Here is a 72,089-nt window from a genome sequence, read left to right as displayed (position 1 = left end):
GCTTTCCAGGTGGGTGACTTCCTTCCTGTAGGCCTCTTCCTTGTTGTGGGAGATTAACCCCATGATGGCTGTGTCATCAGCAAACTTTCCGATGATTATGCTGTCTGATGTCTGAGTACAGCAGGGGACTCAGCACGCAGCCTTGGGGGGATCCAGTGTTGAGGGTGAGAGGGGATGAGCTATAGGGGCCCACGCGTGCCACCTGTTGTCTGCCGGTTAGGAGCTGTGGACTCACCTGCACAGGGAGGAGTTCAGTCCAAGATCACACAGCTTAGTGACCAGCCTGGACAGGACTATGGTGTTGAATGCTGAGCTGTAGTCCACAAACATAGTTCCCCATCCTAATGTCTACGTGGGAAAGTGTCTTGTGCAGCAGGAAGGTTATGGCGTCATCTGTGGATCTGTCTGGGCAGTATGCAAACTGAAGGGGGTCCAGGGTGGGGGGCACAGAGGAGGTGATGAATGTTTTGACCAGCTTCTCAAAACATTTCATCACCACAGATGTGAGGGCTATGGGGCGATAGTAATTGGGGTTACTGGGCTGTCTTTGGGACGGGGACCACAACAGACTTTTTAAAGCAGGTGGGAATCACACACTGTGAGAGGGAGAGGTTGAATATCATTGTAAACACCAGTGCGAGCTGTTCAGCGTAGGCTTTGAGGACTCAACCGCTGATGCCTTGCGAAGAAGTTGTTGAGCTCATCAGCCAGAGAAGTGTTGGCTCTCATCGCGGGTGGGTGTGTTGCTTTGTAGTCCGTGATGGTGCGTAGTCCGTGCCACAGCGCCCTAGAGTTGCTCCCTTCCATCTGCAGCTCCAGTCTTGTGGCGTAGTGGTGTTTAACCTCCTTCACCATCCTATGGACAGTGTAGGTGACTATCCTGTACAACGTCACGTCACCAGTTGGGAGTCCCGAGTTGTAGGCAGCTGTGCGGGCCCTCAGCGCGTCGCGGATGGTTTTATCCACTCATGGCTTCTGGCTGGGAAAAGTTCTGAAGGTGGCTGTTGGTGTTATGTCTACCACCATTTTCCCAATAAATCCCACAACCGCTTCCATGAACTTGTTGATGTCACTGCCCTCTGACTGCAGGAGATTTCTGCTTCAGCCGTTGTTTATATTTCGGCATGAGAAGGACTGTACTGTGGTCCGAAAGGCCAAACGGAGGCAGAGACTTGGCCTTATAACCATCCCTGAAAAGGACAGTGGTCCAGAGTCATCTCTCCTCTGGTGGGGCAGTCGATGTGTTGTTTAAATTCCAGTATCATCTTCCTCAGGTTAGCATGGTTAAAGTCCCCGGCCACGATGAGGGCTGCATCAGGCTGGTTAGCTTGATAGGTGGATATAGCCTCATGTAGCTCGGTGAGAGCAGTGTCCGTGTTCGCCTGAGGCGGGAGGTAAACAACTGAGAAGAACTCCGCTGGTTGAACGGCGTGGTCAGGAGTCAGGGGGGTCAGCCATGTCTCAGTGAGGCAGATGACGTTACAGTCCCGTATATCCCTGTGGAACTTTATTCTGGCCCTGAGTTCATCAAGTTTGTTTTCCAGTGACTGGACATTGGCGAGTAGGATGCTGGGCAGAGGAGAATGGTGTGCTCTGCGTCTGTTCCTCACGCCGGCTCGTTTCCCTCGGGGCCTCCTCCGTGACCTGCGGCCTGTGCGTCCATTGTTGTTGTTGTTGTTGTTGTAGCCGGACCGGGATTAAGTTGATAGGAGCACAGTTTGAGTACTGTGTTCCAAAGTTAAGTAGGGTCTGTCTGTTGTATGTGTTACAACACACTTTACAAGTTCAAAATAACACTAAAAACGACTATATACAAACAAATCTCAGAAGCAGGTATGACATTTCTCAGGCATCCTCTCACTCTCTAAGATTTTCTTAAACGCACCAGTTAAAAACTCCATTGCCATCTCTCCCAGACTTTTCCATACCTCCACAAGTATGTCATCTGGACCAACCACCTTCCCACTCTTCATCCTCTTCAAAGTCATCCTAACTTCACCCTTATCTTTTCTACCTCCTGCTCAACAATAGTTGCCTCTTCAACTCTTCTTTCCCTTTCATTTTCCTCATTCATCAGTTCCTCGAAGTACTCCTTCCATCTTTCCTTCACACTGCTGTCTCCCGTCAACACATTTCCATCACTATCTTTAACCACTCCAATCTGCTGTGCATCACTCCCATCTCTATCCCTCTGCCTCGCCAACCGGTATAAATCCTTCTCACTTTCCTTACTGTCCAACCAAATAAATAAAAACACAGTGACAGACTAAAATCACTAATAGTTACATATATTAACATTGGGAGATGCAAGTAATACAAAATAAATATATAGTATATAATGTATATACACAGTCAATGCCTACTGTTGATGCTTGTAAGAAAGAAAAGGTGATTTTCAGGTTATTACCCCAGGAACTAGACAAGACAGGATTTCTCTCTGCTCTGACAGTACCCTTTTATAATTTCCTGTATTTCCCAGAATCCATCCCATGCAATTAGTATTCTGTTTTTTTTTAACAACATTAATTTAGGAATCTACTGCTGTAAAAGTGTATATCACCAAATGACCCTTAATCCCAACCTCAACATGTCCAACTTTAAATTCCTTCAGCTGCTCTGTCGCATACAATTTCATAAAATACTTGAGTCAATAACCCACAACCTCAAGACATTCGCTGTGCCCCATGTATGAAACATGAAACAGCCTTTTCACAATGCACACAACTGTGCGTATGGCCAAAGCTCTTTTTCGTTTAGGGTTCTTTCAGCAGTATGTTTTATTTTTTTAAGAATTTCCCACTATTAACAGACTGGTTAATTATTCATGGAGCTGCGGAACCTTTCAAAATGTTGAAATGTCAAGTGGATGTTACTAAGGCACTTTCTGAAAGAAAATCAGGAGCTATGCTGCCATTTCACATGGATACCATTGAGCTAGACTTTTCTTAGATTTAAGATTAACCTCACTTTATACCATGGTGTGGTTGAATACTCTGTTTTAATTGGCTGCAGGATGTCAATCTATTCCTATTATTAAGTAGTTCCAGACAAGCTGTCGGTTCATGCTAAATTAAAGCACTGATGACACTTCAACATTAGAAATAAATGACATGAAAAAGCACCTGAACATCAACACTGAGTGTAGTCCTTCAGCATGTCATCCTCACCACAGGATGGTGACTACAACACACAAGCAGCCTGAACTTACTAAGTAGTATTACCTAACCAGTCATCTCACACCTCATTCACTAATCAGCTCTCTGCATCAGGCGGCTGCTGACAGAACACATGGATTGTCGTCTCTTGGTGAAAACTTTGAGATTGATTTGGGCACAGTGACATGGCTGAATAGTTGACTAGATTTGTCTTTAAACATACTGTCAAATTAAATTTACTGTTCATCAACCGCATGCAGTGTTATTGTCACTGACAGAGCTGAGCAGTCAGAAATATCTCCTGATGTCAAGTTGTTTCTAAGGTTCATCCCATTTACTGCAAGCAGTCAAGAATGTTTCCATTGCACAGCACCTTCATGAGATAGGAATAGTTGTTCCAGGTATTAGTCAAACCCTCAGGTGTTACCAACTTTTGAAAAAGACGAAATTTTTATTGTAAAATCTAAATTAATAGGTTTTTGATCCTCAAAGTGTCCATAATAAATTGATGATGTGGAAGTGAATTAGACATTTTAATAACTATTAATGACAATATTGAGCTTCAGTATATGATACACCAGTGATGACAGATGACGTGCATGCTGTGTAATAGGCAGCACTGGCAAGTTCAAGTTTAGTTTGGACTGAGATACAGTCCTGGTGAAATCTGTGCATTTTATGAGTAGCGACATTATACACCACAGGGGTTGGGGTCAATAATAATCATGTCAATTCAATAATCATGGTCAATGATAACAAGATGTGGTTGATCACCACACTTGCCAGCCTCAAGATAACATGGCTGAAATTAGGAGATTTGAGTTTCAGAGCCACAGAGACACAGAACTGTAACTATAGTAAATGAGATGGCCAGATGAGAATGGATGAAATTTGGGATTAGGGAGGTGGGGCTCCAGCTCCCCTGTGACCCTGATGGATAAGCGGTATAGAAAATGGATGGATGGTAATTCTGTCAGTTTAACGTGCTGCTTCAGCAAAATGTTGGTTACTGTCCTCCTTGCCTACATCTCTCTTTTCACTGCTACCTTCATCTGTTCACCTGTCTCTTCTTGATCCTCTTGGTTCTTCAGTGACCACAGCAGCAATAGCTGACGACTTGGAACAGTCATTTTTTGGATAGTTAGTTACACTGGTCAAAATATTAAGCTTTCCCACTTGTGTTTTCTTATGTTACTAACTGATCTGTATGCTTTGTTTCTAGGTACTCCATTTTGCTAATATCTCCAGTACAGGCTATTATTGCACTACTTTGGGATGAGCCCGAGTTGAGTCCTGGCACATGTTTCAATCGTCAAATGGATAGATGGAGCAAACCTGCAAATATTGAGTGTCTGGCTTAAAAAACTAACCTGAACATTCATACTAGACAACATTAACTAGAAGCTGTGTAGAATGACAACCCAGTTGTATCTAAAATTATTTTTTAGTGTTTGTGCGTTATTCTATATTCTATCATGTAAGTAATGTAAACAATAAGTATGTGGTGTTGTTTGTTTGATTTTTTGTTTGTTTAGATGTTTTTTCACAGTTAGCCCAAATTTAGCCATGTTTTAGCCTAGCTATCAGGTCCACATGTAGATGACTATTAAGTATCTTAAAATGCAAAATTGCTTTCTGAGAATTCACATCAAATGTCCACAAAAAGCCTTGTCTAGGTTTAATAACGCTGGCATTTTATGTGTTACACCATACTTGGTGAGATTCTGTGACCTGTAGCGTTGGAAACGTAATCAGATCATTACCACAATGTAAAAATGCTGCACTCCATGCAAAAATGCATTTTAGTGTTAGGTGTTTTAGGTCCAGATAACAAAAAGGACAGCTAAATCATCACAAGACGTAACCTATACATTCTGGCCAATTCTGCATTTTTGCACCTGGACTGTTTACATTTCATGCAACTGTATCCCTCTCAAATGTGTTTGGTCATTGCTACTCGGACTACAATGAAATGACAAAATAACTACATGACCACAGATCATTCATATCCTGAATCTATTTATAGAGATTGCATGCTACCATATTCACAGTACTAATGTGCTAATTTTTATGGACAACATCTTCGTTCAGTATGGAAACGCACAACGTGCTATTTAGCACTAGCACATATTACAGCTCAGAATGATGACTACGTTAAAATTAGGCTCGGTATCTTGTCAAAGTTAAAAATATGAAAATCTGATGATTGCACGAGTTGAAAACTTGAGGGCTCACGAGATTATAAGAATTATTCCCAGAGGAACACAAACATTTGTTCATAAATATTTTCATAAAGACATTATATTTCAGCGTTGAAGTGGTTGACTGACTGACTGATTTTTGATGCCAACAAAAAACTAAATCCAGGCTTACATCTGATTTTGGTTTTCTACTTTGAATCAATAAGTGAGACCCTGACCCAATAGTATGTGCATTGAGCTGCTATTCACTTTGATCAGACATCCCACACACTGTGAGAAATAGATGCTGGCAGACTATGGGCATGCTGTGCTGTTTCAGTGTCACAGCCTCATGAGCAGTAGCACTGGGATGAATGGTTATTATCGGATTCCTATTCCTGGCGTTTATAAGAGGCCTGGAGGTCACCTCGCCTCTCAGACAAGAAGCTCAATGTTTCGACTTTCACATCTTGCACTCACCTGCTTTTGTGCAACTGTTGCATACACAATGAATAACAGTCAGATTTCATTACTCTGGCTCTCGGTGTACCAGGATTGGTCTTGAGTAGGGCCTGACTTAGATTAAAGAACCTATGACTGTTAATGGGGGGGATTTGAGTTTATTATACAGAAGTTAATACAATTTATACCATAAAATGTAATCTTAGTCTGATGTGTTTCTGGTCCTGTGCAGATGACAGGAATTTACAAAAAACAAACAAAAAACAACAACAGATTTTACAATGCAAAAAATAATGTATAAGTGACTGCATAAACATTCACTCCTCTTTAAAGTGACTGACCTAATCCAGCAGAGATTCAGTCAATTGGCATTAGCAGTCTCACATTTCTCACATTTTCCAAGTCACTGAACATCTCCTGGATGTTATGAATTAGGTCTGAGGACCCAAAAAATGCTGAACACAAACAAAGACAACGGAACTCAAGGTTAAACAATTTAATAGATAGGAGGCAAGCAAACAGTTCTTTTCAGAATGATGTTCACAAAGTATAAAATTAAATATAAAAATTGCCAAAAAGGGAAATTACACACACACACACCTAAAAAAAAAAATCGCCAAGCATGTTGATAGGAGGAAAGGTGGCAATAGCAAAAAAGCGATTCCAAACGTTGAGAGAGAAAATTACGCAACAGATAATCAAAAATAGTTCTCAAGAAACAGAGCCTGAAACAACATTACCACAGAGGGACACACAACAACCTAGCAAAGATGGAGTGGATGACACAGTCTTTTAACAGTAGTCATGAGGTGGAAATGATTGGAGGAAAGTGCTTGCAGGTGTGTAGGTGGAGGGGCGGAATGGGGAGACCAGGAAGACTCACCTGGCGCTCTGGGAAAAGCCAAAAAAAGACAGAAAAGGGAGAGAGGATGAGACCAGAACAAACCAAAACACAAGAGAGGGGAAGACCATGACACCGCAGTCCGGTTAAAACCATCATTAAGAAATGGAAGGAATATGGCACATATTTAAATCTTCCTAAAGCAGGCTAGGAGACTAGAGATGGGAGAGTTACAGCATCCAACAACTGTTGCCCAGCCTCTTCACCAAAGCTTTATGGGAGGAAGCCTCTCTTGAAGAAAGTATAGCTGACCTGTACTCACTAATAAATTAGACAGTACTCCTCTCTCTTTATTAGCAGGTATCCAAGACTGAATAAACAACAGAGAATGTCTCATAGCCAGCTTGTCATAATAAGCTCTGCAGCTTAAAATACTAGAATACAAAAAGGAAGGGGGCAGCCGTGGCTTGTGATCGGAGGGTCACCGATTTGATTCCCCCTCCAGACGGGCAGGAAAAATTTGGGTGTGGTGGAGTGATTAATGCGAAAAAATGCTCCCCCCCTCCATTAGCCGGCTGATGTGCCCTTGAGCAAGGCACTTAACCCCCCAATATGCTCCCCGGGCGCTTGACGCTGCCCACTGCTCCTGTGTGTGTTTCACTGCATGTAATTTGCCGGGTGTTGCATGTGTGTGTTCAACTAAGGATGGGTTTAATGCAGTAGTCAAATTCAGTATGTGTATGTAAAAATATATATACTGCCAATAAAGTTGATTCTTCTTCTTCTTGGAAATAAGTGACTAACTGATAGCATTTTCACCACCAGAGAGGTGTTCTCAAGACTAGAAGCTATGTTTGGTGGACACAAAGCACTGCACATCGCCACAAATACACAATCCCCACCATGAAGCATGGTGGTGGCAGCATCATGCTGTGGGGATGCTTCTCAGCAGCAGGTCATGGAGGGCTTATGAAGGTAGAGGATAAAATGAATGCAGCAAAATACAGGAAAATGCTGGTGGAACAGTCTGCACGAGAACTACGACTTGGTATAGGATTTGTTTTCCAGCAAGAGAATGTCCTGAAGTATACAGCAAAAAGTACACATAAATGGTTTACAACAAGGTGAATGTTCAGGAGTGGTTGAGTCAAAGCCCAGAACTCAATCCAATAGAGAATTTGCAATTTGGACTTGAAAAGGGCTGTTCACACCTGATCCCCATGCAACCGGACTGCAAAGAAGGACAGAGTAAAATTGCAGTGTCCAGATGTGCAAGCCTGATTGAGACCTATACACAGACTCTGTGCTGTGATTATGGCCAAAGGAGCATCTGCTCAATACTGACTTGAAGGGGGTGAATATTTATGCATTCACTTATTTTACTTTATACATTTTTAATTAATTGACATTACTTTGCAGTAATCTATTTCATTCATTCACAAGGTTTTCTTTTGTAAGTTTTTGTCAAAAAAGCCAAATTATACTGACTATGATTTGATTTATAAAAGCAATAAAAGAGAAAAACATCCAAGGAGATGAATACTTTTTAAGGACACTGTGCTGCTGCTATTCATGAAAAAACGATTCATGATGATGCCAAACAGAAGTTATGGAAATAGAAATTGGATTCTGAACATTCTGGATAATTTTTAACCATGTAGACGTTTGAGAAAGAGTCTGATGCTCACTCATGCTACAATTTGTTAAAGTGCATTAGCAACAGGTAGTCTCAGCTCTGTCCTACATTGTAAATGCCAAGTATATTGTTTTCAAAAAAGCAAGAACATTCTGGAATATTTACAGTTCATTTTCAGTTCAGTTTTTCCTGCTGAGATCCTGGAGAAACATATTTCTGATCAGTTGATTGTTTTAAAAAAATGTATATATACAGTATATATATATGTCATATGTCAGAGCTCACCTCAGGGCTGAAACGGTCATCAGTGATGTGCTTTTGGTTGTTTAATCAGGTGATACATTAATCTGTGTTGGCTTTGACCTCAGGACTGCATTTGTCATTGCTGATCTTTGTATCTATTTTAAATCCCACTGACTTACACGCTATTTGGACACAATTCTTTAGGAAGGGACTACTTTAAATTAGGACTTCTCATATAGATCAAACTTTTTCTAGGATCAACTCCATTATGGATTCATGGTTGCAATGTCATCATGAGCTGTGGGCACAAAATGGTGGAGAAAACAAACCAGAATACACAAAAACTTATGGAACGGTAAGCCAGACAGGGTCAAAACCACAAAGGCTTTCCTAAAAGGCAAACAAATCCAGAGGCAGGGAGTAATTTAAAAGTCCACGAAGATCAAGCTGAGGCTGAAAACTGGAAGTTTCAGGAATCAGGATACAGCTTTTAGGTTTGCAGAAAACAGATTACATGCATGGAGAGACAAATGAGATGGCCTTTCCTCTTAAGTGTCACGTGAAGCAACGTTCATTTCTGATGACACAGCTGGATCAGCTGAATAAAGTGGCTAGGATCTGTCGTTACGGTCATATTCACACTGACACAGCTGCTTTAATGACTCTGAACACATTCCCTTGTATTTATACTGTCATAGTCATTTGCCATGAGGCTCTGATAGCCTACCTGCTCACTGATAGTAATGAATGAGCTGTCTTTATCCTTGCCTTGCTATGCCATTTACTGTGACTGTGATGAGCAGATTCATTCAATTAAATCATTGCTATTGAGCTGTCCAGCTGCTGAATCTAATTATGTGTGTTCATGCCAGCTGAGTTCTGTCAACTCATTAAATTAATTAAGAATGTCAGGAAACAGGTCTCTATAAGCATTAGATAATGCTTTGGCAAATTTGCATTCTCTCCAAGAATCATAAGATTTAGGGTGTCTGTTGACACAACTTGTGTGCATTCCCACATGGGACAAGCTCCAGCAAGAACAAGAGCATGAGACGCAGGAGAGAGCAGCTGCAGCATGCAGTCTTGTGTTTATTGGAGTGAACTATTGTAACATCTAATGCCTTGATAGTATTTAAACTAGCATATCACAAATACAACAAACAAATTGATAGCTGTAGGTTTTCGAATGAGACACCAGGGCATTTGTCATACACATCTAACGAACAAGCTAAGACACAAAAGGCACAAAACATATGAACTCCTCAACACCTGTGTGCAAGTCCTTGCTGTGTACTTCAGAAGGATAAGAAGGATAAAAAAACGTCACGTCTACGTCAGAAGGATCTCATGGCAACTACAGACTGGCTGTGACGGTCCATGGTGGCCTTAATGAGGATTCTGCCATTTCAGTACACACAAGGCAAGTCTCATGAGGTTCGTTGTTTCGACCCGACTCAAGGCTGGGGAAATGAGGGAAGAATACACAGTTGTAACACAGTTGTAACTAACAATATGTATATATCTACATAATAAAAGGGAAATTAAGGTTAAGAAAAACCAAAACCAACAAAACCAAACAAGATGGAAGCTGGACGAGAGAGAAACTGACTGAAGGCAACCAGTTCATTTTATTTTACCTTTATTGTTTATTATTTATTTTTATTATATAGTCTTGGCACCAAGCCAGGTGAGCTGCATCTCAACCCAATTCATCTAATCAGGCTCCTGGAGAGACAGGTCTGCTCAGATGGGAGTCACATGCATATATTGATTTAAGTCTACTGGCTGGCACCAGTGTGTGTGTGTGGTAGCTTGGGCTTTTCATATTCCCGGGTCTACAGGCAGGAGGTCATCAAACTGACCTGCTGGAGCACTGAATGAGATTGGCCAGGCATTCACACAGCTGGCCGACAGCCCAGTATTCTCCACTGTTCTCGCCATGTCCACATCAAGACCACCCTCAGGACCTGGTGGCCAGGATTAACACAACAGACAGCTCTTCCAATTCATTCAACTGTGCAGGCAGTATGTGATGGGAGGGACCTCCTCATCAACACCTTTATGGGGCAGCCTGGCTTCTCCTGCAGAACAGTGAGATCTACAGAGAGCCTCTGTATCATGCGAGACTTAAGTAACTTCCAAATACATCAGTATTCATCAATAACTATAATTGTATTAGTTTTTTGTTTTTCACTCTTTGCAGGCTACTTCATTGTAATTGATGGTGGCATTAAAATGACCATCAGAGCTGTTTTACATAAGCTTGTAGATGTAAAAGTGTCCCCACCACAGTACACTCATCCTGTGTGAAACACTGAGCAGAATAATTATATTAATTTAAGTTAGTAGAAAGTTTGCTCTATTGTGATATGTGTTTAATATTAAATGACCTATATCAGAATGTGTTTTGGTCTTAGAGAAACCTAATGTTGTGTAATAATGTGATACCCATGGCTAAATGTAGAGGGGTGCTCAAGGGTTAAAATACAATATAACCTGACTAACTACTATCTGCACCCTACTTTTAATTGCTTGTACTTCACTTACATTGCTGTTTAAAAGACCATTGATGAGGTAGTCACTCTTGAAATTCACTGGAGTTCGGTCAATAATTGTTCAGCGTCCTGTACAAAACCGTATGTCTTGTGCACATTTATAGGATTCAGACAAACCAGGCCAACAGTAAGAAGCAGTGCACCCTATGTTCATAGAAGACAATCTCATCGTGAAACAGGGTGAAACAATGCTGGAATACTATTTTTTAGGTTTTTTTTACAAGATGACTAAATACAAATCCTGATAATTTCTACATCTATAGACCAAGAATTTCAAAAACTAAGATTCAAGGTGGGCGGCACTGTGGTGCAGAGGTTAGCACTGTCGCCTCATAGCAAGAGGGTTCCAGGTTTGAATCCCGGTCTGGACCCTTCTGTGTGGAGTTTGCATGTTCTCCCTGTGCCTGCGTGGGTTTTCTCCGGGTACTCCTGCTTCCTCCCACAATACCAAAAACTTATTAATGTTAAATTAACATTAGGTTAATTGGCTACTCTACATTGGTGTGCATATGAGAGTATGTGGTTGTCTCTATTTGTATATATGTATCTGTGAGCCCTGTGATTGACTGGCGACCAGTCCAGGGTGAACCCCGCCTCTCGCCCGTAGTCAGCTGGGATAGGCTCCAGCTCCCCCATGACCCTGATGGATAAGCGGTATAGAAAATGGATGGATGGAAGATTCAAGGTTGGATGAAGGGGAAAACAAAGTGAGCAGAAAATTTAATTGAAAAAAAAATACTCTACATACTAGAAATATAATATAGTTCCAAACACACTGTCTTCATCCGCCTGTTTGGTGATTCAGGGTCTTGAATCCTCACGCTCCACTAGACCTACACATTCCATCTGCACCACTAAGTTCTCTGGCTCCCACATCACAGAAGTTGTCTGAGTATCCTGCACCATGAATTTTTTCTCTTGCTGGACCATAAACCAACAAATGCCGAAAATTACATTTTGAGTTGACTGTTCTTTTCTAACACAATTCTAGCAATGATATATTTTCTGTGACTATTTTGTTCTGAGTTACAGCAGTGATTATCTCCAAGACTTATTTGAGGTCCTTAATGGACAGGTACTTTAGTCATTTTCCTTTGAAACCTCAAATGCCCTTTCAGTCAGAACTTGGTTTAAGCTGTGGATTGTATTGTACATTTTTTTTCTTTTGCCTTTGGGATAAGTGTGCATTGCATGAGTATGGTCCGCTGAGAGATGTGCTGAACAAATCTGAATCTCCAAGCAGATTGTAGTCTATTCCCTTGCCCTTACATTGTGACAAAAGGAGAGATCAACATGAAGAGTAAAATTAAACAGCAATAATCAGAAAAGCTATGTGCCAAAAGTATTCAGAATAGCAAAAAGGAAACTTCCCTTTTAGCGAGTGCAGAATTATCACCTGGTGATCTGGTCAGAGCCCTGAATTTTAATGAGGTTGTGAACAGTTTCTCACAGAAACCGGTGAGAAAGAAATGCCTGCTTTTCAGGCTTACCAAGAAACGAACAAACCAACATCACATGTTTCACTTTTTCCCAGTGAAGATGTCTTAACCTGCTCCATGTAGCGAATAGACTAGCCTGTTTTCCCTAGTCGAAATCAATACTGGTGTCCTCGTTGTTTCTGTTTCTCCTTCAGTAAGTAGTCAAAACATAAAACAAGAGATTAATTTACAAGGCTGACCAGATACCACATTATGCAAATCATAAACTATAACTATAACCTAGGAAATGATTAAAACGACATTCCCTCTGAATATAAAACTTACATACTAAACTTAGCCGTTTGCAGAGGGAGAAAATACTCATCCCCTCCTCATGCTGTGACATCGTTCATAGTTCATGTGGACTATTTTTCACACTACACTCAACATAGTTTGCTTGCCCGCTGTATGTTAGTAAGAGGTGTTACATCTATTGTTCAGTTCATTTGATCTGGACCACTGACTGTATATGAATATGGATCCTCCATATTAGCAGTGAAGACTTTGACCAAACTAATAACTCAAAGTACACGTTAAATACATTATTCCCAAAGATGGTTATATCACGTTTCACTACTGCGCAGTCTGTGTTCCGAAAAAAATGGCAAGATGGTAGCACTTGTATGCAGGATATTTTGGCTTCATTTTTGTAGAGTGGGAAGAAGTGGACAAAGCAGAAAAAATTATACGTTGCTGCAATGTAGTTCTAGACCACTTCCTGTTCACTCTGACTTCTTACAAATGAGGAATAAACATGAAGTTAACACACTGACAGATAACTTGTTGATTGGACAGTGTTGGTGATTGGCAGTCTGCATCACCAGGACCTACGTGGGGGAATCAAACTGTGATGACTGACAGAAATTTATGCAGACATATAGCTTGTAAGTGTTATTAGTATTAACCAACTGTGAATTGCCCCAGTTAATGAATAATGACTAACAGGCAAAGAAGGAAAAAATGGAGTGTTCTGTGTACAGTAATGATTCTAGATTTATTGTTGTGAAATCCCCTTAACCCTAAGACAAGTTTCAATGAACTTAATAAACTGACAAAGTATGCCTACTGGGGTACAAGCACAGCAGTTTGAACAGCTTTTGACCTAAGCAGTCAGTGACACTGTCCACACTGAAGTGCATAAGTGTTACCATGATTACCAAACGTGTGATATACATATACATATACATAAGTATAGAAATGGATTAATTGTATTGAAGAGTACTTCATAAACACATTTCATAATAAACAGATGGCTCTATTAGTTGTTCAACTATTGGAATCAGGCTAAATTTACCTCCTGGAGTTGGTTCTTGTGTTCACACCACAAACAAACCACACCAGAATCCACTGAACAGTGGACTGAGACATCCTTTAAAGCTGTCCCAATTCGTTTAATTTGGTCTGCACCAGGGCTCACCTGACAGCTTTCACACCAGCTCAAACACACTGTGCTAACCAAAGAAAATGGATGTTTTACCAAACAGATCACTCAAGTCAGTTTGATGTGAATTTAGAGTTTCATTGTGTGGCTTAATGACAGGTGAGAAGTGCAGAATGATGGTTTTGGATCGAAAATCATGTTATTCAGAAAAACAACAACAACAACAAAAACAAAACAAAACATAGTTTGCAGTCTGTGGTCATGTGTGTCTGATAAACAACAGTTAATAAATCCTGTATTTACGAGTCAAGTGAAACTTTACCTGGGCACCCTGAAGGCATTTAATACAAGGTTTTCCACTAACACAATACATCTAACAATTGTCTGCTGTCTGGTTCATTTTTCTGGTGAAAAGCAGGAGTTTCATACATGCTGACCATACTAATTTTTTTTTTATTTATTTAAGTTACTTTATTAATCCCAAGCTGGGAAATTGTATCCAGAATAATGAAGCTTCTGCACACTTGATTTAAATTTTATATATGCTAATTTTCCTTCCCAGAAAGTCCTCACATATTAAACAACAAACTACCTTGTTGGTCCCTGCTCTGTTGAGTGACACATACAGAAGTGTTTACTGATCTGATGCTCCAAATCAGCAGAATGACATAATTTGTCTGATTTCCAAAATTACAATCGCTTTTGAAAAATAAATCAACATGATGTTGGTGTAAGATGTTTAAGAAAGCATCATGGTTCGAGTTAAAATGACAAATTTAACATTGTTGTCATGGTTACAGTAATAACCATGTGGTTTAGGTTCGAGAACAATCGTGGACATGTTTAAAAAATCAACAATGCTGACTGTTAACTGGTGAAGAAAAATGAACAGTTGTCTCCTGTGTTTAAACCCAGCCATTTACAGTGACCTCCTCCCTCCACAGACTTTGTTGCTCTATTATGATGTCAACTGACTTGCTCCTTTGCTCCAGTCATAATTACCACAGCCAGTGCAGGGCTTTGTCACTTTGGGGTAAATATATATTTATTTTTAAGGCACTAGCTGAAACAGCTGATGCCATCAATCTTCTAGAGAGAACAGTTTCCTCTATCAAAGCGAGGCATGTAGAACAAAAGAGAAAGCAAATACATATGTGAAAAGTGGTTTCAATAGGTAGGTCCATTTTTAAATAATTAATATGTTCACATAAGCTATATTAATATTGCAGTGACATGTTTAATACCTTACTGCTGTGCGCTCATCCTTAGCTGAACAAAAAACCCATCTATTGCATTGTGGCTGAAAGTGAGTCCACCAGCATGTAACCCAGTCACAGAAGAGTGCTTCATGCTTTAAGATAAGATAATCCTTTATTAGTACCATAACTGGGAAATTACAGTGTTACAGCAGCAAACAGGATATAGAGGGTGCAAAGCATGCAAGGATAAGGGAAGGATGAGCATTCAAAAAGAATAAATACACAGGAAACAAGTACCTGCGGCTGTACACAGTACAGAAAAGAAAAAGACTATTCACACCAGCGTCCCTCAAGTTATGATGATTAGTGAATGGATTAATTATTGAACAGATTTGTTTCAGGAACTAAGTATGCATGTACTGATCCTAGTAGTAGTGTTGCATGAGTAAGGATTATTGCACAATTATTACCACACATGTATTATTGCAGGCCTGGTGTGACTATTTGTCCCCGTTATTGCACATGATTTATTGTCCAGTTAACACATTCAACAGCTTAAATGTCCAGTCTATCAGCTGTGCTTGTTGTGGAGTCTCTCCTTCACACAGCGCGGGTGTAGCAGTCTGTCACTGAAGGAGCTGCCCAGTGCCCTGCAGGGGGTGGGAGGGGGTCTCCAGCATGGATGACAGCTTGGCTATCGTCCTCCCGTCATGCACCTCATCCACTGAGTCCAGGGAGCAGCCCAGGACTGAGGCGGCCCTCCTCAATAGTCTTTCCAGCCTCTTTTTGTCCCAGGCAGAGATGCTGCCTGCCCAGCAGACCACACCATAAAAGATGGCTGATGCCACCACTGAGTCATAAAAACTCCTGAGGAGTGGACCCTGTATTCCAAAGGCCCTCAGTCTCCTGAGCAGGTAGAGTCTGCTCTGGCCCTTTTTGAACAGGGTGTCCATGTTGTCAGTCCAGTCCAGTTTGTTGTTGAGGTGAACGCCCATGTACTTGTAAGAGATGACTCTCTCAATGTCTGTTCCCTGGATGTTCACCAGTGCGGGTGGGGTGTGTTGGCGCCTGCTGAAGTCCACCACCAGCTCCTTGGTTTTACCAGCGTTGATTTGGAGGCGGTTCTCCAGTCCACGAATCCTTGGATGAGTTCTCTGTAATCTCGGTCGTCTCCGTCCAAGATGAGGCCGACAGTCGCAGAGTCGTCTGAGAACTTCCGCAGGTGGCAGGTTGGAGTGTTGCATCTGAAATCAGAGGTGTAGAGAGCGAACAGAAAGGGAGCCAGAACTGTTCCCTGTGGTGCACCTGTGCTACAGAGAAGCATGTCAGACTCACCGCTCTGCGTCCTCACATACTGTGGCCTGTTCGTCAAGTAGTCCACAGTCCAGGCACTGAGGTGGTGGTCTACTCCTTATGCTTCAGTATGCTCCACACTGTGCTTCAGCTTGAAACAGAAAAGAGTTAAAGGGGCACTCCGCTGATTTTACACATTATGAGAACTACTCAGCGAGTTGTATAATGTCTTCTGTGACTCCAGAGGAGTTTCTTTTCTGTTCAGCACATACAAACATTAATTAACATAACCAGTGTTAATTTTATTTTTATTTTGGGGCTGTCGTGTTGAACAAACAGTAGAAAGTGTCTTGTAATAAAAAGGATACTTTTGTTTCATCACAGTTAGTAATTTGACTTTTGGTTCATTTCATTTGACTTTCATTCTGGCCTTTCCCTTCGGATGTGTACATTAACTGCAAATGTACTGGGTCGGGCATGTTTGCTTGAGGATAGGAAATTGAGGAAAGGAAATTACTTCAAATGAGAAGAACAGATAAGATAGCAGATCTTCAGTCTTAACTTACCACCAAAATATAAAGAACCATTTATTTTCCGTTGCTGTTGTCAAGTGAAAACCAAGTAAGAGAAATTTCATTGTTTATTTGTTTAAGATATGAATTTAGGGTGAGGTTTGTTTAATGTGACACCATGGAAAAATAGCCTGTGTCTTCTTCCTCTGGGAAAATGACTGTCGATTCAAGCTTGGCAAGCTTAGAATTCCATCTCTGCTTTTTGCGGATGATGTAGTCCTATTGTCATCATTGAGGAGTGACCTCTAGCTAGGTATCTGTCTGAATGATCATTCTAAATAAAGCGATAATAAATATTTTGAGTGTTTTTTTTCTAAGAAACCTTATGACTCCCTGCTCATTGATTTTACTTGATTTTTATTATTTCAGTTTTACAGTTTTTGCAAAAGGTATACACAGTCATGAACCAGATAATTTATTAACAAACCCTCATAAATGTTTGTAAATCTTGTTTTCATTTATCACGAAACACACACCAAGCTACAAATAGTGACACTATTTGGACATCATAATGTCCAAACACAAGAAACTTTCAAACTTGCTATATAGTGAGTGCACATTTAACATAGTTTCAACAGAATTAAACTCTTCAACTGACTTCAACATTAATTCTCGTTTCCTCATTTCTGAGCTAGCTGTCCACCAGTCCACTGACCCCTTGGGGAAGTGCATGAGATAAAGCAAAAACAAAAAAAGAAGAAGACATCCTGTTCCTCAGTAAACATCACATTTAAAGTACTGCAAAGACACTGTTTGTAGTATACAACCACTTATCCTTGACTGCAGCTGGAAACAGGCTAAAGGGTGACCAGCTGACAGTTATTAAAAGTGATGATACATATTTTATTCCTCTGTGACATCCTGTCCGCAAAACACAATGAACTGCACAGTGCATTGACCCCAGGGCCAGAAACATGAAGAAATTTCCTCTTTAAGAGGAAGGGCATTTCCTCACAGTCTGAGGGACATCACCTGCAGGTTGCTGCTGCCTTAGTTGAGGGACCATATTGTTCCACATTACATGAACACACATGTGCATTAATGATGTCTTTTCATGTGTTACAGTATGCGTATGTGTTTGTATGCAAGACACATGATTATTAATGAGCTCCAGGGCAGGGACATGGCCACTTAAAGATTGGAATTACAAACATAAATCTCTTTAGATATAACACAGCGCATTACAGGTGTTAAACTGTAAAGATATGCACACACACTCTGTGTGTGTGTGTGTATGGGTGTGTGTGTGCGTTTGTGTGAAAGAGACAGGAGAACCTGCTCTGCTACATCGGTCACAGCAATGGAAGCTGTTGCAAATTAATTATTAGAGTGTCATGTCCTCTCTGTCTGTCCCATAATATTTCTCTACACTTTAGCACCAAAACTACACTCTGATTTATAGCAGTGCAGTCACCAGCTGTTACTGCTTTGCATGAGTTTGTGTTTGTGTGTGTGTGTGTGTGTGTGAGAGAGAGAGAGAGAGAGAGAGGGTGCCAAGATCAATACAAGATAAAAATAAAAAATCTCTTAGAAAGTAGTTATACCTGAAATTGTCCTTCGCGTTATTTTTGATTTCCAAGGTGAATCATGAACGGACAAAATGGCAAGACCTCCATTCAGTGGGTATCTGTGCGTCATCGCAGCAGATCCAATAGCGAGCACGCCTCCTTTCGTGCCAAATATAAAAGCTGCTCTCCTCCGATTTCCAGACTGTACCCGTTTTACTCTCGTTGATGGGCAGGTGAAAATCAACAAATGTCCGCTCAGTTTAAACAATCATACTTTCGATTTTCATATTTTTTACACACAGAGGCATAATGGATCCAAACTTAACGCTGTCAGAGCGCAACTTGGCCGGCTTGGGAGCGCTAACGCAGAGACTTTTAGGGAATAACTCACTGTTTCCCTCTGATAACAACACTGCCGTTTCCAAAGCGGAGGAAGAAGACTTGGAAGTAAACACGGACGTTTACTCCAGGGTGGTGGTCACTGTCATCTACGTGGCCCTGTTCGCTGTGGGCTCTCTGGGGAACTCCATCACTCTATACACCTTGCTGACCAAAAAGACCCTGCAGAACCTCCAGAGCACCGTGCACTACCACCTGGCCAGCCTCGCTGTCTCCGACCTGCTGATCCTCGTGCTCTCAATGCCCATCGAGCTCTACAACTTCATCTGGTTCCACCACCCGTGGGTGTTCGGGGACGCCGTATGCAGGGGCTACTATTTCCTCCGGGACAGCTGCTCCTACGCCACTGCGCTCAACATCGCCAGCCTTAGCGTGGAGCGGTACATGGCCATCTGCCACCCGTTCAAAGCCAAGAGCATCATGTCCCGCAGCCGCACCAAGAAGCTCATCAGCGCCATGTGGATCGCGTCCTTCGCCCTCGCCACGCCGATGCTCTTCGTGATGGGTCAAGTGATGCGTAAAAACGAGAAGATATGCACCGCGATCGTCTCCTCTGTCACCATTAAAACTGTGCTCCAGGTAGGTGTCAGAAGTGTCTGGTTTGCGTGGTGGTTCTGCGCGCAAATGTCTCCAAAGTTCCCCTGTGTGTACCGATATGTGTTTATTCTCTTAGGAAACTAAAAAACAAAAAGAAACAAACAAAAAGAAATTCACCAGGAAGGACGCTGATTAGGTTTATTATTAAAACAAATTTAGCCATAGGGTTGTTAGGAATTGTACTTTACTGCAGGAAAGGTTTCTTAATGTTAAAAGGGAGTTTTTCCTTGCCACTGTCTGCTTGCTCAGGGGTTCAAGCTCTGGGTCTCTGTAAAGCATCTAGAGACAATTTTGATTGTATAAGGTGCTATATAAATACATTGAAATTGAAAATGAAATGAACAAGGCACACTCTCCATCACCAACAACATGATCATCAGAATCAGAATTCCTTTATTTATCCCCAAGGGGAAATTCTATTTTGTACAGACAATGCACTTGCAGTTTTCCTGACCAAGAAAGAAAGTGAAAGATATAAAATAGGATAAACAACAAGATAAATATAAATCTAAAAATACAGGTATGCACATGTGTAACATATATACATTGTATATATAATGTAAAGTGTGTCTGTCACAGTGCAGAGTTTAGCAGTTTGATGGCGACAGGCAGGAATGATTTCCTGTGTCGCTGTGTGGTGCATCGTGGCAGTAAGAGTCTCTGACTGAACAAGCTCCTGCTGATCAGCACATTGTGGAGAGGGTGAGAGGGAAAGTCCAGTATAGTCCTTATTTTGGACAACATCCTCCTCTCAGACACCACTGTCAGAGATCCAGTTCCTCTCCCACAACATGGCTGGCCTTCTTGATGATTCTGTTGAATCTGTTAGTGTCCCCCCCCCCTTAAGGCAGCTGCCCCAGCAGGCGACAGCATATGTGATGGCACTGGACACCACCGACTCATAGAACATCCTCAGCATCGTCCTGCAGATGTTGAAGGACCTCAGCCGCCTCAGAAAGTAGAGGCGGCTCTGGCCTGTGATGTTTGTTTCACGGAAATTAAACATGAAGCTGAATGCACAGGAAATAATCAAATCCTCATTTCTTAAGATCTAAACATAATGACTGGTTTACCAATGTTTGCACTGCAATGTGAAGGGAGAAGATCAGAGGTACTGATGAGCAAACACAGGTTACGCTACAGGTGTGACATTTTGGGAGGATGTCCTGTTAATCAATCATTGAAGTCATTTTTAAATAAAAATATTCGATAGTTTCAACTTCTCAAATTAGATTATTTGTTGCCTTTTCTTACATCATATCAAACTGAACATCTTCGGGTTTTGGACTGATGGTCAGACAGTCACAGTCACCTCTGAGCCTCTTCTGCCAACATCACATTCGAGTCACAGAGCGGAGCATCTGGTTGTGTCACATTTACCTCTGTTGTGAAGATCTTTTCCTTCAAACTGCATGAAGGGGAAAAAAAATCTGAAAAAAACAATAAATCAAAAACCTTTTTATAACCCATACTCCAAGTTGCAGTTCTGACTCCTTATCCAAAGGCAACAGAAATCCAAATGAAATATATGTTCTTGATAAATCAAGCAAATAATAATGAATATAATCATTTGTTTCTGCCCCATGTGTACATTAAGGGGGAATATGGCTTCATGTAGTGATCTTGTTAGTCATTGGAGAGTGAATGAGGGAGAAACAAAGTAGCCCCCTGCTTCCATAGTCCAGTCACAGTGCTAAAAAAAAGTCTATTTCTCAGATCTGTCGCCACTGCTCCTGAAGACAAATGGTGTTGCTCTGCAGGTCATAGGTTGTATAAATGATTAGGCCAACTTTGTTTACAATGCACATACTCAGCATTGAGTAAGAAGCTCTTTTGGGCTGCGAGACAGCAGGGAATGATTAGGTGAGGTGTTTTGTGTAGCTTTACACTCACATGGAATGACAGACAATCAGAGGGGAATGTGACATCAGCTGGTGTGTATCTGTGAATGTCTGTTTTAAACGTTTGTGTAATCAGTACGATCACCTTCATCACCATCATCTGCTGCAGTCTACTGTGTGTGGATTTACCCTCTCCTGCTTTCCTGCACCATGCTGATATTTTACCTGTTTGTCTTCGTCTCATCTTTATTCTTTTTGCCTCCTCTATTCATCACTCCAGCATGACAATAGAATCTGATGCAGTGCCAAGGCTAACAGTTCTTATCCTCCAGTGCTTTCACTTAGACCATTGCTGTTTGAGAGCTGGGCTCCAGGAAATGTTCTGCGTCAGTGAAGAAACATTTTCCCACACAAGAGGTTGTACCCTATAGAAATCACATAAGACAGCACACTCAAAAATAGGGGTACGGGGTAAGACTAGACGAATGAACTTTTGAAGAATGTTCCCTCAAAAATACAATATTGGTCTTTAAGAGGTCAGAAGTGTAGCTTTTGACTGACCGAAAGGGTACAAGGGCTGCCACAATATCAGATTTTCACTACAAGATTATGATGGTCAAAATAATTCGCCAGGATACTTTTTCTGTCACTGCCATCATGACTGAGACAGCATCCATCACCGCACCAGACTTCCCTGAAAAACACACCAACATATGCTACCACCCTCCTCCCGCTGACCGGCTTCTCGCCTCCTCCCTCCACCTTTTTCTCCCACGTCAGTAGGAGTCCTTCACCGGGTCGGGTAGCCACAGATAGTTGCTGAAACGGACAGGTTTTAATGTGGAATTTTATGGGCAGCTAACTAATTACATACGGCCCATATTATGTGCACATTAATTACATATGGTGCTCCCAATTAGCACTGGGAGCTGAATTTAGCATTTAGCTCAGCAGACACTGTCCTTCTTGTATGAGTCCTGATAAAATTTCACCATGGAGTCACAAAACACCAAGTGCCGGGACACAGCAATGATATTTGAGCACAACAGCGTTCACACCGCAGCCCGTCAGCAGGAGCGAAGCCGGGAGAGAGAAACGCTGATTGGCTGTCGCGGATGGAATGGAGTGCTAGGATCAGTGTGCTGGATCGGCTTTATTCCATGCACACCGATCCGATCCAATCCAGACTTTTGGGTCAGTATAGGGCCTATTGTCCGATCCCAAATCGGTACCTACAGAATAACAGCACACAAAATGCAAACAAATCGCAACAGCGGCGCATTAATACCAGAGACGTGCTGCTCCGCTCAGATCCTCCAGACCCCGGGCAGCTGGGCCGGAGATGAGGAGGAGAAAGATGTCATGGCACTTCAGGGATTGTCTACAGAGGAACTGATATTGAAGTTATTGGAAGGAGGCATTGAACTTACCGAGGAGGAGGCTCAGAAATTCAGAGGTAAGTGAAGTGTGATTTTTAAAAGCAATGAGCCAAATGTAGCTAATATCTAAAGAGCTAACGTATCATTAGCAGGATCAGCATTAGCTAACTTACTGTCACTGACCATGTTAATTCACTTACTGGTGGTAGATATACCATAACTTTACTCTCTCTGCGCTACCATATCATACCATATACCACCAAATAAATCATTAGTTAGCACATGCAACTGTATTAACTATTAGCCATGTCGATGTTGAGCTAATGTTAGCGAGAGTTCACGGTTTCCCGCGCAAAGTGGTTTAAAGCAAAGGGAAGTACAGATTTGTGCCATTTCAACCATAAGGGTACCTGCAGCATATTGGAAAATATTTGTAACTCGTATAGATATTTAAGCTTACTAGCCTGTGTTGCTAAGTGTCTAGTTTCTGCTGCCAGCTCATAAAAACAGCAGCAAGGTCAGACACAGACAGATATTTTTAACATTTAAGTGTCAAGCTATATGAAAAAGTCACAGTTTTAAAACTTTTCACAAACGCACGCACAGTTCATCTCCTACTGTTCAGTAGTTTGATTGATAGTGGAACTAATGGAAAATTTATACCTGTTCAATTTACAATTAGGTTGCTTATATCTTCTGGCTGAAGGCATTACCTCTTTTTTGCATGTGTTTGATGTGTTTTTGTCTTTAACAGCATTAAAGTGGTTGCAAAATGCCAGTTAAGATGCTGTTCTTCTGCTGCATTGCAGTTTGCAAACTACTTGCCACACACTGCCTGCAGTCGTTTCCATTCCAAAATTCCCACAAGATGTCCAGAACCGCTTAGATGCCAAAGAACCAGTCCACAAGGAACAAACAAACAAAAAAAAAAAATCAAAAGCAAAATCACTGGGACTCTGTATGAAGTGATGTCATAGTGTGCAATGTTAGTGCTCCTTTCAAAACATCATACTGAAATATGATGTTGTTGTTTTTTTCAGAGAAAAACACAAATTGTAATGTTTTCTGTATACTAGTAAAAAAAATTAAAAAATAAAAAAGAAATTGTGTGATTATCACAATCTGGGATCTGTCGATGAATAACATCACTGATTTTGATGCAATTTGTGCAGTGTCAGTTTAAACTGTGACAAAAATGTCCCCATTGAAACCCATTAAAACTGCAATTTTTAAGTTTTAATGGAACCTGGAAATTTAGTTTGTTTTGTCATAGTTTGAAACAGGTATCCAACCCACTCGGACTACGTTCAGGTCCTCAAAGCATTGATTGTGAAGTTTCTTAAGGGATGTACACGGCAACGGTTATGTAAGTGCCTCTCCTTTGGTATCTGCTTTTAACAGATTCCAGATTGACATAAGTATGCATAATTTAATTTCATCATATCTGTTTGGATAAAGCAGCATACCTGGCACAGCCAACTCAAGAGAAAAATGAGGAGGTAAAATGTGTCAGAGAGAAGTTTTGGCAAGCAAGACCCTTGAGGACCACAGAAGAATCTACATCCTCAGGCCTGAAAAGACTGAAGCCATCTTTTGTAAGTCCCCACATCTTCACCCTCACAAAAGCTAAGGCATTATACCTAGTCACATTGTGTGCACATGATCAGTAAATGGTGATATCTGCTCTGATAAAGGAATCATGCATCGTGGGGGAGGATGCAACCTCTGTTGAGGCTCAAACGCTGAGGAATAGCAGAAGGAATGTCTACTGAGAAAAAGAAAAAGGAAAAGACTGTTTGTTTCCGTGAGGTATTCTGTCTAAATATGTTGATATGAATGGGTTTTTTTTAAAAGCGTGCTGTACATGCAATGAAAATAGTAGTCCGCCAGTTTAAAATATGCAGTGTAAATATTTAAGCAATGTTTACATTTCATTTTAAACATTGACATTTGACATGAAACTATATTTGTTGTCAACTTTTGATGGTCTTTTAATTACTCTCAATAAACAGTCAAATTTTTATTCTGTGGACAGTCCTGGTACATTTTTGTCCAGAATTGCTTGTTGCTGGGGGGGGGGTAAACGGCGTACATTGCTGTACTATAGTTGAGAGGTATTTTATGTCTTACAGAGTACACAGTTGGGCTTTACCTAGTACAATTTGATAAGGTAGAAAAATGTACCAGCACTAAAGGGTACACAATTGTCTTTCAAAAGGGACAATCAATTTGTACCCCTTTTAGGTACACACCCGTACTTCTATTTTTGAGTGTGAGGACAATAAATACATCAAGAAAGTTGAGTCTGGGGACAGTGGTGGACTCGGGCTGTTAAAAATATAAAATAAATAAAAAGGGCACCAGCTATTTGTGGTGGGGCACCAGTTTGCAGTCCTGATGCATTTATTGTGAAACAGTTAAAATTATGTGATGCAGATGTCATAACTACTCCAGAAAACATACCGGGAACTATTAACTATATGGCACTGTATCGCATTTTCTTTTTCTGTATTTTAAAGGCACTTGCCACCTGACCCCCCACTGAGTCCGCCAGTGTCTGGGGATAGTTTAAGACATACACTGAAAAAGGCAAATAATCTTTTTCCTCCCCATTTTATAAGTGTGTGTGTGTGTGTTTGTGAACATACTGTACAATGCATATGTATATGAAAGCTGCAGTATAATCTGGTCGTGTAGGAACCCTGCTGCTGTAGAGGGTCCCCAAACAGTCTGCCTGTTTTGACAACAGTGAGAGTGACACTGAAGGGAGAGAAAGTTTGTGTGTGTGCACTTGTGTGAGAAACCTGAAGTGAAGGGGAGAGATGGGGAGGTCAAAGAGCATGGTACCAAGGCTGCCTGGGTTAGCAGTTCAGTTCCCCCTGCAGTTAACAGGCAGGCTGCAGTGCGCTGACTAAAGCTGTACTCTAAAAGGCAAATATAAATAATGCAGAACATCTGAAAATTGTTCTAACCTTTGAAAGCATTTAAAGGCATTTCTGGATTGCAAAAAGTTACCATTTGAACCACTTACGTAGGCATATCTTTTGGTGAAAAAGTTGTGATTTGCTTGTGACAACCCTGTGGTTACTGGCGATAACAACTGAGATTTCACAATGCAAGGAATTCTGAGGCCAGCGAACACTCGCTAAGAAGCCTTGGCAGAGAAAGATCAAAAGAACAGCTGGTGTATCTGCTTACAGTGCGGTCAATCAAACTCACGCTGTTTTAACAAAGCAGTTAGCCATTAACGAACCTGTTCTCTCACTCCATGAGCACCTGTGATCTGATGCCACACTCGACGCAAGTAGTTTTTCCCACAACAGCAGGCCACAGTGGTTATCTTGCTGCCGACTGTAGTTGCTCCTTCTAGTTTAATTGAACAGGCCCACTGTTAAAAGGTGCAGAAAATGACAGTTGTTTTACTTTTTTGATGAAGGATTGCAGTCAGTGCTAAACTGTTGCTGCTTCACAATAAAAGCCAGCCATGTTTTGATAGATTAATGCTTTCATCGTCAAACAGCAGCAGTAGGAAATGTTACCATAAGCAGTGATAGAGCTCTGAAACGTGTGTGGGAGATTAAATAGTGAAGAGTGCTGCTTCTCGTGTAGTCCGTCTACTGCAGTTAAAGCACTGAATGTGGATATGAACCTCATACATCCCCATCTCAAAAAAGTAACATAATGCACACACTGAAAGTCTCCCTCATAAAATATTTTTTTATTAATTTATTCAGCTCATTAATTCAGTTATTATTGAATCAGCACAGCCTTTGTTTTTCTTTAAACAAGTGAAAAAAATCACCAGGGTAATTTTTCTTCATTCTGAATCAGCAACCCCTTTTTTTCAAGGTTCTCTCATTGATTTCTCGAAAATTTTTCAATCAAGCACTATTGACTTCATTTCAAAACAAATAAACAAGGCTTGTAAACATGTGCATGTGTGTAAAACATCTACTGTGCCATAAGGAGGAGTGTATGAGAAAGGAAGAGCATAAGTGAAAGAGAGAGAGGCTCAAAGACTTATGTGCAAGAGAGGATTTGTTTTTAATTTCTTCAAGGCTGCAGGATGTGAGCAAAGTGAAAGTTAAGTTAACTCACTGCAGTTTAGCTCTGATGTTTCCAGTACATTTACATTTCACATGCTGTGTGCTTGGCTTGGTGCTCGTGTATGTACTTTCCTCACCCTGTGTATCTGTGAGCTTGTTTGCTGTCATTGCACTGAGTGGTCTCCTGCTGTGCAATAGTCTCTGCTTGAGTTGTACAGGGTCAGGTTGTTTGTGCAGCAGGATGAGTTGGAACTGCACAACAGACTCATCCAGAGAAGGACTTAATGAATTTTTTAGTTTTTTATTTATTTAAATCTGCTTGATGCAGTATAGTCCAGTTTACATTCTGCGGGCGAGGTCATTTATTCATTAACAGTTCTTAGCCCAACTGAAGCTGTAAGACATTAACTTTTTTCTTTTATTTAAAAAAAAACATTGTTTCCCAGTGTTGCAGGGTGTTTGAGACTACGGGATTTTAGCACTATACAGCCATGACCATCATCCAAAAGCTATGAAGTGATGTGACAGGCGTAGGACTAAAGGACCAAACAGATTAAAGACAAAAGGCACTCTAAAACTGCTGTGATGTTTCTTCTTTCTTTTGGTTCACAGCTATCACATGTATCATATTAAACATTAACAAGAAGAGTCTACAGTGGCTCTGTGAGGCTGTACTTAGACATAGCTGTGCTTTGACCTAAATGACAATGTCAGCATGCTAACATGCTCACAGTGACAAAGCCAACATGCTGATGTTTAGCAGATATTGTGTTTACCATGTATTACTCATGGCAAATCCGGTTGGACTCGAGTCCTTCCGGATTACTCAGTAAACTGAACTGAATTGCTTGAGTCCTTTGAGTCCCTTGAATCAGTTTCACCAAGAACCTGCCTGTGAAACCCAACTCAAAAGTCCTCATGGGTCCTGTAAGTCTGAGTCTGCACCCTTAACCCTCAGGAGTCGACAGACGCGCCGGCGTGTCCTTATCACAAGACCACTTTAAGATGACGTAGCTGCAAGACGCAGCCTCGCTGAAGTTTTTTTTGTGTCGAAAGTGGGCACTTCAAACTATATACCAGTTTTTAAATTTTGTTAATATGTCAAGTAAAACCCGAGTTATGATAAAAAATATACGCACTGTTTTTTTCATGACCATTGCCATCACGTTTGGTGCGCGTTTGGGGCGCGCATTTTATTCAAGAAGACGCAGTAAACACCAGCGCATTGAGCGCACTTCATTCAGCGCATTTCAGCGCATTTTCCCCAGTCGGATTTTAGAGTTTTGTGTGATTTTAGGTCCAGTGTGTCAATACAGTATGTCAAAATGAAAAAAACAACAGTAAATCACACTTGTGAGGTTGTGCTGATCAAAAATGATTCCAAAATGGCAAGATAAAAAAAATTGTAAGTTGAAATATAAAATTAGAATCAAAAATAGTCAACAACTGACAATTATACATGACTTCAGAGGGTTAAAGACTGCAGGCAATATCCCCATCACTATAAAACACATAACAAATGGTGTTTCACTTCCAACTAAAGACTGGAGCAGAGCATGGTGCTATAGAGTGTTTGCTTCCAACATAACACCAAAACATATTAGCTACAAGTTAGATTGCTATGTGGTGTCATCCATCCATTATTTTATGAACCACTTCTCCGTCAGGGTCACGGAGGGTCTGGAGCCTATCCCAGCTGACTACGAGTGAGAGGCGGGGTTCACACTGTACTGGACGCCAGTTAATCGCAGGGCCAACACACAAAGACAAACAACCACACACTCTCACACTCACACCTAGGGGCAATGTAGAGTAGCCAGTTAACCTAATGTGCATGTTTTTGGGATTGTGGGAGGAAGCCGGTGTACCTGGAGAAAACCCATGCAGGCACAGGGATATGTAAAGTTAATAGGGGTATTAAATAAATGTAATGAAATGTAACATTACTGCTAACAGCCCATGTCAATTCAAATTTAAATTGTGCCATTTATTGTTTTTAAAACCTACTCCATTCAAGGTAGTTGTTAGTGAGAAACTGTTGCAACAAATGGCATAAATTACACGCACTAGCAGTCTCTGCTGCCTTATTCATCATCAGGAAACCCGAGTAGCTGATGCAGTCTAGTTAGAAAAACTTCCTGTATGGCCAGAAATATAGCCAATCCGGCTCAGTTGGATCAGGTTGTAACCGACTGAGCTGAGCGAGTGCGCAGGACTCACAGTGCCAAGCAGATCTAGATTCCCAGGACTCACGACTGTAACCGACAGCCAGTAATCTCCAGATCTGCTTTGTTTCCGGCCATGCAGGAAGTGATTCTAACTCGACTCTGCTGGATGTCTGAGTCCTCTGATGACGAAGAAGGTAGCAACCACTGCTAGCCCACATCATGTATGCTATTTGTTGCAACAGCTTCTTGCTAACAACTACTTAGAATGAATGGGGGAGATTATGAATGGCACAATTTATAATTTTGTATTTATATGGGTTGTTAGCAGCAAGTGTAGCCAAGACTCAACAGATACAAGTTAATGAAGAGGAGGATTCGCGAATCTCGGTTATTTTTACGAGCCGAGTGAAATGACTGAGTGATTCCGGATTTGTATGCCATTTAAGCTGAGCATGTTTGAATACTAAGCACATTTACTAAGCACCATTTCATCTAGTACCATCAGCATTCCCTAGTACCTGTAGCTAATTAACTTAACTGGTCATTTGTCATGTGATGGAATTTAGTTCATGTTCATGTGAGTTCATGTGCTTTATACATTTTGGTCATCTCAAAATGTAATGTCATTGCTGACTAATGGTAACATATTGGTATGGTGGCTGAAAGAACTCAGCACATTTTAAGTTTTCACTTACTCATCTGTTTTGAAATCAGTTAAACAGAAATCAGTCAAAGTGGAGGCAGCGTCAGACTAAACATGGAAATGGAGTGTTAACATGTTAATAATTCTGTTTGATATCAAGCAAACAGCACGCAAGGCAAGAGCCACAAATTTCTGATTTGTTTAACAAAGAGAAATGACATTCATTAGCTACAGCTGCGTGAATTCACCAGCTGCTTCTATTTATTTATTACATTATAGTTGATAATAATGCTGACGCTTTTATTTAGTACAGTTTGGTAAAACACTGTAAATTTGGTAAGGGGCAGTGAAACTTGAGATTTCATTCTTTCAACAAAATGCTGAATTGTTTACCAGCAGTCAGTGGTGCATGGCGTGATAGATGACAGTGATATTGGCACTACAGATGTACAATCCCTCTTCACGCTCTAAACTCTGTCCATCGTGGTGCATACCACCACCTCTGTGCTGCACAACCAACTTTTACACATCAGCTAGACAATAAAATGTGTTTTACTCTTTTGGACTTTCTTGGATTGAACTAATTTTAATCAAATTTGACTTTTCCCAGCACATGTTGTACAGCCACGATCGTGCATATTTTCCCTTCATTCTCTATTAATATTATTTTCCCTGTGTATGAAGAGAGTTGGCCTGTACGCCTCTGTTGGTTATTAGGTTGACCGACCCAAAATATTCCTTCATTGTCATAATTTAGAATTTTCATGGGAACTCTGTGGTTCAATTATTTTCGTTATATCTGAACAACTCTTCATTACTCCACATTCTCATAACTTCAAGGGTCAGTTTCAATTTTGAAGTGCAACGTGTAACATTTTTAATATTTTGACTCAACAAATTTAGGAATGTAACTCCCAAACTAATTAAAATATAGTACAGTTCAATAATTTCGAACTGATGAGACTCAGGTCATGTACAAGCCCCCGGCTGTGTGTCACACAGGTGGTGTTGTAAGTGTCACTTGCACAAATAAGGCAACACTCCTCATAAACCCTTCACTTCTGTTCTTTATTTGTTCAAAAGATGTTCTGTGCTTTGTCTAGTGCCACTTCACATTGTGCTTTTAATAACTGCCACATTCTCAGATAGAAGACATTCTGGTTTTAAACAGCTTGAAGCAGTCCACTCTTTAAAAAAGGTCTGTTTTAGGTGTCTAATCATCCCCGTCTGCTGTCTATCTGTCTAATTCAAATCACAACTCTTATTATAATACACAGATTTGCCTGGTTGAAGAGCATCACATAAAATGATTTGCAATGCACATAATTGGTCTGTGAGTTTTCTGAAACTGAAACATCTGTGCCTGTTAAAGTAGAAATGCTCTGTCAAAAATTAATTATGGTAGGGTCAGGATTATTTTGCTAACAAATTGCTAACTGGTTGGAGGTGATTTTGTAGAGTTGGCGGTATTTAATATCCTCTTATTTCTGTTTACAAAGTTCTCACAAACTCGTTGATGACCAGACTTCACACGGCTCTTTCTTGGGTGAAGTGAGCAATACAATGTGAGTTGTATCTAGCAGCATGGACGAGAAATTAGAAAAAAGAACTTTCTTTAATGGTGCAATAGGCTGATTCAAGTGTGGCTGTTGTCCACAGGCCATTTCAAAATTAAGAAAAAAGGTCGTAATTTAGAATGTGTCATTATTGTGATTAGATTAGATTAGACTAGATCATTATACTGTTTGTTTTTTTTTGTCCAGATCACTCACTTCTTTTTTGTCAAGAGACAATGCAACACATTTCCCATACAAGCTGACCTGGTGGGACACATTACATACTGCAGCATTTTGGTCAGAAAAGGCAGCAGATGTTGCAGACAGTAATTACACAGCTACAGAATGCAAATGAACATGTTAGTGAATTATTCATTTTAAATTACACTGCACTGTCTTTTTCCAAAACAGACTATGCTTCTTGATCACAAATACCCTAATTGGTAAACTGGTAAGTTGGTAAATAAAATCTTGTAAACCTAAAACAACAACTTGGGAATTCTGCTAAAACTCACTGTCTGAATATGGAAACTCATAAAGTGACTGCCAGTACTGGTCTTTTAAACATCCTTCCTGACTTCAGTGTATCCGGTCAATTTCTGTTTGGTTTTTCTCTTCAAAAGAAGCCAGTCCAGAACTGTGTGGATCAAAGGCAGAGCAGGGCCTCTGTTACGTGTACATGCTCACAGCAGCAGTAGCTGAACTCAGTGACAAATGGGGATTTGGCCTCACAGGCTAAATCCTGCAAGTTCACTAAAGTAATGAGCCTCACTGAAGCTCCTCTATGTGTTAGGTATTTAATGATTTTTTTTTTCTGTGGTATTACAGAATGCAAACACTTTATGACCACCATCCAACTGGGATTGACAAAGAAGTAACCAACAGCGTAACACATTCTTAATACAGTATCTGAGCCAAAAATAAACATGCGTGAAAAGGAGAGTAATATTTCTTGTGGAAAAAAGGCATTTTATACCCAAGTCGGTCAGGTTAATACCACAGTATGTATGGGTAACCTGATTTAAACTAAGTGAAGGTAAGGGAGAAGAGAGCTGATTTCTATGAAATGATAATTAGATTTAAAATAGTTCACAATTTGTGTTGAATGATGAAATATCTGTGTATTGTTACTGTGAAAGCATGTTTGGTTCTCCACTCGATGAATGTTAGAGATGACACTAGACAAGAGTCAGATGTGTTTACATCAGCAATTGTTTATGTGTGCGATTATAAAACACCACATGACACGTGGTATGTAGCTTGTGCAGGGACTTTTGTCTAAACAATGTCACTATGATGCAAATATTTGGATTATTCCTCGCTGAAAGTGAGACAGAAGTATATAGACGTAAATATAGATATGAAGAACGAGTTCATGGCAATTATAAGGTCTGTGTGCCGAAAGAAAAGATTAATAGGCGCTCTACTATTTTTAAACAACATGCAAACACTTACTAAAAGGCTGTTAGTTATTTAAGGGTAAGAATTCTAATAAAGTATTTTATGAAAGGGTAGTATTATCTTTTATATGGAAAGGTTAAAAGGTTAAAGACAAAGACTTGTGGTCCCATTGTTGATTGTTAATTCAATCATTCAATCGGAAACTTGGAAAATTATGGAAACTTTAGGAATATTCAAAAGTTACCTTCTGGGCAATAAACAAGCTAAAATATTATATTTACAAGATAAATGCCTACAAAGCACAGAGCCTTGTTCAGAAGGTTTGAAATATGTAAGTTCATTTCAATAATATACACAAAGGCAGAGTTAGCACACGGATGGGAGTCAGATCCAATTGGAAACAAAAAGTTTATTCAGGACATGATGACTTTCTCAATACCACAGAATGTTAATGAAGACAGTGAACTGTGATTTGCTTCAGCATTGTTTTGTAATTATAATCCACATTACTGTAAGGATTGCAGGTTTGTGTGCCAGTATCTGTTGTTTGAGACATCATTTGGTTTGTCCAACATATGCTAGACCAGAGGGACATAACACGTAAATCACACAAGATGACTTTGACTTAATACATTCCTGAATACGAACAGCTGGAAACAACCTTAGAAACAGCTGGAAGACGTGTACCGCCCAGAGACTAGAGAACGGTGCACTGAAAAGCTCCAGTGAGCGAGCCCTCTCAAAATCTGCTTTCATGTATCTAACACATAAACATACACATTTCTCTCTCCTACATAAAGACATGCAGAACATTTTTGTTTAGAGTCCCTGATAAGGATAAGATAAGGATAACACAACAGTAATTAGTGTCAAGTGAGTATACACTATGCTTATTATGATAATTTACTCATTTAATTTTGAATACCATATTCCATTTCTGTCCCTAAATTATACCCACTGGACCTTTAATGTCACACATTAATTGTATTTGTCGTAGAATAAATCTGCAGTAGCAATGTCCAATCACTAACAGATTCCCAGTAAAGGTCTGTCTTTGCTCATTCCGGTGGACCAGATCAATTCTTGGATCGCAGTGAGGAACAAGAAGCTAAGCTTGATCCAATAAGCAATCTGGAATGTAACCGAACATTCTGTGTCCGACAGAATAAAATATGAGGATTGAGATGGACCATGTGATGTCTTGCCATATCTCAGTGATGACTGCCTTTTTGGAAACATATTCCATTTGTAAGATTATAAACTCTGGATTTAACTACAGTAGGTTACAATAGACTTGTGCGGGTGCTCAACTATTATCTGGATTACTCATTTGTCTGTTATGTGACGGTTCGAGAAATGCTCTGATGTATCCGCTTTAGACTAGTTTTTAAAAGGAACACCATTGGTGACACACGTATTTTCATGGAGAGAGAAAGAAAAAGAGACATCCTGCTGTTATTTCAGCATAACTAGGCTGGAATCAGTGGGAACACAGAGCAGACATTTAAAGGTAGAAGAGTGGAAAAATCTATTATGGTCTGAGCGAAAGATTTGAGTGAACATGTCAGTGATGGTGTAGTTAATTTAATGTTGTTCCTCAGCCATTTCAGAGTAAATTGGTTTTGTGTTCCCCCTTCTCTGCTCCTGTTGGATTGAAAGGTGAGGGGTACAGCTGTTTCATTGCCTCGTCGTGGCCGTTCCACCATTTGAAAGTGTACTGTGTAAGGAAGACGGAATAAAAAGGAGCCTGACAAAGAATCAAATAACATATTACATAACGATGGAGAGCTTGTGTAAAAATGTTCCGATTGCATGATGTAAGCAAGGATATAAAACATCCTCCACAACATGTCCTTCTAGCCAAATGTCTGGCATCACTAAAATTACATTATTGTGTAATTTCCGGAAACTGTGACAAAATGACAAAATGTGTGGTTACAGACTAAATGACCTACTATGTAAAAGATACTTCAATTGAATATGATAGTAGAGGATGAAAAAACTGATTATTTTGGACTTAATTTTCTGCAAGTCTATTTTTCTAAAGCAAGAACAAAGCAACATTTACAGACAGTGGTAGGCAGACTTTGTGGCAGTCAGTAGTAACCTGTACAAAGATGAATGGCAGTGTATTGCAAACAAATATTTCTTTGTCTAAATTAAGACACCCAATGAGGAACTGACTTACTTTACTTGAATATATATATGGACAGAAGTTTCATCAATCAATCATCAATTCATCATTACACTAACAGGGATTTGGGTGACACTGCACTCCAAATTCACTGATGGCTTTGCAGCTAACAGCTTCCACTCCTCTGGGAAGGCTTTCCACAAGACTTCAGAGTGTTTCTGTGAGGATTTTTTGCCCATTCATGCAGCAGAGCATTTGTGAGGTCAGACACTGATGTTGGACCAAAAGGTCTGGCTCGCAATCTTCGTTCCTGTTCATCCCAAAGGTGTTGGATGGGGTTGAAGTCAGGGCTCTGTGTGGGTCAGTCAAGTTCTTCAACACCAGATTCATCCAGCCATGACCATTATTAACCTTGATACCAATAATTACATTTGAGAGCTCTCACATAATAAACAGGGAAATAAAACATTATTTTCTAATTGTTTCATGGCGGTTACACATAGCACAAATAAATATGCCCACACTTTTGTGCAACCCTACCAAAGCACATGTTTCATCCTATTCATTGTTTACCTCCATTTTGTGTGTATGTGTGTGTGTGTGTGTGTGTATGGATGCCAGCCCTGCCCTCAGTGAAACAGATACTCAGACCTTTAATTCCTTATATATTCATGTAATAGAAAGCAGAGGTTATCAGTAAATGTTGATGTAGACTGTGATGTAACCTAGTAACCTATGTTTTATATGGTCCCAACCGCACACCCTGTGAGCTATTTTTGGCTGAGGACTACACATCAACTCACCAAAGGTTGGAGCCCAGAAATGTCCCAAACATTGCAGAATGGCAGAGGGAAGGGTCTCACGATTATTTTTGTGTGAGTTTATATTCTGCTTTTAGAGAATTCGTGCATAGTATACCTTTAAGAACATGGAACAAAATACAATAAGATACAGGTTTTCAGAAATACTATTAACTATGCAGACATCTACTATTCTGAGGTGTAAATCTGTGGTATTTTACACACACTTCTGGAAAAGGCAAACTAACCCTGGCCTCTTACCTCAATAAGTGCTCACAGGCCAACAAAGACAAACTCTAGCTTTTAAATTTTACTACTCTCTTATCCATATAGACAGCTCACAGGCATGAAAGCTGTGCGTTGGCAAGATCTAACAAAGGTGTGAAGCACAGAGATCACAACAAGGGGCTGGTGGAGCTTTGGCCTTAACTGTTTTTGTCAGTTTATATGTGTGTATGGTACAATCATGTCTGTGTTTGTCCCTGTTGTCATGTGTTTGTAGCAACATGTGCCAGCTAACAGCTGCATGAGATGCCAGCCATACTGAACAGTGACATAGGCTACAATAGGAAACACAAACAGGCATACAGGTTTGCCTGTATTCCCTGGCTGCCTCCTCCAAGCTTCACTAAGAGTGAAACTATTCCCAACAAAAAGTTTAACAGTGAATGTCAGCATTGCATAAAAGCCGAGACAAGAAACAGTTAGAAATATTCCGAAGCTGTTTGCCCTTGTCTCCTGTAAGTGTTTGGTCTAGTGCTGCATCATTTAGTGACATCTCATCAGGAGTCATGTCAGCTAACGTCCTCACACAGTGGAGAGGAGGATAAATCAACTGAATCTCTCATTCTGTACATATATAGCAATGCAGCAGATAGTGTCTTTCTATGTGCATACTGGTGTTAAGTTGGGCACATGTTGCTGATCTTAAAACCGGTAGGCATGTTTGGTTTTTTTTTTATTTTGTTTGTTTCTTTGTTTTGTTTTTCCAATTTCCTATTTCAGTGGATATTCCAGGTGGGAATTTTAGCCAGAAGGCAGACAAGGTAAGCTGCTCCACATGTGAGCAAGGAAAACATTAGCACACTGTCTCCCATGTACCATCTCTAGCACGATCAGAGCCTCTTGGTTTGCACCCACAGATTAAAATTTAAGCAGAGCATATTACACCTACTGATGTGTAGCACATGATTACTCATCATACATTACCCATTCAGAAGTAACTACGTTACTTATTACTCAACAAGGGGCAGTGGTTAGCACTGTCGCCTCATAGCAAGAGGGTTCCAGGTTCAAATCCCGGTCTGGGCCCTTCTATGTGGAGTTTGCATGTTCTCCCTGTGCCTGCGTGGGTTTTCTCCGGGTACTCCGGCTTCCTCCCACAATACCAAAAACATGCACATTAGGTTAACTGGCTACTCTAAATTGCCCCTAGGTGTGAGTGTGAGAGTGTGTGGTTGTCTGTCTTTGTGTGTTGGCCCTGTGATTGGCTGGCGACCAGTCCAGGGTGAACCCCGCCTCTCGCCCGTAGTCAGCTGGGATAGGCTCCAGCTCCCCCGCGACCCTGACGGATAAGCGGTATAGAAAATGGATGGATGGATTACTCAACAACAAAATCTATTACAGTCACATGTTAAATACAGTCACATCTGTCACATCTGCATTTGGCACGTATAGGAAATGAGACATCAGAGTTAGATTTCAAACAAACCCAGGCAACCCATTAGCAGGCTAGATAAATGACTTGAGTGTGTGTTGTGATTCTGTGAAGGAATGCGCTTGTGTCACCTTTTGACATGACACAGTACTCATCACAACCACTGAGTGACCAAAGCCGCTTACTAAACACAGGAGAAGCTTGTGCCTGAAGAAAATGACTGAAATATCTTTTGAGGAAATTATGAGTTACAGACATGGACTTAAAGCAGGATGTGTTGAAATCAGCAAAATCCAACTCAGTGTTACTTAGAGTCAAAAAAACTTTCAAAATAGTTTTTTTTTTTTTTTTGAGTTGGAAAAACTCAATAACATTTTACTTTATGCTAAGAGTCTTGAACAAACAATTGTGAAACCGAGTCTGACCATTGCCAAAAACGTCAGCATATTCCCCACATCAGATTTGATGGAACATTTGATTTAAATGCATTCATGTACTCTTATTAATGTTCTGTTAATGTAAGTATAATCTGTATCTGTATATTTGTTTTCAACATCTATCAAACAGTAAATAAATGCTGTAAAATGTGCAAACAGTAGCAGTGAGTGGAACAGTTGAACGTTGTAACGTACTCACAATTATATTCAGCATTAAATTGTTTGAATGTGAAAATGTTTTGAGATGAAAACAATTATTTACATACAAAAATTTCTTGCCCCAGCTAATAAAATGCAACATAGTAGGGCAACTAAAAATACAGTCTTTTACTGTGTACATAATCTTAAAGGGAAAATCTGCCCGTTTTCGACATTAAGCTTATCTAGCAACAAGTGCGTCAAGTGCGTCAAATGCATCATTTGACGTCACCGGTGACAGATAAATAACAGCTGAGCCCCAGAAACAGAAGAATTAGCCCTTGTGTTTTATTGACACTGAAGCAAGCATACTTACTCACAGTTTGGAATCTCACAGGCCTCACTGCTGTATGTGTAAAATGTAACCTGGTTTTCACAGCTGATGTTTGGAAAAAAAGCAAAATCCACAAGCCTTTGTGCCACAAAACTGATTCTAACTTAAAATCCTCATCCTTTGCAGGGAGATCAAGCAGGGGTTATAAACCCAGTAGTTAATGTTTAACTGACACTTGGAAAAGGATGAACTGCCACCCTGCATGTAACATAAACAAACATGAAAAGAAAATTCAATTAACTTCTTTCATATGGACAGCTTAAATACAGAGTGAGGCCGAGTGACAACATTCACTTCAGTCTATCGTAAATGTTCAGTATTAATACTGAGTGACAGAATTTAACAATTCACCACAGGGCAGCAGCCTCAGAGAAAGGATGATGCCAATTCATTAATCAGTCTCAGTCTGGAGGTTATGTAAGTTCTTGGCTTGTAAACAGAGACTGTAACACTTCATACTCAAATACCCTTTATCAATAAAATGTTAATTAAACTACTAATTGCACAAACAACTACTGACTAAAGAATAAGGAGGAAATTCTCTGGTGTTAGACATAGTGTGAGACGTTTTAGTGACTCTCTCCACTGAATCTCTCCTCTTTCATTCATTCTTGGTTAGATACCTTTTTAATTAACCCTGTTTAACAGACCTTTCTACTGGAGGGTACCAAACATGATATTATTGTCATCCACCAGTAATACCTGAGGGACAGTAATTATGTATATAGCCATATAACATATTTGGCATGTGTATGTGAGGACTTTGGGCAAGTGAAGTGGAAATGATTAATGATGAATGGTGGGATGGCTTGTGAATAAAAATCTCCACATGTAGTTTCAAACATTTGTACGCTATTATGTTCTTCATTATGTGAAGGCAAATGCTGTGGTCCTGCTGTTAGGGGTGTCAGGCTAAGAAAATGCACTTATGTGTTATTTTCAAGACTAATTAATTGGGAGGTTGATAGACAGGGTGTCAGAGAATAAGAATTAATCTGAAATTAATGTCTTGTCCTTCTATGCTTCAACTTTCCAACTCTTCAGCCGCCCCCCCCCCCCCCCCCATGCACCAGGTGTCAAATATAACACAGTCTTGTTCTTCTTTGTTTTTCTTGGTAAATGTCCCTTCATTTATCAACATAGCACTAAGGAAAGATCATGTAACTGACGCGTTTGTAACAATGGCTAAAGCCATTAATTTAATGAATAGGTGAAATCAACATTGTTTCCCTGATGTTACAATATTCATGCAAATGTAGGGATTACACAAATATTATTAAGGTCGGGAGGGGAACAGAAAAAAATGCAATACTCTCCACCTTCATTTTTTCAACTCAACCACGATTTCAAGCTCAACATGCTAACATGTTAATAATTTGTACATTGCAGAAATTGCACATTAGGAGCTCCAGCTGCTCTCTGTTTTTCAGTTGTTGTCACTGTCAGGAAACAGGTGGCAGCTCTCTGCTGCTGGGTGGCTTCAGTACCATGCTATTGCAAATGTATCGAATTTTTATATAACAAAATGTGTATAATGTATGGACTTTGAATGAAAAACATTATTCTTCATCCAGAAGAACAGAACTGCACTAAAGTGAAGTGAAAATTCACACCTACAATTTCTCAGACCTGACAATGTTCTACTGTGGCACACTTAGAGGCACTGGACACTAGTTGTTGTCCTCTTGCATATGGCCAAAAACATCTTTATGATTCACACCATAGCACACACAGAATAATGTCCTCAAACAAAACATTTTTTATGTAAGAAATCATTTTATTCAGTTAATTGTGTGGGGGAAAAAAACCCCAAAAACTGCAAACCACGCCTGGTCTCCCCCCTAAAAATGCCATTTCTCCAGAAAAAGAAAAATGCATTACTCCCCCACAGAGTCTTGAATATATGTGAACTTTTTAAATGTCATTGCAGTGAAACAAGAGAATCTCATCTTACAGTTCTATTTTCTTTTCCTTTTTTATTTCCTTCTGCCACATTTTATTTCTGAATGCTTGCTTAGTGTGATATTCCATAAAGTTCCTACAGAGGCATCAGTGAAGAAAAAAACTGTTGATCTTTTCCAGTTGTCATATCTGAGTAGCTTAGCTGGCTGCTGTTGTGCACATCCAAAAGCACAGAACAGTCCATGAAATATCCACACAGAAACACAAGCATAATGATGTAATATAATGATGATGGAGATTGTGCTAAGGGTCAGTTGGTGAGATACTTTAGCATTCAGGCAGCACTCCAGAAAACCTTTGTTATTATCCCTGTTCATTACTGGCCGTGTTTCAGCCTCAAGAAAGTATCACAAGTAAAAATGAGATCCAACTGGAGGGTCAGCTTCAATGAAGAATGATACAACCTTTTGAGATTTAATACGGTCATAGTGTTACCATGGTTTGTTAGCTGGTGATTTACTCAACATAGCAGACAAATAATATTTAGAAAGAATATGACCACATCAAGTAGGATAGTTCAAATAGCGGAGTTGGCAGGTGTCTGTCTCTGTGTCTCAGACTTCCCTGTCTCTGTCTCATAAAAATAGCTGTCATTGATGCTGAGGTTACTGGCATAGATGCAGAATTATTTAATATAATGCAATACAATTAAATATATTTATACAGTCTGGTCTGGGTAAATATTCTGTTCAGTATTCTGAATAATACTCATAGCTGATCCAGAGCTGAGCGAACTACAAAAATCTCCTATTGCCAAGTCGTATCTAAGATTTGTCCTATTTACTGAAGTAGGGACTTACATTTTCTTTGGATAGGAACCTTGAGGGATGACAATGATTATTCCAGGTATTAGTCAAACCCTCATGTGTTACCAGGGGAACAGTTAGAGCTTTTGAAAACCTTTACATTTTGATTACAAAATGCAGAAACATATGAATTAATTGTGTTAATTGTATTTTTTTGGTAAGTGACCATGGTGATAATATCCAATAAAGCACATATAACAGGCTTGCAACCTTTGACCTCAGTTACTCATCTTTTAGTAATAAAAAACTGAGACAGTTTGCCCATTAGCCATGGAAGTGCTCTGTGAGACACCAAACTTTGCCCATGGACACACTGAATAGAACTTTTACTTGTGAAGTCAAGGTGATTGAAATAACTCCTCCCACCTCACTGCTCTTGCTGCTTATAATTGAATTGAATCATTGAATAAGAAAAAAAAATGACTCAGATTATACTCTGTAACAAAAGTAACAAAAAATGTGATGTGATGAATGTGAGTAGGCATCTTTAAGATATGTTTAAACTATTCCATCTATTACGTTTAGGAGAATATTGGCATAATGGCTAGATAATAAAAAACTCAGCAAAGTCTGTAAGCAGGAAAATGGATACCCTGGCACTGCATTGGCATTAAACACTGGCACTGGACTGAAGAATGGTGAGGTATAATTCTGGGGAGAACGAGCTAGATTCATCCAAAGCAGTCTGTAAATTGTGAACGTCCAAAGTGAGCCAAGGCTCAGCCTGGAGGCGGTGATGTATAGCAGTACAGCACAGTCGACTGCATCTCATGCATTAAGAAAATGACTGGCCACTGCCTCCAGCTGTGTGTTCCTTCACAGGACACTGTTAATCAGTTTGGGATGGAGGGTTCATCCCTAAATCAAACAAACTCCTCAGTACAGCATGTAGTCTTTTTAAAACATTTTTGGAGAAGCATCTTTTTTTATTTATATATTTTTTTATATTCATATACTGGGGGGCATTTTGAGTGTATTTAAATACTGAGATTGATGTGCTCCCCTCATATATATCTTAGAATTACTGCCTTGGTTGGACAAGGGGCCACCATGTGGGGCGGCACAGTGATGCATTGCACTGTCACTTCACAGCAAGAGGGTTCCAGGTTGGAATCCCGGTCTGTACAGAGTTTGCATGTTCTCCCTGAGCCTGCGTGGGTTTTCTCCAGGTACTCCGGCTTCCTCCCACAATCCCAAAAACATGCACATTAGGTTAACTGGCTACTTTACATTGTCCCTAGGTGTGAGTGTGAGTGTGTGGTTGTCTGTCTTTGTGTGTCAGCCCTGCGACTGACTGGTGAAAAGTCCAGGGTGAACCCCGCCTCTCGCCCGTAGTCAGCTGGGATAGGCTCCAGACCCCCTGTGCACCTGAAGGATAAGCGGTACAGAAAATGGATGGATGATATGAAATGATGTGTACAGACATGTCAGTTGTTTAATCATGCTGTGAGTCTAAGTGCAGCAGATTATGAAGCTCCATTTGGGTGATAACACTACTTTATGATGATACATTTATAATATATTTATACAGCCTCTGTATAAATGTACTCTCCAGGTCCTTTAATGGTAAGACGTTGTATGCCTATAAGTCACTTGATGCAAACAATTATTATTTTTAGGTCTATGTGAACAATATAAAGCAACATAACATCTCACCAGACAGCATGGTTACATTCATCAGTGCAGCCATCTGACCCACCTCACCACCCCTGGCTGTGCAGAGACATGGTTATTTAGGGCCAGTCATTGCACATGTGTGGCAGGGTTAGGAGAGGCCTGCAGCCATCTTGCTGCTCTTCAGTTTACTGTTGAGGGCATATATGAAGCAAACAAAGAAATTTCTTGCACAGATGTGAAATGTCTGTGGAAGGTTTATAATAGAAGTACTTCTAGTTGCCCTGCAGGACACTAAGACTTATCACATATCAAATATAGTACATCTGTTACCCACCATCAGCAAACCATTTATATCTGATGAGGAAGAAAAGAAAGCTGTGGCTGAAACACAATCCTGTGATAACTGAGCCTGATCAGTCAGAAATCAAGATTGATATGACCCCGTGATGATATATAATACTGATACTAAGATATCCTACTGAACCTGAACCATGCTTTATGTATTCCAACTCAGCAGTGTCATTCTGTTGTCTAGATCAAGAAATGGTTTTGAATGTCATGGTGAAGACTGTGTTGGTAGATTATTCAGTGAGACTAAATGATTTGTGCTGAGGTTCTAAGTTCTGAGGTGAGATGAAGAGATGGGTAACTTTTAGGACTGTCATTGCACATAATGGTCAGTATAAGAAAAAAAAATAGTGAAAGATCAAAGGTCAAAATTAAGGGCAGCATTAGGCTAAATAGTTGGTCTATGAGCCAGTTTGTTTTCTGTCTGAAAAATATTTGTGGAGAATCAGCTATTCCCAGAAATGATGAGCAGCAGGAGTTGGAAGAGAATTAATCTGCTCTGGCATTTGAGAAATGAATGTCTCTGAAACAGATCAAGAACAGGCAAGCACAGGGCAACTGATAAACTGCAGCTTTGTTAAATGCAAAATACATTATATAGACACAAGTATTGGGATGAGGCAGTTTTCAATGGTGAGGCCCTTTACTTCCTGTGAAGGGAAATCTTAATGCTTCAGCATACCAGGACATTTTGGACAATGCTATGCTACGACTTTGTGGCAAAAGTTTGGGGAAAGACCTTTTCTATTCCAGCATGACTGTGCCCCAGTGCACAAATCAAAGTCCATACAGACTTGGCTGGATGAGTTTGGTATGGAAGAACTTGACTGGCCGACACAAAGCCCTGACCTGCACCTTTGGGATAAACTGGAACGGAGATTGCAAGTCAGGCCTTTTGGTCCAACATCAGTGTCTGACCTCACAAATGCTCTGCTGCGTGAATGTTTCCCACAGAAACACTCCAAAATCTTGTAGAAAGCCTTCCCAGAAGAGTGGAAGTTGTTGTAGCTGCAAAGCTGCAGTGTATTAAGAAAGTGATGTCATCAAAATCCAGTGTTAATTTCACTGACAAATAATTTTTGTCATAGTTTTTGTCAACGGCCAGTTTTTTCCACACAAGTTTTTTCCAACAAGACATTAACCAAATAAAAACTAATGCATGAGGACAAAACTATGACAAAGTCTACTGACATTTTCATCAATGAATAAAAACAAGATGAAAATGATTGCCAGAGACGAAATCCAATTTGGATGCAATGAAAACTATGACGAAAATTATTTGTCAGCAAATTAACGCTACTGAAGTTTCTATCAAATGTTCAAATTCAAACAAATTGCAATCTGTGTTACAACTGATATATTAAATGGAATCTAATCAGTGGGAAACATACAATAATGCATACAAGTGACATTCAAAAAATGTACAAAAGCTGAACCGAGTTATGGTTTAAGTTTTTAATTACACAGTCCCTAAAAATCTTTTAATAAGCTTTGGCCTCAACCCAGCCAAAGCAGCCCACACAAACAAGTATCACTGAGTCAAGAAACTGAGGGGTAGGGTGTACAACAGATATTTTGATTCATTCTGTTGCTCTCTCAATAGTATTCCATAAGCACTGGCTGCCAGTCAACTACTTTCTGCTTCAGGTGATGTCATGGCCACTTTTTAGCTCTTGGTCATTTTAACTAACACTGTATCTTTTCACTGGATGAAGTTTTTTAATCATTAGACATCTGAATCTTAAGTTAACTAACATTAAATTAACTAACGTGAACCAACGTTGGCAGCAGCTTGGCTCACAGCTCCTCCTGACATCCTGTGTCCATTGAAGAGTGTTGTAGAAACACTGATTTATGATGTTAGCATTTGTCCGGGACAAGTAAACTTTGTGTTCAGACAGGTGGAATGCCTTCTGCAGTTATCCGATCCAGCAAGTGAAACATAAATGTGATGTCTACTGTACATTATTTGAAAGTAACTGAGCTTTTCCAGCTGAGCTGAGTGCATGAATCTGTTTCATCGTCAAGCAATAAACAGCACTGATGAGAAAAATGAGACATACTGGACATTTGAGTCCAGAAGCTAACTATTAGCCATTTCAATTGGAGTTGCAGTGCAGTCATATCTCTTTGGAATCTATTGTAATTGAACTGCGGTGTCTTTTTGGAGACTTTGTAAAATAAATACACAATGATAAATTTGACAATTAATGTCTTCTGTGATTGTGACTTTCAGTGTTGAAAACAGTCATTGTTGTTGTTGGTCAATAGCCATCAGCTGGCTATCCCATGATGGACATTGTATGTTCTAGTGGAAAACAATTGTTGCTGAATCCCTTAGAGGAATGGGGGCACGACTAAGGTAGCACAATGCTTTGATAATTCTTCACTTACAAGGAAGCCTCTGTCATTACGAAGTCACCAGGTTTCATGCAATGTGACCCCCTTATCAGATACCCTCCACTCCCCCACACATGTTTTAGAGACAGGAAATGGACTCTGACGCTGTAATACCAATCAGAGTCTTGAGGGTGTTGTGATAGTTATAGTAAGAACATGTTTTTTCTCTTGCCATAAAATTAAGTATGGCTAAAAAAAAACTCCAAGGCAAACTGAATCTATGAATCTGTAGACTATTAATATTTCAATTGGCAAAGAGTATGAAATAATGTATCCCTCATCTCCTGCAGTTACAATTACTGCATTAGACTTAGTAGATTTACATACATACAACTTGGAAATGTTCACCAGGTGACTTCTTTTGGCCTTAAGATGCTTCAGTCCACACTGACATATTTGATAGCTCTGTGGACTGTCTTCTACACATATAAATGATGCATATAAATGATTATCTAATCTTTACATGTCCTTGGGATAAACACTTTTTCGTGATGTTCAGTTAGGAGTCCATCAAGATCTGTTTCTGAACAAATCTGAGGTGAGAAATAAGCAAGTTGGAGCTATGCATGTTCTACTGTCATGTTGAACAGCTCAGCACTCAGTCATAAGTTTCATTGATCTATCTAATTGCGTCCAGAGGCATTTCGGTTTGTGTTTGAGGATAACACCCCCATGGAAATTGAACATGAACTTAAAGGTTCCAGACTAATTTGCTTTTGCAAGTTAGGCTTGTTATCCCAGGCTAATGGTTATGTATAGTAAAAAGCCTCAAATTAACTATGTGTGTAGTGCTAAATAGGAAATGGTAGCGCACTAATAGCCTACATTAAAATGGTAAACATAACGTGCTGACAAAGATTGCATGTTAACATCATCATTGTCAGTAAGTTTTGAGCTCAAAGTACAGCCCTAGCCACCAGAATACCTGCTTTTTCACAGTGCTGTAACTGTAACACTCAGGCAAATGTATATATAAAAAACAGAAAAAATAAGGAAAAATCAATTATTAGGAAATAAAAATTGGTCGCAAAAAACAATAACAGATAGAAATACGCACACCCATAACACACGCTTTCCTGCACAAACCTTTAATCTAATGTGTTTACTTAACTCTTCCCACCAAGCGCTCAGTTCCCACGACTCAATAAATATGTCCACATAGCAGGAAAAGTTTTTTTTTTTTTTTTTAATCATTATTATTATTATTTAAGCTCTTATCAGGGTTTGAAGCTGCCAGAAAAGAGACTCACCACCCACTTTCAGTCACATCCCCCAGAAAAGATAAGTGGGACAATAGTCATAAATCTCTGGTGACACAGAGGTAAATTAGAAGAATGGGTTCTCACTACTTGATAAGAGTTATTTATTTCACACAGACGAAACCCTGGCAGCAGTCAGTGAAGGAGATATCCAGGCCTTGTTGTCTTTGCAGACCTATAGCATTCATTTTATAACCTTACACTGGGGTGGGCTCTCTGGTACTGTTATTTACAGTACATCACCCAGGGAGTCCCATATGAATCATAATAATAATAATCATAATAATCATCAACAATAATCAACATTTCTGCCTAATTGGCTACATTTCCACTGGTTTGTTCATGTCAAACAGATCTGAAAATCAATTCGATTATTTATAGTTTGGAAACAGAAGTAAGAGGCATTTAATATCACAATGTCCACACATCTAAAATCATCAACTGCCCACCACACCTTACGCCTATAGTTTCCTTTTGTGCATATCAAAAGGTCAAAATAAGAGACTCATATTAACTTTGAGTTATTTTCTTTGACATCCTTTCCCCCACAGTCACTGTTGCTTGATATTTCACTTTCAGTCTCAAGTATGCACACTAGCTCTGTTGTTTTTTTTGGCTGCTTTTCATATTTTTTTTCTTTCCACTCAAGCAGGAGTTCCATCTCACTCTGAACCTGCAGTTTGATTTGCTGCTTTTCTTCTGCCCTCCTTTTCAACTTTAATCAGTCATCAATGTCTACAAGGCAGGGGACCCTCAAAAGTCAGCCAGCCTGTTCATTAACGCCATTAACATTTTTCATCCATGATTATCCCTTGGAAAAACAGGGCTGCAGCTGTCTTTCTGAGTGTGGAGTGGGTGGAGGGGGGAGCGCTGAAGGGAAGAACTGATGTAAAATTACACTTACTTTGATAAAGCAAATATCTACACAAACTAACACCTCAATAAGACAATAAGACACGTGCAACACATTAGGGACGAGAAAGCAATCAGGATAAACTAAAGCAAAGCTACATGAAACAGACACACAGGGGAAGTGACACTTTCAAAATAAAACAGGACATGACAAAAACCTAGAACATAATATATGGAAACACATGACAACAAACATGAATCATGACATGAGTACCAGAAACCAAAAAACAAAACATAACCAAAGCTAACACGGCGTGACAGAATCCCTCCCTCTAAGGAACAGATCCCAGATGTTCCTACAAAAAAAAAAAGAAAAAAAAAGTTCAAAATCAACCAGCCTGGGCAGGTGGAGGGGGGGGCAAGGTCAAGGAGTCAGACCCGCCTGACCCGAAACCTTGGATGGACGGCCCCAGTTCAACACCCAGGTGGGGCTTAGCGCCTCAGGCGGTCTGCCCAAGTGCTGGGCTAGGACCCAACATGAGGCCTTAGGAGGTCTGCCTGAGTGCAGGGCCTGGATGAACTGCTGATCCCACAGCCACCCGCTGGGTCCCCTGCAGGCTAAAGACTGGGCTCTGTGGTGACCTGACAAGACGTGGCTTGGAACCCTGGCGAGACATGGTGTCCTGGCGAGGCATGGCGAGAAGGTCTACTGTGGTGCAGGAATGCTGTGGCATGGAGCACAGGCGGACCCAGCCCTGCTACAGTGACCTGTGGCCCGTCCGCTGAGACGAGAAGCACTGGCGGACCCAGCCCTGGATCAGTGAGCTGCAGCCCATCGGCTGAGGCATGGAGAGCCAAGACGGCAGACAGCCGAACCCTCGGAGTCGGCACTGGAGGGCTGTGGACCACGGCGGCAGACAGGCCCATGGAGTCAGCGTCGGAACACTGGGACTTGAGGCAGCAGACGACCTGACCCTCGGAGTCGGTGCAGGAGCGCTGGTTTCCACAGTGGCTGGCAGCCTGGTCCGTGGAGTCGGCACAGGAGTGCTGGAACTTGAGGCGGGGGTCAACCGGACCCTCAGAGTCAGCACAGGAGCACTGGTATACACGGCGATGGACGGCCTGGCCCGTGGAGTCGGCACCGGAGATACAAACACTGGGCGAACACAGCTACAAATACAACAAACTGACAAACGTGACTGGGAAGACGAGGACTAATAGACAAGATAATAAGACACGTGCAACACATTTGGGAGGAGAAAACAATCAGAATAAACTAAAGCAAAGGGGAAGTGACACTTTCAAAATAAAACAGGACATGACAAAAACCTCAAACATAATACATGGATACACATGAAGACAAACATGAATCATGACATGAGGACTAGAAGCCAAAAGACAAAACATAACCAAAGCTAACACGACATGACACTGTTCTATCTAATGTCTAGCAGCACCTCTTCCCTTTCCTCTTCTTTATCTTCCATTCCCTCTGTATTTTTCTCAATGCTCAAAGTATTAATCTTCAACGCTCATTTTCTTTTCCCTCTTTTCCCCCATTCTATCAACAGCAGAGCAGCATGGTTCGATGTGTGCACAAAAACTTTCTTTTCCAAATTTGATCAAAGTTGGCATTCAAAATGTAAAATGTAATTTCATCGGGTGTTTCTGAGTGTTTCTTAGTGGAACTTTTGAATTGCATATAAATGAGTGGGAAATCAATATGTTTTCATCATTCATTTGCCAGGGAAAACACAGAGAGAGTGGAAAAACTACTGATTCATATGTATGCTGAATTAATTTAATGAAAGGAAGACTGCATTACATTGGATGCAAAAAGGTTTTGAAGAGCACAAAAAGTGGTCCACTCAATTTGTTGTGCTCCAGCCATAATTTTCTCTCACAGCTTTGTGATTCATCCCTCTGTCACCCAAAGGTGAAGGTGAACTTTTGACTTATCCTACTTGTTTTCATTCAGCACTCTTTTTACACCCTGTCCATCAAACCTCTCTCTCTTTAAGTAAGCCTCACATTTTCTAATGGATTCTCTATGATCTGACTTTTGCAATAATATTTGTAGTTTAATCAAGAAAATAATTTGCAGATCCAATCCATAATCCATAATCATTTTCGACCCCTTGTCGTCAGATATGGTGCAGTGGTTAGCACTGTCGCCTCATAGCAAGAGGGTTACAGGTTCGAATCCCGGTCTGGGCCCTTCTATGTGGAGTTTGCATGTTCTCCCTGTGCCTGCGTGGGTTTTCTCCGGGTACTCCGGCTTCCTCCCACAATACCAAAAACATGCACATTAGGTTAATTGGCTACTCTAAATTGCCCCCTAGGTGTGAGTGTGAGAGTGTGTGGTTGTCTGTCTTTGTGTGTTGGCCCTGCGATTGACTGCCGACCAGTCCAGACTGCCTCTCACTCTGTCAGCTGGGATAGCTTCCCCTGAACCTGATCAATAAGCGGTATAGAAAATGGATGGATGATATGAAATGATGCAACATGAGTGTACAGACATGTCAGTTGCTTAATCATGCTGTGAGTCTAAAAAAAATATTAAAAGAAAAGCTGAGTTCAATTTCTCTAGCCACACCCAGGCCTGATTACTGCCACACCTGTTCTCAATTATTAATAACACCATCACACCCAAATTTTTCCTGCCAGTCCAGGGTGGAATCAAACTGTCACCCTCTGGTCACAAGCCGCTTCTCAAACCTCTAGGCTATGGCTAACCCCCAAAACTTACAGTACCTGGTTTTCCCAGGTGGTCTCCCATCCAAGTACTAACCAGACCTGACAAGCAGCTTCCAAGATCAGACAAGATTGGGTGTGTTCAGAGTAGTATGGCTGTAAGCCCATTACAGCCATACTCTGAAGGAGAATGTCAGGTCATCTGTTCGTGAGCTCAAGCTGAAGTGCACTTGGGTTCTGCAGCAGGACAACGATCCAAAACACATCCAAAGTGCACCTCTGAATGGCTTAAGAAAAACAAAATGAAGACTTTGGAGTGGCCTAGCTAAAGTCCCGACCTGAATCCAATTGAGATGCTGTGGCATGACCTTAAAAAGGCGGTTCATGCTCAAGCCCTCCAATGTGGCTGAATTACAAAAGTTCTGCAAATATGAGTGGGCCAAAATTCCTCCACAGTGCTGTAAAAGACTCACTTCCAGCTATCACAAATGCTTGATTGCAGTTGTTGCAGCTAAGGGTGGCTTAATCAGTCATTAGGTTTAGCGAGCAATCACTTTTTCACACAGGGCCTTGTAGGTTTGGATTTTTTTTCATTTTTAATAATAAACACCTTCATTTAGAAACTGCATTTTGTGTTTACTTGTGTTATCTTTGTCTAATATTTAAATTAGTTTTATCTGAAACATTTAAGTGTGACAAACATACACAAAAACATGAGATCACGAAGGGGCCAAACACTTTTTCACACCACTGTAAGTGCTTTTCCATCCACTTATTTTTATGGACATTATCAATTTTCACATAACTAAATCTGAGTGGAAATGCCATACCTTAAAAGAAAAAAAAGTTGAAATATTGCAAAAAAGCTTTAACAATTTTCTCGTGTAAAGAAGTTAGCGTATTCACAAAAAACAAAATGAAACGAAGTGCAATGGAAACAGACCACAGAAGTGACAGAAATGTCAGGAGAAAACATCATATTTGTATAGAGCAATGAGGAGACTGTAACCTTTGCCCAATGAAAGCGAAATGCCATCTTCTCCTCCATCATGTTTCCCAAATGGTTATCTATTGTTTGAAATTTGACTGGCAATCTAACTATCTCGCTGTGTCCTCCTTTTCTGCTATGGGTTAATGGTACTCGACTGGAGAATTAGTTTGCATGGCCTACCACTTCAAAGCTGAGCGGTTGCTCTTGGGTGTTTCAGCTTCACAATAACACTTAGAGTTGAATGGGGCACATCTAGTAGGGAAGCAATTTCACAAACTGACTTGTGGCAAAGGTAGTGTCATATGACAGAAAGTCATCGAGCTCTTTCCAAACCATTCTAAATTTGAAATGTTTGTTTATAGAGACTGCATAGCTGTATTCTATGAAAGGCAATTTTGGGCTCAGTGTCTTGCCCAAAGGCACTTAAGCACATGTACAGGAGTAGCTGGGGATCAAATCCAGAGCCTTGTGATTAGAGGCCAACATTTCCTCCTGAGGAAATCTCTTTCACAAGTATAGAATTGGTAGAACAGACTGATGGGATCTAATCTCCCAGGCTGACAATGACTGATGTAAAATTGTTGAAAAAAGAAAGATATGATATATTGGCAGTGTGTCAGGTCTGAAATCTAACAAGTGTTTACAGCCTTCTTTGTTTCCTCCTCCAACAGGTAAATGCATTTCTGTCCTTTGTGATACCCATGGTGGCCATATCTGCACTGAATGGGGTCATAGCCAATCAGCTGCTGCGAATGTTCCGTGAGGCCGAGCAAGACAACCGTGTCTGTATCGTTGGAGGAAATCCCACCATTCTGAATGTCACCGTGGAGCCCAACCGCGCTCAGTCACTTCGACATGGAGTTCTTGTCCTCCGTAAGTGAACCCACCCCGACTGCACACACACGTGCATACAGAAGAAGAGTTGCTTATGTAATTTTTTTAAATTCTGGTGTAACTAGACATTTAGCCTTCAAGATCAACTAATAAAGAGCCTTTTTGATTGTCCTCATCATTTTGTGTCTGCTCCTGGGTCCACCCCATGCAGCAAGAGAAGCAAACAAAAACACTCAGTCAGCCTTTAGTTACACACTCAAAACCAATTCATCACAATCTTCCTATTATTTTGCCTCAAATCATATTGCAATAATTGGATTAGAGATGATACTCTTGTTTAGATTTTACTTATTACTAATTATGTTAAAGCACAATTAAAAACTTTACTAAAAGCCTTAATGTTATTTAACACGTGATATCAGTATATCCACATTAAAACATATGAGTAGTATAAGTAAATAAATAAGTAAATACATAAAAAAGGAGACATTTGCATTTAGTTTTATTTGAAAATAAAATTTATTTGGGCTGGTGGCAAAGAACATCAGCAAATAAAAAACAGCTAAATATTCACATCCATCAATTAGGCTAATAAATAATATATAAACTCCTCATTGGATTTGAAGAAAGCAACATACTTACAACCACTTTTTACAAACAGGAAAAGATCTAATACAAATAGACATCTGTTAAGACTTAAAATTGAAACAAGACTTGTGGTTTAAATGATTTAAAATTTGAAGACAAAATATGACTGTTTCAGCAGGTCTTTTCAACAGACTCTTCTTTCAGTTTTGATCTCGTATTTGATCAAGGGAGGCGTGTGACTATCTGTCACAGCTCAACATTTCTGGCATTTACATGATGTCTTTTATAATAATTCCCATTTTATTGTTCTGACCTGTGTCATATCACAAATTGAATTTAAAGCTTAATTGGATCAAGGTGAATGCAGTAGACACATGGATCCAGTTCTGTCTAAAATACTCCCAATTACAGCAGTCATCGTTAATGCCTGGCAGTTTTAGTTACAGAAATGGGATTTTGAAGTGATTTGTTACAGTACTCTGGCTATGATTGCCATTTTTATCACACAAATGTAATGAATTGACCAGAATTGGGCAAAGTTTAATTCCTCCATTCTCTCTCTCCTTGTCCTTCTTTAACTTGATTACATCTGCCCTTTACACATGCGTGTGTGTGTGTGTGTGTGTGTGTGTGTGTGTGTGTGTGTGTGTGTCATAATCCTTCCAATTTGAATGGATCCCATTTCAAAAACCAGTTTGTCATAATTAGCCTTTCTAGCTGTTTCATAATTTAGCACTTCGACATCAGCCTTTATAAATCAATCTACAGATCTCACAAACGTTAATTAAAACAGTTCACAGTGAGTCGTGCTTTCCAGAAATAACCACAAGCATGGTCATTGTGAGGTATTTGCTCAGAGGTTCTGATTGATTCTCATATAGTATATGAAAGCACAACAACCATTTTATGTCAAAAATGTCCTCCTCTTCTTGAAGGTTGACCTTACTATACTCTTGAGTCTATGCACTACTCATAAAAAGTGTCCAGACTCAGGCTCCACTAAAACTGGGCCCTTTATGATAGTTTACATGAGGGTAGGTCTCTCTTGTATAAAGGGATAAAGTATTTAGTGCAGACCAGATGGAAGTAGTGGTAAAATACTGCCTTGTTTTATTAGTAGAGCTTCATTTTCTTTTTAAATACTGATCATTTATATAAGTCAACAAAGTGTAATCTTTGTGTGTGCAAAATAGGATGAGTATGTCTTGTCTCAACATAAAGAAAGCGGCCATATACTAATATTCTTTGACTTCATTGGACATCCACAGTTAAAATGTACCTATGTAGCCTATTCATTTAAGCTGACACCGCGGAGAGTCTGTTGCTGTGGTTTCAGAATGACTGTTTCTGATAAATGGGTGATGACCGACTGATCAAATGGGACTAATTGAAAGTGACAGTGAAGGGCAGAAAGCTGAGGATGGAGCTACCATGATGGAATGGACTCCTGACAAATGAGATCCCCGTCTGCTGCTGACTTTGTGATAGATTCCTCTGATGTAGTGCGAACACACATACACACACACACACACACACACACACACACACACACACACATTTAGAACGTATGTTGTCTCACTCCTCTCCCACAGTTTTTGCTGCTTGAATGTGTTTGTGCATACAAGCACTATATGTATACCTATATCAGAAGTGTGTACATTTCAGCAAACACTGCATATTCGTAACTTCAACACTGATGACAACAATCAGTGCTAAGTGTTAGCAAGATTACAGGATCAGAGTGTTTCTTGACTGCACCCAAAGTGTCACCTGAAGAATACCTAAGCTTTTACTTCTACTTCACCACCTGGGGAGAATCTCCCGCACAGTCATGACAGATAAGAAGAACCCTGATGTAATCTCTCCTAGCAGGCATACAAATTTGCACTCAAATATCTGTTTGATCTCTGTTGTGTAGCTGCCTTACCATGCAATGGTAATTGCCCCTTTTGAAGTTGCACTGTATGAGTTTCCTGCAATGTCTAAGATGGAACCAGGCCCTGAACTAGCAGCATCCAAGAAAACAAAGATGTTGTTCTTACTGTAGCTTTTCAGATCCCAGCTGTGACAGGACCATAGAGGCATCCATTTTGTTTGTTGTTTTCTACAGTGCAGTTTTTTACAGAGGGACTGGGGTTTAGAAAGGTTCCCTATTAACTTGGAGGTAATTGCTTCAAATTTTGGGGATGAGAGCAGGATTCACGAGACCACCAGCCACAAATTACAGCAGCAACCATGAACTGCTTTTGACTATTCAAACACACTGTGACCCGAGAGGCAAAATATGTTCATGTACCATGGTGAGGTATGTGGTAATGAACTATATATGTTACTGCAGGTCACAATGGCACTCACTTATAATGTGAACGTGCATTACACTGAGGCTATTTTATTACTGTTCATTCCACAGCAAAATTTGTGTTGAATATGGTTAAATCCATATTTTTTTGTGCTTGATATTGGGGCTCAAATGAGTTGATTTAGCTTAGGGATGCAGGGAATAGTCCAAGTTTGGCTGCTGAGTGTGCCATCTGAAATATTGTCAGAATAGCAGACAACTTGGACTAATTTAACTTTGCAAAGACAGTTCAGTTACAGACTCTGTCAAAAACAAAATCCCAAAGAGACGATCCATGAGGGATTTGATTCATGAATTTAGACACTCAGAATACGGTCTTTTTTGTTGCTAGTTTTACTCACTTTTAAACCTTGATATGCAGACAGTACAGGTACTTTGTCATTTTGTGCTGATGTACTGATACAGATATTCACAGCTGTTTCAGGAGGTTGAAGATGTTAAAACTTATTGAATGGCTCAACACCACAGAAAAGGTTTTAAATAAGAGATATATCTATCTAGCTATTTTCATCTGAACTTAGTTGTTTGAGCTCATTCTTCCAGAGGCAATGTGAATCCAGTTTTGCCAAGGAAAATATACTGAATGTAGTGACGAGTGACACTTATGATGAAATTCTATTGACAGAAGTGTATTGACAGAAGAGAAAAATACAAAAAACCCCTGCAGGACAATTTGACCTGAAGTCCTCTGGCAGAGTGTTTTGCCTTTGAAAAGTGCAGAAGTAGATTGAAGAGAAAAAAAAATCTTCTGTGGCGATGAAAAGAGTTGAACTTTGTTTAAATTAGGTGCTTTCAAATAAGGAACGTTGTAATACATATGATATGTACATGTTATACTGTTTTTTGATCACTCACTAAACACACTGTTATAATCCACTGAGCTCACTCTGTACAGTGGTGGCAGGATCTCTCTTAAGTCAAATAAGAAAAGAGCTATTTATAACTTGAATTATAACAGTAACTAATTGTTGAAATTAGCTCAAAACTTCCTTGATTCAGATTTACCGGCTAAAGCCTGAAATTCAGAAGTTGTACATAGTTGTACAAGTATAATATTCAGACTCAGTGAGGTCTGTCTGCAATAACCATTAATCACTCTTTATCAGTTTGGTTGTGCAGTGCAGGAAAGACTTGACTAATGTTCTGCAGCTGCTATTTTTACCTCATGACCCCATATCCTGGCCTGGCACCTTGTGTGACTTGACAGTAGATGGAAACTGATGAACTGAACTTAGGGACTGTCTCAAAAGTGCATGGGAGGAAGCTTTTCAGAGTATTTTTCAAATTTTCAAGTATTTAAAAAAACAAAAACTTTATTTTCACAAAGGCTTCAGTTGCATCCACAAGTTTTAGTTTCCTGTACATCCGTGTATACATTTCAAAGAGTAACTGCTAACTGTTGCTTCAACATTCTTCAAGTAGCAATAAAAGTGTCTGTTTGCTGTCAGTTTCAGTTTTAGTTACAGTTTTATCAGGAGATGGGCCCACATTGTCACTCTAAAAATCCTTAATTAGTTGCACATCAGTGTCATTTTGTGTTGCTGACTAAACCTTTGCTTTAGAAAAAACAAAACACAACACAAAAATACAGAAAACGTAAAAAAATGAACTCATCCAGAGCAGCCATTCTCAACCAGCTCGGGCAGGCCTCATAACCCCTTCTACTGTGATTTCATTATTTCTTACAAGCAGGGTGGAAAATTAGCTTCTGTCTGACTGTCAAATGGCTGCTGAATGTTTGAATTTTACCAGCCACTCAACAGATTACTATTGTTTTTGTATGAGTGAGGGAACTCCACTAGCCTTTTGCATATTTTTGGTCCTCATCCGTCTAATATATTTTTGACTTCTTCATGGTTTCTGATGCGATCTCTCTCTCTCTCCCTTGTGTCCAGGAGCAGTGGTCATAGCCTTTGTGGTCTGCTGGCTGCCCTATCACGCTCGCCGCCTCATGTTTTGTTACGTCTCTGACTGGTCTGAGTGAGTAACGATTCTTCTCATCCTCCCATGCGAGAGAGCCTCAAGTAGTTTGTTCACTTGATTTCTACAGAAACACACCCATGTGGCATATACACATTTGCAAAAAACCATTGTGTATGCACACACACACACACACACACACACACACATACACCACAAAAATATTGGCTATAGCCATCATTTAGAGGGTCATCAGTTAAGAGCGTCTGACAAAGTGGAGCAGGATAGATACATCTTCCTGATTAGATTGCCTTCATTTAACATTCTCTCTCACTTGCTCTCTTTTTGTTTCTCTCTCTCTCTCTCTCTTCTAATGATTAGCCCTTTAAACTATATATTGTTTCCCTAATTAGATCAAGCAGGCACCGTTTTAGTAAATGGATGTTAAAACAGTCAGTAATTGTGGGGATGGAAATTCATGCATTTTCCGTAAAAACATTGTTATTGTACATACAGTCTGTTCAGTCAATAAAACACACAAACCCTAAGGTGTGTGTGCATCCTGACTCACCAGAAAGCAATCAGGGTTGGTTTCACTTCACACAGAAATGTCAGCTAATTTCCCATTTTCAGGGGTCATCACATATTATATCCTGAAGGTAGTAATTCATTTTGATGAGTCAAATTTGACATATTTCAGTTTTTTAAATAGTCAAACATTTCGACTGTATTCTGGTGTTTGACCGTACTGATGCTTTCAGACAATATCTGGCAGGTAGGGTTAATATTATTCTTGAACTATTTAGCGGCTCTAAATGTGCCAAGTAGCTAATGTTAGCGTTGGTACCTTTTGCTTGTAATGTGGGAATAAGTGAAACATGGTTGAGTTCTTGTGTCTCATCTACTGAAGATCATCATCACACACACATTTTTAATGTTGTCTGTGTTTAAGTTTTCATTTTTCTGATAAGTTTGGTTTTAATTAGTTATTTGATGTTACAAAAAAGGTGTGAAACATCATGATTGCGGTTGTATGGGCAGGAACTCAATACTGCAGCTCCACCACCAAATCACTACTGCACAGTTACAGGCTCTGAATAACATCACCAACGCAAGATGCCAGTGTACGTATCCGGCATATTTTGGCTTCACTTTTGTACAGTGAGAGGAAATGGAGACGCATTGTTCATCTTAATATACTGTATGTCAACAGTCTACAGGACTAGGTAACAGTTACCCTGGATAACGTGAGGATAACGTAAGGTGATGTGAAATCTTTGAATGTATGAGCAGCAACTTAATAGACTTAATAAAATCCAGAAAGATAAATCCCACACTGAATGTTCTCTGTGATTTATTTATGTGTGCTGGAAACCGTTTGTTGTTGTTACCCAGAAATTGCCTTTTATGAATAAGGGTGCCTACCCCTCTTGCATCCAGTGCACACCACTGATTTTGGTAGAATTTAACAAGACTATTATTAGAATTATGCACTGTCGCCTCATAGCAAGAGGGTTCCAGGTTCAAAATCAGGGCCCTTCTATATGGAGTTTGCATGTTCTCCCTGTGCCTGCGTGGGTTTTCTCCGGGTTCTCCGGCTTCCTCCCACAATACCAAAAACATGCATGTTAGGTCAATTGGCTACTCTACATTGCCCCTAGGTGTGAGTGTGTCAGCCCTGCGATTGACTGTCCAGGGTGAGCCCCGCCTCTCGCCCGTAGTCAGCTGGGATAGGCTCCAGCCCCCTGTGACCCTAAGCAGTATAGAAAATGGATGCAGACGCAGGATGCAGACGCTGTTAACGTGCTGTCCATTCTACACCTCCTGTGAAGACACATAATGGATAAGCTAACCAGTAAATGGGAAACCTTCTGGCTTTTGCGTTGGGCCAACAACTTTCATTCCACTTAATGGGCTCCCTCTTTGGAGTCTGATATCCAGCTCCATTGTTGAGTGTGTTACCAGATGTTAGTCAGTCAGTGTCTGTAAATCCCCACCTACAGGCCAGACGCATGAACACACTGTATCCACAAATATATGCAAAATAAGTAATTTATTCTCTTTTTAAAAATAGAATATTCACTGTTGTTGCACTTCTCATTTTAATTTATAGGGTAGAATTCAAATATCAATTCAACTTTGTTGTGCTGTCATCATATACAGAGCTCATCAGAGAAAAATGAACAATTGCTTTTTCACAACATTCAAAGTAAAAAATGATGACATGCATGAATGAACAGAAGTGACAGAGTGGCTGTAACATTTTTTGTAATCAGTAGAGCATGTGTCTCAAATAGGACCTTTTCATGTTTCTTATTTCCAAGGTTTCCTCTGTTCCTCTCTTTCACTGCATGAGGAGGACTGAGCTTAAAACATATTGCTTATCTGTCTGCTGCTGTAGATCAAAGCTTCTCCAACTGTCTCTAGTTGTTAGTGGGCTTCTATTTATTTTTTGCACAACACCTACAACGTTCTTTTTTTTTGCATGGAAGGAGAAACCAATCTTTGTTTTCTTTGACTGACACTGTGAAGAGAAACTTTGAAATCTGTTGAGCTCAATTTACTGATTCACGGATTCAGGAAACAAAACTGCATAGTAGATAAATGAGTTAGAATTAGTTACATTGCTTATTCATAAGAAATTTCAATATTTATTGTATTACATCACTAAGCAACTACTTGTTGTGTGACTGAGCAGCTGTTACATTAAGTGGCTCACGCTAATTATGCATTGGTGTGTTAATGTGTGTTTCTGTTCATGTTCTGTTCTGTATCATGCTTGCAGTGGAGGCGTTATTGAGAAGCAGGCACTGTTATTATTCTCTCAGTAGGTTCCTTTGCTACAGGCATCCAAGGAAGGAGTGGATACAGCATCAGCACGGCTGTCACAAAAATGGGTTGCCTCACCTGCAGTATAAAAAGACATTTTTGCTACATGTCAGATGTAAAGGGTGTTATTTTGGATATGTTATTGTTCTGTACAGTAAAAGGCAGCAAATAAGTAAGGCTGTTCAGTCAAAGTTGCTTGAAAAGAATATCCAGTTTTTGTATCTCTTCTGTTTGCCTGTCCTTAGTTATAAACTTTGCTCGACAGTTCTGGAGACAGAGAACAGAGACAGTGAAGAAGCTGAACGAGTGTGTGACCAAAGCAACATCCTGTTGGCTTGTGCTTATTTTTGGCTGGACCACAGGAAACTGGGACCTATAAACATAAAAGTCTGTTGCTGACTGGGAAAAAACATTAAAGAAAGTCTATCTAAAATGTATTCAGAATGCAATGTCATGAAGGTCCCTGTTGGTCAGTTGCCCCCATACTTTTTTACATTTATTATGTAATAAATTTACCAAATAATGCTACACAGCTTGCTAACTAAATATACTGGGTAATTTAACACACAAAACATCATCATGTTTGCATGTTGGGTTCTCTGTATTAAAAAATTTAATTAAGCGGTATAGAAAATGGATGGATGGATGGTCTAGACGTGCTCTAATTGAAAAGTGTCATGAGATAACTTTTGCTGTGAATTGGCTCTATATAAATAAACTGAATTTAACTGAATTGAAATTAACTTAAAATTAGCTGGGCACCTCATTCAGCCACCAACTCATACCACCCAAGAAGAGGACAAGGCACTTCAGACGCTCATTTGTGCTCACTGCAACCAGACTGTTTAAGAGCAGTGAAGAACGCAGACCAACAGGATTATCTTCCGTTAAGATACATCAGTCTCCAAACAACATATGTTTGTCTTCCAGCAGTAAATTGGATTTAAACTCAAAGAAAGGATAAAATCACTGTGGATGTTATCCACAAACTTAGTGGTGCTGTGTTCATTTAGCTGCTGTTATTTTTTTTCTGTCTTTCTGAAGACAGCTGAAACTGGTACTTTGACATTAGCATTTACCTAACCCTGCTAAACTGCTCAGCCAGCAGGCTTGCAGACTTGCAGACTTTCACAGGGTGACATAATGTGCACATAGCCCGTGTAGCGAAAGCAGCACATTAGCAGAATAGCAGCGGTTTCAGTCCTTTGTCTGTGTGTACACAGAATGTGTCTGGGCTCATTATTGACTATAGGTTATCTTTGTGTTGATAGCACAGAACAAAACACAAAGGTTAGGCACATAAAGCATGTAAATGACTGAAAATGCATCAGAAACACCGCCAGTATAGGCAAGATGTTATGTTATCAAAGCAGTCATCAAAATGTGACTGCTTACTTGGACGGGAGTTTTGATTAATCATCAACATCCATACTGTGTGTGTAGAATGGCCCCTAATATGAAATATCAAGTAAAAGGCTTTGTATATGTGACAATGACAGACAAAGAGCTCTATTTTCTTAAATCAGTACTGCAACGCTCAAGTAACAGAAATAAATGTATTCCACTGTAGACTCTAGAATTTTGCTGATTTTATGTCAAAACACACCTAGTGTGGATGGATGTGAACTGGGATTAGGGGGCATCAGTCGGTGATGTAAGGGCTAGTATCAGTCACAGCGAGTCAAATATTTTACTTTTCTTTCCTGTTAATAGTAGTCCTCTGTGATAAATTCATGTCAGTGAGATTGGTCCTGTGTGAATCAGCCACAAGAGGAAACTCACTATTGTGCGTGAAGCACACAATTACCACACGTGAACATACTGCAGCTGTGGTCTACCTTTTTCCCAACATCTTGTGTAATTATTCTGAAAAAAAATATATCAGCTGCTTGAGGGATTCCTATCACAGTCAGAATCTACCAAAACAAAAACCAGCTCATGGCTCATGTGCCATCCTACCTTACGTGGACAAAGCCCACAGAATTATCTGAGTATATATAATGAAAAGGTCATGTTCAATAAGATCCCTGTTGTCCCTTTCAATTCTCTCCTCATTCATCTTTAATGATGTCCCTGTATGCAGACAGACACACACATAATTGACTTTCTGCACACATCAGTGACCCTTGTCCGTTGCAAGAGCAGAAAAGATCAATACACCATATTCTAGTAAGTGAGATGACGCTCGATGTGTTATGACTTCTTACCTTTAAGGTTGGTTCATTGTAGCTTGTTTGCGTGTATGAAGTTGTCTTATTTTCACCTCTTGTTTCAGATTAAATTTGTATTTATCTCCGCTTTGTGAATGTGCACAGAAGAGAAATATAATACTGTATGAGCTCATCTTGGTGGTTAAATTATGTGTAAAATCTAACAGTGAAGGAGTATTGAGTTTGTCACTTAAACTTGGGTCACACTTTTAGTCACGACACAATTTCTAGATTTTGTGCACATGGGTGTGAACGTTTTTTGTGAATGTCACCACACCTATTTTTCTTTGTGTGTGTGTGTTTTTTTTTCCATGTTGCATTGCAATAGTGTATTTGAAGTGATCATCTACCCAACAGCAAGTCAGCCTTGCACTACGTTACTTTAATAAACATTGTTAGTTGTTGAGGTTACTGTGAGTTGCTATCACAAAAACTAGATTCATGGACAGCTAAGCCCAGATGGACTCGCTCCTTTTTATGACACAGGATGACCACAGTACTGACTGTGCAGGAGCTATTAAGTTTCTAAAAATAAGTATCTAAAATTCTGATCAGATTTTAAGTTAAAAAGTAAAATTAAAAAAGTAAAGTAAAAGTAAATTCATTTGTGCAAACAAAAAAGTAAAAAATGGCAAACTGTTGTAATGAGGGATGTAACAGTGTCCTCATCAGCCCCCCAAAATCTGATGTTTTTGTCTGTTGCCATTTTGTTCAGTCACCCCCACACCAATGGAAAAACATTTATCCAAAAGTTGTTTATCCACGAAACATTTTTGGAACTTCACAGCAAAGGAGCACTGCAGTATTTTTAAAAATATAAAATGGTCCTGTGCACCTTGTCTGGCATAACCCAAGTCTCCAGAAGCCAGAATGCAGAAGAACTGATTTCAAAAGATTCACCCTCACACCCTTTATAAGGCCGAAATCTTCACTTGTAGATGCCAAGCTAATGGCCCACCATGTCTGAAATGGTTGCCTGATCCTAGATTAGCCTCAAATTCTATAAACATCAATGTAGCCCTCTATAGAACGACTTCAGCTCTCTCTGTTGTGTGTGACTCCTGAGAGCTAACTCTTCTATCTCTTTTACTCCTGACAGACATTTTCAAAAGTCAAGTCAGTCACTACAATGGGAAAAATGCTGAGGCTTAAAGCTTAAATGCTAATACAACAGATGTGTCCAAACACAGTTTTTTTTTTTTAAGTGGCTGCCTTGTATTCCTTTAAAGTTCCTTTTCCCCACTTCAGTATCTCTGGTTCACTTGATTTCTTACATGTTGTATGTCTTATATGTTGTAATAATGCAGTTCCTCCTCCCTTCATCCTCCACTTTCTTCCCTTACTATCGCTCTACCCCTCCCATCTCCTGCTGTGTCTTATGTAATCTTTATATCCTTAATGTCTCCTCCTCTCCTGCTATGCAGCTTAATCTCCCTCTTCCTTCTCCTCTCTAACATTAATCAGAGGGACAGAGTCAAATCAGTCAATTAAAAAGTCTAAACCTTGCATGTTTATCACAGAGCATACAATAACATTTTCACAATTGGATATAAAGATTTTATTTTTTACAATGTATAATATGACATTCCAATTCCTTATTGGATTGTAAATGAAATGAATATGCCCCATTTGAGGATTTAAACTCAGCTGCAGTAAAGTCTTCTTTATAGTTGTCCATGCAGAGAAAATTCTGATTTTATCTCCCCTTAACTGCTGAGAGATTAGATCTGCAGTCTTACTCTTCGTCATGTGACTATGTAATTGCAACAAATGTTTCTTCTTCTCTTCCTCTTTCTGTAGCTTTGATAGTATTAAGAAAGCCAGAGGCTGGTGGGAAGCCCACATTACAAACTTGGAAAACTTTTCCTCGATAGCTGATTGTTAATGATGTTGGAAGCGTTTGTGTTAGTGGATCAGCACAGCCTAATATGCACAGTGACATCTAAAGAGATTCGGTTAGTGTAACACATGCTCACCAGCCATCAGTACCAGTCATCACTCTCTCTGCTTTTCTTAGCAAATCTTCTTAGCCTGTGGAGTCACAACAAAAAAAAAAGTATCTGTCTAGTAGAATAAAGCAAAATACAATTCCCATTCTCATCATACGACACATTATTCACAGCCCTTTTGTGACTTATTGTCAGCATACAGATGTTGCTGAAGAGCTAAGCCCTAACATGGAAACATGCTAAGACCAGAAAATGACAGCTCTCAAAGCAAGCTAGTTGGCTTGGTCACTAAAATCACATAGGGCACTTTATTCTATGTATTTATTCCATCACGGGTCAGTTTATACTTAAGCACAAGGGCGTAAAATAAAAGTTAATAAGCTACAGCTTCCTCTGTTTTGAACAGTCTGATTTAGTGTGGAGCAAGGAGAAAATCCTCTGATTGTAATGAATCCAGTGAACTGATTTTGCTGTCGTATTTTGTTTTTCTAAATGATGTTGTGACTTTGTTGTTGCTGTTGTGCCTTTTTATACAATATTGTCTTGGGATTTTAGATTTGTTGAGTTTATTTAAAGTGAACACTGGGACAAAACTGATTCGAATGCTCTCTTGAGTGCAGGGAGAATATTAATATCACAAAAAAATCATGACAGTGCTACTCTAGTCATTTGCATCAGATAACAAATGCTACAAGCTGGTAAAAATGTGCCACACATAACAACATCTCTCTCACTTCTATTTTCTCACAGTGACTTGTATGACTTCTACCACTACTTCTATATGCTGACCAACGTCCTGTTCTACGTCAGCTCGGCCATTAATCCAATCCTCTACAACCTGGTGTCGGCCACCTACCGCGAGATCTTCTTCTCCACGTTACGCTACTTCTGCATGCCCTGTCGTCATGCACCCAAGAGGCACCTCCACCCCCTGACCCGCCACTCCATCAGCATCTCCAGCAACCACACTCTATCCACCAACATCATCAAAGAGACTGCATACTGATTGGACTGGAATGAAAAACTATAAGCCCACCCACTGCCGCTTTTTAGAGACTGTTGGCACAGGCTGATCTAGTAGTGTGGTCACCAACGTTGTCATGTGGGCTCAAGCGACCACTCTGAGACCATGTGATGCCATTTTGAATGCATATTTTGTTAAGTGTTAATGGATGTCGTGTTTTTACATGAATTTATGAAATCAAAAAAAGAAAATATCACAACAGAAGATTTAAAAATAGGAAAGATGTAGACTTGTAAAAGCTGCCATTCGAACTGTATATTGATGAATGAAGGGATGATCAATGTTGTTTCTTCTTGCAGTGATATTGAGGTCATTTTAACTAACTTACTATCAGAACTAAAATGTTATAAAAATAACTTCTAAAAGCTGTGCCCTACTGTACGTTTAGAGATGTTTCATTTGGAGCGAGTTGTCTGCCACTGAGCCTGTTAGGAGCCTTTAATGTTAGAAATATGATGTGCAGTGTGGTTTTAAAGATAAGATAATGGTGTTAAACATATCATAATGCTATGATATTGTCACACCAAGCACAGACACACAGACCTTTAAGATGAGCCGTTGTTTAAATACAGAAGACACTGCTATTAAAGGATTTTTTGTAATGATTAACTTACTTACTCATAGAAATCCAAAACATATTAAAATGGAAAATGGAAAATTGAATATTTTAATTGGAAGGTCACTTCTTAAATGTAAAGTGCTTAAATTCCAAAAAATCAATAGTGCTATTAAGACAAGGCACAAAGCTTACTGACAGATATAACCAATAAATAAAGTTATAAAATAAATATACTACTAAATACTACTATACTACAAAATGAAGACTACTAACTCGTCTTACATAAACACAAAAAAACCTACAAACATGACATCACCTCAAATTACAGTGTATTTATCTTAGGCTTATTAAAGGCTTCTGTTTGCGTGCAAATTACTTGCCATCAAAACAGGCTCAGGCTGTGGCTCAAAACTTACTACCAAAGAAATATTAAGAATAAAGCGATAAAACAAACTCAAAAACTCAATGAGATGAGAGGCTGTTTTTAAAAGGGTCAGGATAATCACGTTACTTATTTCAGTGGTCAAATAAAAGTCTGATCTCAAACAATGGGCATGTAAAACTGAAACAAATAACAGCCAGCCAAAAACAAGGACACATAAACTCCTGGTACCTATTATATAATTCATGCATGTTCAAGTCACTGAATTATTCTTTCAAATATTTCAAAATAAAAGTCTTGTCCACTGAAACACTAAAGGACCAACCAAAAATTCAAAAGAAAAATGGGAGCAGATCAGAAAACAAGAGGGCTTTTACTAACATATGACCAAATATGGCGCAGAAATGAAAGGCTTGCTTCAAACAAAGAACGGGTACTTTCTGCAGGTAAGACCCCAGCCACTATTTGAGGAAATACACTTGTTGAAATTGGACAAATGGACTAGCAGTGATTTGTTGCCTGTGTTGTCAATATTCTGAAGTAAATGTATATTCCATCCATGAGTTTTATGTACACCACAGAGTACATTTGTGTTACTTGTGACTGCAAAAGTCACAGAGTATGTGACTTTGTGAAATACGATTATGTAAATATTCCTTGATGTGGATGAAACAGCTGCACTTTGACCATTTGACTTGATTTTTAGCTGTTGGCAAGAAAACCTAAACTGAAGCCTTCAGTTTTACACAAATGGAAATAAAGGTATTTTATTATGAAAGGCTGTACTAATTCAACTCTACCAGGGTCACAGCAGCTGAATCATTCATTGTTTGCACTGCTTATGTTGCTGATGTCTTGTTTTTTAATTACCTTTCAGCCTTTTTTATGTTTGCCATTGAGTAAATGTTCCATAAATTTCTGACAGCAGCATCCTCACAGTGACAATGCTAATGCTAAGCAGGTGAAGTTTACCGTGGTTGTTGCCTTAATTTAGTTAGTCAGCATGCTGATATTTGCTAATTAGATTAGAAACACAAACTACAGTTGAGGGTGATCAAAATGGCGTTAGATTTGCAAGCATTTAGTCATAAACCAAAGTTTTGGATAAACTAAAATACTGACCCTGATGATGGAGCTAGAAGAAAAATCAAGAGTTCATCAAAGTGACTGCAATTCATCCTAAAGAGAGGATAAAATCTAATAGTTTCTTCTAGTGCCACTAGATGGAAAATGAGGGACTCACCAAAGTCATTAGGATGCATAATTTAGACACAATTAATATCAGTCTAATCTATCTTGTACATACTGTAATACAGGATAAGTGCTACTTGTTGGCATTAGAGGAAAAGTCAGGGGATCGCCAAAAATCATTAAGAACTCATGACCATGTCATCCACAGAGCAATGCTGCTTGCATGGCTAAAAATGAAAATAAATAAAATGCCTAGATAAAAATACTGATTGTGCAAAAAGATCAGCTTTAGGGCATTGTCACACATGTGCAAATTCTGGATGTGGCCATTGCCTGTGCAGGTACAATTTGCATCAAAGTTCAAGCTGAACCCCACAAGAAGTGAAGATGCAAATTTGATCATGTGATTTTCTTATTTCACTCATGTGTGACAATATACCCTTATGCCTACGATTTGCCTCAGCGTTATTGTCCTTGGCACTGCTACCACCTTCGCAGTGCATATCAGAGGAGTAACTTGTCCAAAAAAAAAAAAAAAATCAACCTCTGTGTATTGTTTTTATTGTCTGATAGGTCGTTTTAAATGTAATATACTTAGTTAATAGTGGTGACATTTACTATCTATGCTTTGTTTTGATTGATGGCTTTGTGTTCCTGTACTGTATCTGTACTGTTGTTACATCTGTGGAGGTTTTAGCCACTTCAGTGGAATTTATTTCAACCTGACATCAGTTTCCCCAACCCCCAATCCACCAGACAGCCATAGTGAATGAAATGTATGATAAAAAGACATTGTATATCCCTTTAATGTTGCAAACTGCGCATGCAGTAAGAACTGTGTTTTCTGTACTCTTCTCTACAGATCTGTGCATAGATATTACAACCTAAAAGTGTCTTGGCCCAGTGTTCATCGTATTTATATAAAGAAATATTTTACTTATGCTCACTGATGATTCTTATCAGCCATGTTTAATTGTATATCTCCTGTTTCTCTAACAGAATGTTATTTCATATCATTATAAAAGAAATAATAAAAGAATGAAGATATATAACATGCTGGTGCAGTTCACTGCGACACAAGCTGTCACAGGTATACAAAGGTATATAGTGAGAAAAGAACACACACACATATAGAAGGTGCTGTAAACACACACACACACACACACACACACACACACACACACACACACACACACAAATACACTACTTGGCAGAATGGTTTGACCTTTTCTAAAATACACTCATGACAATTAACAGGTGAGGGTTTGAAAAATGAAATGTCATTGAGAGTATGTGCATGTAGGTGCAGAAGGCTGTTGCCTTATCAAACGAGATATATATGCCTCACTTAAAATGTTAACTCAGGAATAACAAGGGACATTACTATGTTCTCCTCTGTGTTCAGTAAAAATCAATGTCTGTGAATGATGTTTATTTGTATCTCTGGAGGAGGTTGAAGATAAGATGACAGTTCTTGTTCTCTGCTATCAATGGAAGAGAAGAGAGCAGACCTAGCCAGTAACACCAAAGACTGAAAAAAATGGAGAAAGCCTATTGGTTGTTGTTGCTGAGCAGCCAGAGTTATTAATTCTTAGCTGGTGTTGCTCAGTTGGGAGGTATATTAGCTGGAGGTCGAGATAAGGTAAGTTGTAGATTACGGTTTTGGATTGCCTGAATGTAGCTGGTGTTGATAGTTATCATGTCTGTGCTATGGAATGCAAGTGACTGACAGCTCAGTACTGGTTTCCCAGCAACAGGGAAACACCTGCCATCACAAAAAAGTCCTCAGTGTGATCAGGACCCAAGCTGTGGGGAGGAGAGCACTTTAGGTGTCCACTGTCAGCTAAGGCACACGGAAAAAAAACAAACAAAAAAAGAGTGTTTTTATTATTATCAATAATTTATTACGTCAACAAAATATTCTCCTCTATGGCCGTTTGTTTGGAACAAACACCCACTTGGGCTCAAGGTTGAACTGATTAGATTTTGTTGGTCAAAGGTCAAGGTACTTTTTTTTTTTTTTTTAAGTCTTCTGCACAACAACTGAGTGAGACTGAGACTTAAGAAAAAAAAATACCACCAAAGTATAACTCTTACTAAAACTCTAAGCACACCACTTTAACTGGCATAGAAATGCGAAACTTGACAGGACTTCTATGTTTAGTCACCTCTGGTAAGACTATGACCAGACAAATGCTTTTCGAGAGAGGTGTTGTATGAATAGTCATTTGACGGGAGCCTTAGATAAGCACCAGTCTTTTGCCTTTATTGTGAAATTGAACATCATTTGCATTATTATGATAATTATCTTGTGGAGGCATGAAGAGACAGAATAAGACAGGACCAAGAATTCATCCCTGTGGAAACCAGTGTGAAATTGTGTGTTTTTCCAAACATTTACACTGGTGACAGGGGATTTTAGAAGTCTGTTTACACCTCAGATTGTACCAGCGTTCCTTCAGTTTTTCATGTGCCCTTATTCTAGAGCCATTCTTCATCTAGTTTGCCATGAAGAGCTGGATGTGGGTATGAAATTACATTTTCCTCCCTTGTCCCTCTCTGTCTACTCCATAGCATTTTGCCAAATGGAAATTTAAGCACTTGGCAGAAAGCGACTAACTCGTCCATATATCACCTCTGAGAGGGAAAATGATCCACTGCGGAATACAGGCCACATCATTTGAATTGGTTTTTCACAGCAAGCTGATACACTTGACCTGATGCTTTGAGAAAGCTGAAGTGCTTTCTTCAGCTTCTCACCTTTATGGTATGAATCTTTAACTTTCGTCCCTTGGCTACACTGTGGTTTAAAACAGATTTTAATTTGGAGCAAATGTACAGTGGGGGGGGTTTTCATTGTAAACAGATAAGGTTTGGTTTAGTAAAAGTAAACTAGCATGAAGCATTAAGATTATGATTTTATTCATGTTATTCATTATTTGCATATGTTTCTGAATTCCTGTAGCTGCATTTCTGTATGTCAGTCTCATGGAGCAAAAGTCATTAGCAAATTAATGACTAACATTGCATTCTGGTCTTATTCCGCTGGGATAAGTATAGCACAAAAACATCTGTCTTGATTGTGACAAACTGGTAGGCTCATGTATTTCACCATTGGGTTTATGTCAATGTTAAATTAAACTCTTATTAATATCTGGAAGTTATCCTATTTGTCGAGTTTCTGTATCATATGAGGAGTAGAAGGCCAATCAGGTTTGGTTTTCTTTTTATTCTCTCATGTGAGACACTCTTCTCTGCCTTCTGTGTGGACGTATGATCTTGATTATATTGGATATAATATATTAAATATTAAAATCCATCAATGGTTTGAGTGTTTGGTATGTATGGAGTGCTAGAAGACAATTCTTCTACAGTAGTTTACATTCAACGTGCAACTGCAGTCTGCAGAAATGTTTACGATGTCACCATGTCTGCTGGTGTAAGATACAAGAGGATATGCTGCTCAAACAAATCTATAATCTGTAATTTGGTTTCAGTTGATGGCTGACTAGAATTTCATCACATTTTCGTGGCTTGTTTTGCAAGAGGAAAAGAAAGGAGACAGGAAGAGGAGACAAGCTTGACAAGGAGAGCCCACTGCTTTCCCTCTTAACCAACTCTACTCATATTTGTCATTCAGAAAAAAAATCCACCTGGCTCTACTGGGGGAATTTGGAAAGTCCCACAAATAAGGGAAAGTGGATCAAAGCTTTGGGGCTCTGGGAAGAACCTTCTTCTGAACCATAATCCTCCTATTCTTAGTCTGTCACTTGCATGGCTAGTCCTACTCATCCAGCTGTAGGGAACACCTTAACACATTCCTACATGGTTAAGCTGCTGTACTGTAGACCAGCATGAGGCCTTCTGGTCACAGTGACTGGTATGACAGTTTACAAAGCAGCCTTGCAGGCAGTAAGCAGTAATATAATACCATTTATAACCTGGCCGACACTGAGGCGTGACGCTCATGAAGATGCATTGCAGCCTGCGAGGCAGAGTGCTGTCATTCAGTGATACTAATCCATCCAAGTAGCTACCACAGAGAATTCACATTAGCTAAAAGAGATCACAAGCTTTTATTTTCCCTTTTCTCATTTAATCTCCTGCTCTGGATCAGTACATTTCTTGGTTATTTCTTATATAATCATGTCTTTTTTTCAATACACCATGTATAATTTCTCTAGTTTCAAAAATAATTACAAAGGCTACATTTTCTGAAGAAAATTGAAGGGTGCTCGCTCACACTTAAGACTGCAGATGCATTCTAAAATGTTCATTCTCTGCATGTCAAATATTGCACGGGTGTTTGCACTTTAAATAGAGGCACTTAAAGAATGGAAGTATCAGTTTAAGAGTAATTGTTGAAAGTAGATGATATTTGCAATGGAGTCAGTTTGTGTAGAGGCACTGACAGTAGTTGAAACAACAGCTGAAAGCAACTGAATTATCAACTGCATAGTAAGAAGCTGAAGCAGGTTAAATGTCATTTAAAGTAGTGGAATGGTCACTTGAAGAACATCAAAAGTAGCTGACGTTTGTGTATTGTAAATAGCTGAAGTGTCATTTGATAAACAAGCAGCAATGGTAATACTTGAACTGTTAGACAACGACTTCAAATTAGCTGATTGATATAGGTAAAAGGTAAAATTTGATTTATATGTGTGGGAGCATTATGTTCTAGATGGATAATAGGGTACTATGAGCTCTTTAATATACAGTATGATAGTGCTGGACAAATAAGGGCTTTGATCTGAGGAGAAGAATTATAAATTCTATTCTGGATTTTACAGGTAGCCAGTTTAGACAAGCCAGTACTGAGGAAATACAATATCTTTACTAGTTGTTGTTGTTGCTTCTTGTGATGATATGACTTAGAAGCAACAAATGGGTGGATTGATTTTTCTGCATTCAGGATCTTCTTGATTTTTACAAGTTTACACAGATGAAAGAAGACAGTCCCTGAAATTTGTGTGAGTGTGAGTTAAAGGAAATATCCTGACTGGAAATAACACCCAGATTCCTTATATATATACGTATATGTATATATATATTTGATTTTGAGGTGAACTGTCCCTTTAACTGTCCCTTGTGAGGAAAAACCCTCGTGGTTTATTAAAAGTACAAAATCTCCAAATCAATGAACTTCTCAGGAATCTCCTCATGGTTGCCTGAAAATGTATTTTTGCACAAGCAGATCAAAGACTCCCTACCAAGTATCACCC

At 39.7% G+C, this 72,089-nt stretch overlaps 1 protein-coding gene and 1 pseudogene across 1 annotated transcript; one reads left to right on the top strand and one right to left on the bottom strand.

The window, feature by feature from the left end:
* Positions 1-18,627: 18,627 nt before the first annotated feature.
* Positions 18,628-67,916, top strand: ntsr1 (neurotensin receptor 1 (high affinity)). Its single transcript, XM_046396362.1, has 4 exons — positions 18,628-19,481; positions 51,694-51,895; positions 56,699-56,783; positions 64,462-67,916. The coding sequence occupies exons 1-4, from the start codon at positions 18,813-18,815 to the stop codon at positions 64,715-64,717; spliced, it is 1,212 nt and encodes a 403-aa protein (XP_046252318.1). The 5' UTR covers positions 18,628-18,812; the 3' UTR covers positions 64,718-67,916.
* Positions 50,080-50,195, bottom strand: LOC124064062 (annotated as a pseudogene).
* Positions 67,917-72,089: the final 4,173 nt, after the last annotated feature.

This window comes from Scatophagus argus, chromosome 8 (genome assembly GCF_020382885.2).
Source record: "Scatophagus argus isolate fScaArg1 chromosome 8, fScaArg1.pri, whole genome shotgun sequence".
NCBI classification, from domain to species: Eukaryota; Metazoa; Chordata; class Actinopteri; family Scatophagidae; genus Scatophagus; species Scatophagus argus.
The sequence above is the reverse complement of the archived record's forward strand: the minus strand, read 5'-3'. Positions and strand labels throughout refer to the sequence as shown.

Bases quoted from the DNA above. Each gene is read 5' to 3' on its own strand.
- ntsr1 (XM_046396362.1), top strand. From the start codon at position 18,813: ATGGATCCAAACTTAACGCTGTCAGAGCGCAACTTGGCCGGCTTGGGA. The intron at 19,482-51,693 runs GTAGGTGTCAGA...CTCCTCCAACAG, and splicing joins CCATTAAAACTGTGCTCCAG to GTAAATGCATTTCTGTCCTT. The intron at 56,784-64,461 runs GTGAGTAACGAT...ATTTTCTCACAG, and splicing joins TACGTCTCTGACTGGTCTGA to TGACTTGTATGACTTCTACC.